Source organism: Primulina eburnea, chromosome 9 (assembly GCF_022965805.1).
Source record: "Primulina eburnea isolate SZY01 chromosome 9, ASM2296580v1, whole genome shotgun sequence".
Lineage (NCBI taxonomy): Eukaryota > Viridiplantae > Streptophyta > Magnoliopsida > Lamiales > Gesneriaceae > Primulina > Primulina eburnea.
The window spans coordinates 303,539-375,627 of NC_133109.1; the positions used below are offsets into that span (position 1 = coordinate 303,539).

The following is a 72,089-nucleotide window of genomic DNA, read 5'->3' on the forward strand; positions in this document are numbered from 1 at the left end:
AAGGAAAAAAAGTCCGAGCATAAAAGAGAGAACAAATCATGTATATATACAATGGCATATAAACTTATATACTCAATCTTTTCTATGTCATCACTATTTCATGACATGCCAAAATCCAAATCTTGAGCAGTTCCAAACAAAATCTATTCTACATTCAAAAGAAGAAAAATGGTACCTTTAGCATAGAAAAGAGCAGCAGCATGCATGTTCTCACGGAGAGGTCGTCTTTTGACTATAAATAATGTGAAACAAGAATTGTACACAACCTAAACAACAAATGATACATAACCTGACTAAGATTTAATGACACGACCCCCATATGACTGCTAATTTAACTAAATGAATGAAATATGATGCAAATAGATGATTTGGACCAATGCAAAATAAAGACCAACTAATAAATGGAAAAAATGATGTATGAGATTAAAATATATAAAATATGTAAGAAAAAGCCGACGGGTGACTGGTTTTGATCCCACATAATCAAAATGTAGCACTAGTACACTTATCGCTTGATCACCCAAAGAGCAAGAAGCACCAGAATTACAAGATCGCATATCTCCAACTAACACCACCATTTTAGTCTAAAAATTAGCTTCGAACAAGTATGTGTCCAATATTTCCATCCAGCACGTTCAAAATCATCTCCCTCTCCGACGCAATCACCACAATAGAGAACCCCAGTCTCGGTCCTTCAAGAAAGTTTTCAGATGTCCCTTTACCCAACCCCATCCCATGGAAAAGAACCCATATCCACTGATGCTGATGCACTAGTTAGCAACACCAAGAAGAAAAACACTTCTGCTATCAGCGAATGACAATGATCGACATGACACAACTATCGTCCAACTTGAATCCCGACTTTACATAACCACATATATGAAGGCAATCTAATATTTGCCAAGTGGACACAATATCAGACAGATATGGCACGATTAATGGCCATCCTGGCCCACTCAGCAGATTCTTTAATCAAATGGTCCTCTGAAGACAAGCATTCATTTAAAAAATCTTTGCTTGATAGAGACTGCTGAATCAAAGAACCAACATTACTTCCCAAAGTATCAGCTAGATCTCCAAGGACTCCAATTGCAGTTTTCATGACAACATCATCCCTAATATGGATGGATAAAACAATAAGACAATAATATTTTTAAAAAAAATAGCAAAATCTGAACACAAAAACAAATTTTAAGATTAGAGTTACTCACATATCTTTCTCCATGTATATGCTATCCAGGAACTGCAGGATATGAGGCGCATATGGAATCAATAGTTGGGTCTTAGGAGAATTCTTGAAGCCCTGAAATATCCCAGAATATGCCTCTAAAATTCCATTCCTTAGAAGATTAGTATATTCCAGCATTTCATCGTCAACATCTGCTGTGTGCGCCAACAACTCGGCTGCACTCTGCAGCATGGGCATGGAATACATCAAATACTTCTCAAAATTTTCTCCAATTGCTAAAGCTATGTCACCAAAGCATGAAAAGATTGGAGGCTTCACAGAACGATGCAGCTGGTTGCTAGACAAGTCTTTCAGAAGCTGAGTCATGATTCCATCACAAAAGGGTAGAACCGTATCCTCCAGTGCCCTGCAGATATCGCCCACAACACCAACTGTAACAGCACAAACTTGGTATTCCTCGAAATTCTGGAGACCCATCTCCAAATACTTGTAAAAATCTGGTATGTACTTGGCAAAGTTGGGACCTGTAGCATAGGCAAGCGCACCAATAGCAAGCATTGCTTCCTCATGGACTGTAGCACTTCTACAAGCAAATACTTGGAGAAAAAGATTCATGATCTGATCTGAAAACTGCATGAAGGCATACTTGGTGGATTCTGATGCTCCTAATTTCTGGATGATAACCTGTAAACACCAACAGAGAAGGCCTTGCAATTCATTTTGCTTCTCTCTCTCATCAGATGAAAGTTTCTGCATCTCTAGAGTCTTGTGAAGCTCTGTCATGAGCACTTGGACAAGTTCCAACACTAAGTGAGCTGTTTCATTAGTGGAACACCTCACTACTTCATTTAGGGTCTCATATGCTGCTGTCCTAAGTCGAGACTCACCAGCATCTTCTCTATGAGTAACATTAAGAAGCGACTGAACAATTTCTTGGAAATAAGGTGTCAGGGGAGATGTAGATCCCACATCTTCGTAACCTTGGGCAAGAAAATAGAGAGCGCCGCAGGCTTTCTCAGCAACATTAGGAGCATCTTTCATGCTCTGGAGGAGAACTGTGATAATTTGTTGGCTGTTTGTCAGTGTAATAATGGGGGTCACCATGGTTGAACCATGAAGAAATTCAAATATTCTGCCTAGGGTCCATGCAGTGGTGTCCTTTACATGGCTATTGGGATCATTAGTCAAAGCTGTGAGCATGAAACTAAGAGCAACATTGACAATAGGGGTTAACTTCTCAGGTGAAGGACCTTCCAGTATAGAACCAAACGCGTAAGTGGCAGCTTCTCTTTGCCTCCAATCATCTTTTGTTACATTTTCTTCAATAAATGGCATCACAAGTGGTACAATGTCGTCCCCCACAGTACGGGTAACCAAACCAAGGCATGTACCACCAGCCATTGCAAGGTTCCAAGCACCTTCATCCTGATCCTGATCCTCTTCTTGCTTAAGAAGTGTCTCTAACAACAAAGGAACAAGTACAGAGAGTGCCTGCTTGATAAAATAATGGCATGGGACATCGGAGTCTGCAGTGAAATCACCACCATACTCTTCCAAAATATCAATCTCCTCATCACATATTGAGCTCCAAAATTCAATTGCTTGAAGAGCAACAGGTTCTTGATCTTCTCGGACTGCCTTGGATGTGATGTTGAAAATGTCTTGAATATATGGAGCTAATTTATCATAATATGTTGACCCTATTGAGACCAAACACTCAAATGCAGCCTGCCGAATTTTCACATCTGGCGAGAGTGTGGCCTCGCAAGCAACTCTCATTATGTAATCGCGCTCCATATCATTAGAAAAGTTGGCCTGGGCAAATCCAAGAGCATTATATAGAGCTCGGGTGGCAGCAAGCCGAACCTCTGTATTTCCTTCATTAGAATTCATGCCTTGGACTACAGCTGTGAGTATTTTGTTTACTTGATCCTGATCAACAACCTCCGAGCTAACTTCTTCACACATGTATCCCAGAGTTTCGAGTGAGGCTTGCTTAACATGAAAAAGGACCTGGTGACTATTTGATAAAAGGGATCCTATAAGCTCAGGCCACTGCTTATGTGGTAGTTCAATGCCAGCAACTTTTGCAATGACTTGTGAGGCTGTTGACCTAGCATCAGACACTGGAGACGAGAGGGTCTGTAACAAGCATGCCTTGATTTGGCTCTTCACAGATGCATCTAATGATAACCATCTCTGCACGAGCTCAGACTTCCTGTGCTGCTCCTTGGCATCCAAAGCATTCTTCAAAATCAAACCTGCTAGTTTACGACTTTCAACTGGCTTCTCCTCACTAGCGAGCTCTCCAGAAAGGGAAAACAAGAAACCAGGAAGGTTTTGCTCCTGAAACTGTTTTAAGGTTTCTTCAGCATGCTTCCTTAAAGTTGAATCGACTGACTGTGCACTAAGAAGAACTTGAGTGACTTCCATAGCCATATTTCCCCTGTCAAGTTCAGATGCGCGGATCAGATTACCATGACCACACAGCTAAAATAGAAACCAGGATTAGGTCTTTCTAAATGTCAAAGACTTAAAAAATGGACAAATATTCATTTAGGAAGTCAATAGCTATGAATATTAAAATGATTTATGTTTTAGTTAAGAATAATCAAGTGCATCTAAAGAGAATCAGTGAGCATATAGACCATCGTAAAATCAACTAAAATGAAGTCCTTTGCTTTTTACATAGCCTAACCTCCATAATATATGTGCTACATCCATCATTTTCATACAGTATGACAAACAGAACAAAACTGAGATTTTCGTTCAATGACGGAGGAATCGTGCAAGGTTAGTTACATTACCAGCTTACCACGTCATTGACTGACACTGCATAAAATGTCCCGTGCCGCACATGACAAAATTCAGTAAACAAAACTAACCCAAAATAGATCCGAAGTTGATCCTTCAAACCCAATAAAATCTACATATACAATAACGGGGATCGACTGCAATTTAACAATAATCAATTAATTCCTCGAACCATATACAAAGAAAAAAAGGAACCAGACCAGATGAAAACAGTTAAAAAGCGGAAGGAATAATCCAAAAGCTAACAAAATCAGCCGAAGCTCTCCGCTACATAAACAACTTCAGAAAGCAATTTGATCTATCAACATATATCAACCCCAACTCCCAATTAAGATTTTCACATTCACAAGTAACCACCGCGGATCATCAATCCCTAAGCAAGTTGATCAGTACAATACAATACGCGGATATAGTAATCAATCAACAACAAAAGCTGAACTCCACTAGATTGCGACGAAACATAATTATACATCAAATAACATAAAAACAAAAACTGCGCAACCAAAAATTACCTGAGGAAAGTTGTTTGCCAAGAGAAGAGATTCCACTCAAGGATCGAGGAAATCCAAAAACGACGCCTACCGCGAACCCTAAATGAAGTGGTTCCTAGAGAGAGAGAGGCGCGATTGTACAGCAGAGCTGAAACCTTAAAAGCTTAAATGAAATACATCTGGCAGTAATCATTCCATGTATTTCCCTCCCAAGTGGATTTATCGACTATGGATTGGACCAGCAAGTTTCCATTTTTAGACAACATTTAACATATTTTTTTTATTTTAAAAAAATTTATTACAAGTATTTTTTATTTGAATTTTTTTTCTATAAAAGTCTTTTTTTATCTTATTTTTTCATTTTCGTTTTTACTGATTAGTTTTCGAAAGCAATTTTACACATGATATTCTAACGTAATATATATTTAATTTAATTCAATTCTTCGTGTATTTTCAATAATATTAAAAAAACTATTTTCTATGATGACATATTTACAATAAAAAAATGCCTCCTTTATAATAATCATTCTAATTTATCAAGCAAAATGTCATCACAGTAATTGATGGGTCGGCAAATTTTAATTTATAAATCTCTATTATATTTTTTAATACAGACAGATAAACACGAATTATTTTACATTCATTTCTAAAAAAAAAATCATTTCCGAGCTGTAATACTAATTGTAAGATTGAAACTCCTATAACTCACTCATATTAGTTCCGAATAAAAAAGATGTTATGTCACATCTTTTATATAATTTTTATAGTCATAGTAGCAAAACAACAAAACAATAATACTTGCGATGGTTAGAATTGTCAAAAAAAAAGGTTGGAGGCGATTTGAGATATTGTCAATCCAACCAATGCTATTTGATGGGATGAGGCGGACAAATCTATCAATTTTTTGTTATATTTGACGGATTGATCGCAACTCGCCATAACTCATAATTTGACGGTCAGACGTTTATTTTGACAACTTTAGCAACTGTGACACATGTCGTAATCTTTCAGCCATGTACGCTCCTCACGCTATCCCCTCTTCACTCACTTCATTTCCAAGTGAAGAACATCGAGCCCTGAACACAAAGGCTAGGTCAAGTTTTAGTATTCCTCTGGCAGTCCAACCTTAGAGTTGGACCATCAATCGATCTTGTAGCAAATATAATTATCTCAACATTTCTTTGATCTTTTATTCAAAATGATAGAATGCAAATTTTTAGGAGACTAGTTCTGTTGATCAAAGGTTAGGTTGTGCGGACTATTATTACTGTAAGGCCCGAGATAATAAAGATGATATTATTTTAATCCGAGAGTATATAATTGGAAACTTTTGGAGTGTTGAATTATATTACAAGATGTTTGCAATTATTTAGGATTGAAATTGAATTAAAAAGAGTTTTGAGGACCAATTTGCAAATAGTGAAAAGTTGAGGGACTAAAGTGCAATTAATGGGATTTGAGTGGACACTTGTCTTGCCATGCTTGAGTGATATATATAAGTTTCAATTTCTTTCAATTGTCCAGAGAAGAATCGAGAAAGCTTAAAGGAATTTGTCAAGTTTTCTTTCAAGCTTTAAATTGGGATTTTGAATGATCCGTTTATCAGAATTTAAATCCAGACACAGTACCGTACTCCTCTCGACGAGAGCTACAACTGGACGTAAGTTTTATTGAGTTCGGTTATCATTTGAAAAGATGATGTTGTAGGAATTTGATATAATTCATATATGATGTTCTTGACATGTTAGACATCGTAGAACCGAAGTCAGATCAGGAAACAGATTAATTCTGGAATTGTTATGATTTTTCAGATTATATTAATTGAAATTGAATAGATTTGGATTATAGATTGATTACAAATCGTATCGAAATGGGTTATGATTTGTAATTAATATCTGGTGATATGGTATTGACGGGAATACTGAGATTGTGCCGTTATGCCGCTGATTTGAGTTAATTCAGATTAATCAGATTCAGAGTTGAATTGAGAATGGAATATTGATATTATGATTCTCGATATATCGTTTCAGATTTAAAGAGACAGTCTTGAGTTCAGAACTGATATTGATATTGTGCCTGTTTTATATTGTCATTTCCAGATTGAGAATGGACCGAGATAGAGTCGGGACTTCTTCTTCTTCTGAGCGAGAAGATAAAGGTATAAATTAATGTTGAGTTGGGATTGCACAACTCGAGGGAGGTTTGACTCGAGTTTCCCTAAATCACATACTTTACCTTATTGCATTGATATTTGCATTAAGTTGATTGATGTACTTGTTCTCTTGATATTAGATGACAGGTATTAGACGAGTTATCTTGTGACAGAAGTGCCGGATAGTGGTGGTATCGCCACGGCACATTGCACGATGTCTCAAGATAGGATATTGGCGATAGAGCTACAGTCCTTGACGGTTAGGTCAGGACACTGGATGTTTGGTTATATCGAGTAATGGAATCTATTACGGAATTCGATATAGGAACACCATATTTGGTTATATCGAGTAAAGGGTATTGGAATTCTTCTATTACGGAATTCGATATAGGAATACCAGGGTACTGGTTATATCGAGTAATAGAGATTATGGTTCCATCCTTTACGGAATTCGATATAGGAATACCACATCTGGAAACCGGGATCCCTAGACTAGGATTGAGTCTAGTCTAAAACGTAGAGTCACGAGCTTGAGTGACAGTTATATTGATTGATATTGATTGATGTTGATTATGTTCCTGAATATGGTTCATGTCCTTTTATGTTCCTGATATTGGTACATATTTAGAATAGAAATTATTCTCTATACTGATCATGTTCCAGATGTTGGTCCATGTTTAGAATAGAAGTTATTCTTGAGATTGATTATGTTCCTGATATTGGTACATGTTTAGAATAGGAATTATTCTTGATATTGATTTATGTTCCTGATATTGGTACATGCCGAGAATAGGATTTATTCTAGATATTGAATTATGTTCCTGATTAGGGTACATGTTTAGAATATGATTTATTCTTGTTATTGATTTATATCATGATGTTGATATAGGATATGATTTTTGTTATATGCTCTTATATGATTTATATGATTGCATGTATACATGATTTATACTGGGATATTTATATCTCACCGGAGTTATCCGGCTGTTGTCTTGTTTGTATGTGTGCATGGCAACAGGTGGGCTAGAATCAGGGTCGTGAAGAGAATGAGGGTGGACTAGATAGCGTGGAGATCCGGGCTTCAGAAGCAACTTAGGATTCAGTACTGATATGTAGTTGAACCTAGTTGAATTATGGTAGATCCTACAATAATTGTATATTATGTATGTTATGTAATTTGAATTTAATTACATTATGTTTCCGCTGTGTATTTTAGAAAAAAAAAAATTTAGACCCTGTTTATTATGAATGATTAAATATTCCTAAAGATGATTAAGGAATGGATTAGCGTCCGGGTCCCCACAACAGGTGGTATCAGAGCTGTAGGTCCTTGAACTGTAGGTTCCTTAGCACTGAGATAGAAAAGAGTGAGCGGGGTAGAATGTGTTTTCTTTCCTGCTTCTGATTGCTAGCATGTGATATAGTATTATGTTGATTTACATTGAGTATGCTAGCATGCCAGCATGTTTTATTGCGTTTAAATGTGCGTTACCTGAATATCTGAATTTATTTGGTAATATATCTGATTTGAAAATGAATCAGAACCAATTCTTGATCAGAAGGTAAGCTGATCAGAAAGGGATTGGGATTGATTATCTCTTGTGATTAATGATTCCTGTGATCATCAGATATACCTCGTAGAAGATTTTCAGAAAGGGGTAGTACTTCGTCTGATCAGATAGATGTATCAGAGACTCCGATGGAATTAAAATTGAAAGAGTTTCAATTATTTCAGCCGCCGATTCTGAGTGGTATCAGGACGTCTGAAGAGTATGAGAACTGGTTTGATGACATAGAAATACTGTTCGATTTACTTAATTGTACCGATGAAAAGAGAATTACACTGGTATTCCCTCAGTTACGAGAAGCTGTCAGAATTTGGTGGATTACAACCAAAAGAGTACTAGAACTGAGAGGTTCCCGAGGATTTCAGGGAGCTAGATCATCTGGATATGGTGATCAAGGAACAGACCCAGGACACACTTGATGATATAGTGGCAGGTATTGTTCCTCTATGATTATGATGCATATGTATTGATGTATACTAATGCAATCATTATGATTATCCTTGATTGGGTGGCACTGATATATGCTTTACCTGTTGGTTTTGTATCTACTGTAGTATTGCTTCTTTACCTTTTGGAGAAAGAATTTGATATCAGTGATATTCTGTGGGATATGATATACTGCAGTAAGTTGAAAATGAGATTGAATTAGACTAGATTGTACTTGTATTGTCTGATGATGACTGCATAATGGATATTGATATATTGAACAAGTACATAGCTATGATAGATTCTTGCCAGGAGATGGTAAGATTCGGACCTGAAATGACCAAGGAATAAATGATATACGGTAAGGATTCTTGATTTTGAATTCCTTGATATCTGTATTGTTTATGATTCGATGATTATCGAAAGGAATGGAGTAATTCCTTATGTATTCAGTTGATGACTGAAGCTGAGCCTATCATGAATTGATTTACTAATAGCAAGAGGTTTGCTATAGTCTTTCAGATGAGATTTCATGGTTGTCCTGGATTAGGAAGAATGATTTCAGCCTTGATTTGATACCAGGTATTGGTTTCATTTTATAATTTGTATAGACTGATACTGATTGAACTGAAAGAATTGAGATATCAGTTGAAAGAATTATTGTCTAAGAGTTAGAGTTACATTTGAATATATGTTTCTCTGGAAAGTATTTCAGTTCCGATTATGGATTGATGGATCCTGTGTTCAACAATATTCTGAAGACCTTATGCTCGTTTTATCTATGACATTTTGATATATTCGCAGCGTATGATCGAATTGAATATTCTGGGAACTGAGATTGTGGTATACAGAATTGTTCGGATATGAATCTCGATTGTGACAGATTGTATTCAGAGTCTATGATATCTGAAGATAGTATACTGACTGACTTATAGTACTGTTGAGACAGGGATCAGTGACTGAGAATGGCCTGGAATATGACAGAATTTCAGAGATGTCAGAAATGTCAGAGATTGCGTCTTATGCAGTCATTAGATCAGCATTGCGTATTGATATCCTGAATCTGATCCGATATTATTATCGTTCTGAGCCTGTGTTTGATATCGATTGTTATGAACCGTTGAGATGATAAACAGTTCAGAAGTTTGATCAGACTGTTCAGAACTTGATTTGATAGTTAGAACAGTGTGTCAGAGCCGATTACCAGGTAGGTAATATTTTATTTTATATGATTAGCTGATTTGTTTATGTTAGATATTCGAATTGGAAATTGACAGGTATTGTCAGATGCACACAATAGTAGATTTGATACTATTCTGGTAACAGGAAATGTGTGATAATTCGAATAGACAGTTTTGATATAAACAGATGAAATCAGTTATGACAGAATTTGTATGGAAATGTCTAAATCGCTGCCAGATGAAGACAAAAAGATAGAATTTGTAGATTGTTTATCTTGATTATTGATTTCTAAATAGAAATGGGAGTACATTTCTATAGACTGTGTGATGACACTACTGAAATCTTTTTTAGATGGGGTTGTGATGTGATTATGATTGAACGATTGTTCAAATCTGTACATGTTATATTGTACAGGATGACGTACAAATATGACCCGACGACTAAGAAGTATGTCAGAAAAGGGGTTAGATTGTATTAAATGCCAGGATTGATTTTATCAGACTGTGATTTTCGTTTGATTTTGTACTTTTGGCTGAGTATATATCATGATTTTTCATCTATGATTTATAGATTGAAAGATAGTCGGAGCGAACTATCTAAACACTGGAGGATATCCAGGAACTGTAGTGCTGGAATTTAGCACTAATTGACATGATTCATTGTCACTTGTGAATTATTGTACAATAATAGCTATCAAATGAGTATCGAAATAGCTTTAGTCGAGGTATTGTACCATGAGAACTGCGGATTTCCTTCGTATGGGAATGATATTGCGGTGATGCCTGAGATTGGATTTGATAAGATCAGAAATTTGATAAGAAAAGTGAAACTGATTCAGAAGAAATGAGGATAGCTCAGAATTCATAGACTAATAAGCCAACGTCGGACGATGACTGTTGATATTTGAAACCGAAGATTGAATATATCTTTGACTGGGATTAACAGATTTGGTAACAGATGATGATATTAAATTATTATGGAACTGTTGCACTGGTGATTGGTATATACGGATGTTGTATAGCCATTGTTCTGAGGTTGATTCTATTACGAGTGATTTCGTGGATATGAGTTTATTGCAGTTTTGTATATCTCCTTCTTATATCTGATTTGAGATATGACATGATTATCTGTATTCCACGAATTGATTGATTGTGATTTCGAGGACGAAATCGTATCTTAGAGGGGGAGAAATGTAAGGCCCGAGATAATAAAGATGATATTATTTTAATCCGAGAGTATATAATTGGAAACTTTTGGAGTGTTGAATTATATTACAAGATGTTTGCAATTATTTAGGATTGAAATTGAATTAAAAAGAGTTTTGAGGACCAATTTGCAAATAGTGAAAAGTTGAGGGACTAAAGTGCAATTAATGGGATTTGAGTGGACACTTGTCTTGCCATGCTTGAGTGATATATATAAGTTTCAATTTCTTTCAATTGTCCAGAGAAGAATCGAGAAAGCTTAAAGGAATTTGTCAAGTTTTCTTTCAAGCTTTAAATTGGGATTTTGAATGATCCGTTTATCAGAATTTAAATCCAGACACAGTACCGTACTCCTCTCGACGAGAGCTACAACTGGACGTAAGTTTTATTGAGTTCGGTTATCATTTGAAAAGATGATGTTGTAGGAATTTGATATAATTCATATATGATGTTCTTGACATGTTAGACATCGTAGAACCGAAGTCAGATCAGGAAACAGATTAATTCTGGAATTGTTATGATTTTTCAGATTATATTAATTGAAATTGAATAGATTTGGATTATAGATTGATTACAAATCGTATCGAAATGGGTTATGATTTGTAATTAATATCTGGTGATATGGTATTGACGGGAATACTGAGATTGTGCCGTTATGCCGCTGATTTGAGTTAATTCAGATTAATCAGATTCAGAGTTGAATTGAGAATGGAATATTGATATTATGATTCTCGATATATCGTTTCAGATTTAAAGAGACAGTCTTGAGTTCAGAACTGATATTGATATTGTGCCTGTTTTATATTGTCATTTCCAGATTGAGAATGGACCGAGATAGAGTCGGGACTTCTTCTTCTTCTGAGCGAGAAGATAAAGGTATAAATTAATGTTGAGTTGGGATTGCACAACTCGAGGGAGGTTTGACTCGAGTTTCCCTAAATCACATACTTTACCTTATTGCATTGATATTTGCATTAAGTTGATTGATGTACTTGTTCTCTTGATATTAGATGACAGGTATTAGACGAGTTATCTTGTGACAGAAGTGCCGGATAGTGGTGGTATCGCCACGGCACATTGCACGATGTCTCAAGATAGGATATTGGCGATAGAGCTACAGTCCTTGACGGTTAGGTCAGGACACTGGATGTTTGGTTATATCGAGTAATGGAATCTATTACGGAATTCGATATAGGAACACCATATTTGGTTATATCGAGTAAAGGGTATTGGAATTCTTCTATTACGGAATTCGATATAGGAATACCAGGGTACTGGTTATATCGAGTAATAGAGATTATGGTTCCATCCTTTACGGAATTCGATATAGGAATACCACATCTGGAAACCGGGATCCCTAGACTAGGATTGAGTCTAGTCTAAAACGTAGAGTCACGAGCTTGAGTGACAGTTATATTGATTGATATTGATTGATGTTGATTATGTTCCTGAATATGGTTCATGTCCTTTTATGTTCCTGATATTGGTACATATTTAGAATAGAAATTATTCTCTATACTGATCATGTTCCAGATGTTGGTCCATGTTTAGAATAGAAGTTATTCTTGAGATTGATTATGTTCCTGATATTGGTACATGTTTAGAATAGGAATTATTCTTGATATTGATTTATGTTCCTGATATTGGTACATGCCGAGAATAGGATTTATTCTAGATATTGAATTATGTTCCTGATTAGGGTACATGTTTAGAATATGATTTATTCTTGTTATTGATTTATATCATGATGTTGATATAGGATATGATTTTTGTTATATGCTCTTATATGATTTATATGATTGCATGTATACATGATTTATACTGGGATATTTATATCTCACCGGAGTTATCCGGCTGTTGTCTTGTTTGTATGTGTGCATGGCAACAGGTGGGCTAGAATCAGGGTCGTGAAGAGAATGAGGGTGGACTAGATAGCGTGGAGATCCGGGCTTCAGAAGCAACTTAGGATTCAGTACTGATATGTAGTTGAACCTAGTTGAATTATGGTAGATCCTACAATAATTGTATATTATGTATGTTATGTAATTTGAATTTAATTACATTATGTTTCCGCTGTGTATTTTAGAAAAAAAAAAATTTAGACCCTGTTTATTATGAATGATTAAATATTCCTAAAGATGATTAAGGAATGGATTAGCGTCCGGGTCCCCACAATTACCCTTAATTATTTATATAAAAAATATTAAAATTAAACATTTTAAGATTAAAAAAAACACAATTAAAATTATGCAAGTTTCACAATATTCAATTTTTACTAAGTTTATTTTTTTAAAAAAGATTCATATACTTTTTTTTGGAAACAATTCAGAAAATTTTAAATACACTGAATGTGTAAAAAAAAACAAAATTGTGAATTTGAAATTTTAAAAAGATTGCAGATTAAAATTTTTGATCTAAGAAATTAAAATTAAAAATATATACACATATAAAATAGGAAAAATTCTTTTTCTCTCTCTTTTTTACTTTTTTTCCCTAATAAATTGTTTAATTTGGATACAAGTCAAACTAATCAATTTTAAGTCGGTTTGATTTTTTTGGTTTCAATTTTCGAATCAAATCGGTTCTATTAATCATCTTGATTTAATCAAAATTTTGTTCATCCCTAACTTTGATAAATTATTATCTGATTTTGTAAATTTCTAAAATTTTAACTTCATTATTATTTTATTAATAATTTATAAATATGATTATTATTGTTTATTATCAACATTATTAGGTCTCTTAAAAAAATTTAAATTTTATAATAAAACTAAGTTTCAAAAATAAAAAATAGGGCACGGGGTTTCAAATCCCCGCCACTGGTAAATAATTACAATGTCATATTACTTATTTTAATTAATTAAGTAAAAAAACTGGTTATGATTATATTGCCATTAATGATTTCCTCAATTGATTAAAGATATAATTAATATTATATATAAATCGATCAACAGACTAGTTCTTCAAACCAACGGTCACGATGATCCCAACTCTCAGACGAAGCCCATTGGTCAGCAACTCCACATTCCCATTCTGATTGGTCCACGTCAGTGCGAATGACTCGATTATCCTCTACAGGTGGCCTAGCGAGCACCCGTTTCCCGATTCAAAGGTCACACGAATACAAGCGTCATACACGAGAGATCATTGGTCCACGTCATCACCTGTGGCGAGCTATGTCTGCATACTGTTTTGCTATATAACATCCCTCCACCTTCAGTCTTCCTATTCCAGATTCATTCAGAAACCCACACACAAAGCACACAGAAGAAAAACATAGTACTCTCCATTGTTGAGCTTCACGGATATGGCTGCCGCGTGGGAGAGACGAGCATCTTCGGTCGTCTTCGGGATCATCTTGCTCGGTTCGGATATTCTCTCCTATTTCCATGGAAATCATCATATTTAGCTTGAATGCTTGCGTACTGATTTGATTTTGGTTCATATATTCCTTTTTAGCTTCTTGTGTTGCATTTCTGAGAATGATGCTTTTTGTTGTTGAGGAAATGTTATTATATGGCTTCTAGATATGTCGATCCAAGTTTATGTCGTTGTAAGGGCTGCCATTTTGTAGATCTGAAGCTGCAAATGATCTTATTTTGATTTGGTGGTGATGCTATGATAATTTACTGGTGAAATAATCGTTGATCTGGCGTATTGCTTCTTGTTTTCTAGTCATGGTTGTTTTTTCTTATGTGCTAATTATGACAGATTTGGTGTGGGTGGTGCTGCCATTTTTTTTCTAAAAAAGCATCCCTTTTTTGAAGGATTCGAAGTGCATTTATCGTTTATGGATTATCTTGTGTGTTTATTCGGTGTTTTAAGGTGTTGAAATTATTAAATATCTATATATGAATTAGGAGTAGAATTTATGAGATCACTTTTTGACGACGAGATGGAATGTAGTTTTTTGCTATTTAAGCAACCCATTTGGTTAATTGATGTGATTGCTCTGACTTGTACAACACAAAGTGGCGTATCTTATGTCATGATAAAATTCATTGTAATTAACGTGTTGATGTATCTCTTGAAACAGGAAGTTTATTTGCATTTTCCATAGCTAAAGAGGAGGCTGAAAAAATTGGAACAGTTATTGGCATAGACCTTGGGACAACTTATTCATGTGTTGGTGTCTACAAAAATGGACATGTTGAAATCATAGCGAACGATCAAGGAAACCGTATCACCCCATCGTGGGTTGGCTTCACCGACAATGAGAGGTTGATTGGAGAGGCTGCGAAAAATCAGGCAGCTGTTAACCCCGAAAGGACTGTCTTTGATGTCAAGCGACTTATAGGAAGAAAGTAATAAACCTTTTTTTGGTGGCATTCAATTCTACTTATTTTGTCATCAAATGTTAAATAAGAGTAAAATCACGATTGTTCTAACTCTTGCTATTATGCAGGTTTGAGGATAAAGAAGTTCAAAGGGACATGAAGCTTGCCCCCTATAAGATTGTGAACAAGGATGGAAAGCCTTATATTGAAGTCAAAATCAAAGACGGTGAGACTAAGGTCTTCAGTCCTGAAGAGGTCAGTGCCATGATTTTGACAAAAATGAAGGAGACAGCAGAGGCTTACCTTGGAAAGAAGATAAAGGATGCTGTTGTCACTGTCCCTGGTAAAGAGTTGGTCCCTATGTCTTTTACTTGGAGAGGAAATATTATGTCATTTATTGATGATTTGTTTCTTCTTTTCTGCAGCTTACTTCAATGATGCGCAGAGGCAAGCCACAAAAGATGCTGGTGTAATTGCTGGGTTGAATGTTGTAAGAATAATTAATGAACCCACCGCAGCAGCAATTGCTTATGGTTTGGACAAGAAGGGCGGTGAAAAGAACATTCTTGTCTTTGACCTTGGTGGTGGAACATTTGATGTCAGTATTTTGACCATCGATAATGGTGTTTTTGAGGTTCTTGCTACAAATGGAGACACTCATTTGGGAGGTAAGCTGTTTTTTGAGTTTCTTTGCTTTGTTTTTAAATATTGATTCCATGATATATTAAAGCCAAAAAAGGAGAGAAATCATTAAACTTTATATTCATCTGAAGTCAAATGGAACCTTAGGAGGCTATATACTTATGCACATGTATTTCACGAAAAGACCCTCTCTATAATAGGAATTGAAAATGAAACTACCAATATGATTGTTAAATGAGTCGAGCTGATGCCCCAACCTGTAATTTATCATATTATTGTCTCTTCTTGATGAATTTTCTTGTCTACTATTTCCCTACTGTAGCAACATCTTGAACTTAGGAGTTTGCATATGGGATAAATGCTGTCTGGTTGAGCGTTTTGTTTTTGTCCTGGGGTCTAGTGGTAGTTTGAGTACCATATTAGGAATCTCATATCAATATTTACACGTTTGAATTTTGATTGCTCCCCCAGGTGAAGATTTTGATCAGAGGATCATGGAATACTTCATCAAGTTGATAAAGAAGAAGCATGGAAAGGACATCAGCCATGACAAAAGAGCACTTGGCAAATTGAGGAGAGAATGTGAGCGAGCTAAGAGAGCATTGAGCAGTCAGCACCAAGTCCGAGTGGAGATTGAATCTCTCTTTGATGGTGTTGATTTCTCAGAACCTCTCACAAGAGCTCGGTTTGAAGAATTAAACAATGATTTGTTCAGAAAGACCATGGGACCTGTAAAGAAAGCCATGGAAGATGCTGGATTGGAGAAGCGCCAAATTGATGAAATTGTTCTTGTTGGTGGAAGCACCAGAATTCCTAAGATCCAACAGCTACTTAAGGATTATTTTGACGGGAAGGAGCCGAACAAGGGTGTTAACCCAGATGAGGCAGTTGCTTTCGGCGCTGCTGTTCAAGGAGGAATCTTGAGCGGAGAGGGAGGTGATGAAACAAAAGGTAATACCTAACATTTTCTTTTATTTTCTAGCTGATTTTATCTGTGAGTTGAATTTGTGAAAAGTTTAGATAAGAGGGGTCTAGTCTCTAACTAGTAAATCGTGCCTATGTCAGATATTCTTCTATTGGATGTGGCTCCACTGACCCTCGGTATTGAAACTGTTGGTGGGGTGATGACCAAATTGATTCCAAGAAACACTGTGATACCAACCAAGAAGTCCCAAGTTTTTACGACTTATCAGGACCAACAGACTACGGTCTCAATTCAGGTAACTGGCATTTCATTCTTGAAAATTCGAATGAACTGTAGTGCTCTGCTTATTTTGCAGTTGATGACTTGAATTCAAATCCATGACAGGTCTTTGAGGGTGAACGAAGTATGACAAAGGACTGCAGATTGCTTGGGAAATTTGACTTGACGGGAATAGCCCCTGCCCCAAGGTTCGTATGATTGTATTTTTTTGGTCTAAGGATGCAGAGCTGAATTTAACCTGACTTGCAATTTTTGGTTTCGTGGAGTCACGAGACAAGCTTTAGTTTAAAAGCAGTTCATTTTCGCCCTTACACGCGGTCTTTAGGCAGTTTTTTATCGTTTGAAGACTTGATCTTACTAGTTATGCATCTTTTCTTTCTGAACAGAGGAACCCCTCAGATTGAAGTCACATTCGAGGTTGATGCCAATGGTATTCTAAATGTCAAGGCAGAAGACAAGGCCTCTGGTAAATCGGAGAAGATCACTATCACCAACGACAAAGGTCGTTTAAGTCAGGAAGAAATCGAGCGGATGGTAAGAGAGGCAGAGGAATTTGCTGAGGAAGACAAGAAGGTCAAAGAAAGAATAGACGCGCGTAACAGCCTAGAGACCTACGTCTACAACATGAAGAACCAAATCAACGACAAGGACAAACTCGCCGACAAACTGGAGTCAGATGAGAAGGAGAAGATTGAGACAGCAACAAAAGAAGCCCTCGAGTGGATGGATGACAACCAGAACGCCGAGAAGGAGGATTTCGAGGAAAAGCTGAAGGAGGTCGAAGCAGTATGTAATCCTATCATCACCGCTGTTTATCAGAGATCCGGTGGCGCCCCGGGTGGAAAATCAGAGGAAGATGACGAAGATGCCCATGATGAATTGTAGAAGATTGGGTATATGGTATATCTTTTAGGTTTGGTTCCTTGATACTGATGACTGAGGGATTTGAGGAACTTGAATTTTTGTTTACAGGAGGACAGTGTATTGTATTTTAAGTGGATTTTTCATTACATTTCACGCCGAATGGATTTGGATTGAGATTATTCGAGGTCAAAGCGGGGAATCGCTTTGTGTTTGCTATGATTGGGAATTGAATGAATTTGGTCCTTCAACTCAATTGCCTCTCTTTCTTCAATGTTGTAATATTATAGATCATCCATCTGCACGCTTGCTATACACATTACGCACCAGCACTTCTTCAAACAGCCATCATCATGACCTGTGCTTGCTAAATTCAATTAAAATTCGACCATTTTAAAAACTAGAAAGTAGGGCAATTGGTGTCATCAGAAATATTGCATCATATTTGACGTGTCTCTGACAAATGACTAACCAGTTTCAGCAACTTTTAAATTCTATTATTCGAAAAAAAAAAATAGCATTATTACCGTATGTATATCGGTAACGCTGATAAATGGGGTTTTTTTTTATAAATAATTTTTATAAAATAAAAATTTCAAAATTAATGTGCGGTGAATTCTGCAAAACTCCACCACAGCATTCCAAAAAAACAAAAATGTCGCAACGTCCTCTTTTCCTGGTAGCAGACGCGCTACTTTGCAGCATCTGTTATCAACTCAATTTTTTTAATTTTTTTTAGAACTTGACAAATCTCTTATTTAAAAACATGATATTTGAAAGTTGAGATCATATATAAAAATAAAAATGAAACTGAAATTCAATAATTAAAAATATAGATCACATTATACCCTAACCCAATAAGGGTAATTTGTAGAAAAATACCTCTGTCCAAGTTTTTTTTAAGATTCAGTACCCAACAGATTTTTTTTGTATTTTAGTACCTGACAAAACACCAACTTAGATTTTACTACATATTTCATGTATTTTTACATTTTTACCCTTTTAATTAATAAAAAAATATATAAATACTTATTTTTGTTGGACATCTACTATATCCACTCATCAATCCCAATGCATTTGGATGACATGTATATTTAATTTAAATATTTTTTATTAAAAAAAACAAATTCACAACTAATTGAATTTTTTGAAATACTTAGTTTTATGGGTAATTTGTAGAAAAATACATCTGTCCAAGATTTCTTTAAGATTCAGTACCCAACAGATTTTTTTTGTATTTTAGTACCTGACAAAACACCAACTTAGGTTTTACTACATATTTAATGTATTTTTACATTTTTACCCTTTTAATTAATAAAAAAGTATATAAATACTTATTTTTGTTGGACATCTACTATATCCACTCATCAATCCCAATGTATTTGGATGACATGTATATTTAATTTAAATATTTTTTTATTAAAAAAAACAAATTCACAACTAATTGAATTTTTTGAAATACTTAGTTTTACTTATGAAATACTTAATTTCAATTTTAAAATACTTGATTCATTAAATGAAATACTTAGAATATTTATTAAAAACTGGATATTCGAATAAGCATTTAAAAAAAAAATTCGCAACTAATTGAATTTTTTGAAATACTTAGTTTTACTTGTAAAATACTTAATTTAAATTTTAAAATACTTGATTTAGTAAATGAAATAGTCAGAATGTGTATTAAAAAACTGGATATTAGAGTATGCATTTAAAAAAAAAAAATTCGCAACTAATTGAATTTTTTGAAATACGTAATTTTTTTTTTTGAAATACTTAATTTAAATTTTAAAATACTTGATTTAGTAAATGAAATACTCAGAATGTGTATTAAAAAGCTGGATATTCAAATATGTATTTAAAAAAAAAAACAAATTCGTAACTAACTGAATTTTTTGAAATATTTAGTTTTACTTGTGAAATACTTAATTTTAATTTTAAAACTACTTGATTTAGTAAATAAAATACTCAGAATGTGTATTAAAAACTGGATATTCGAATATGCATTAAAAAAAATAAATTCGCAACTAATTGAATTTTTTGAAATACTTAGTTTTACTTGTCAAATACTTAATTTTAAATTTAAATACTTAATTTAGTAAATGAAATACTCAGAATGTGTATTTAAAAGCTGGATATTCGAATAAGCATTTAAAAAAAACAAATTCGCAACTAATTGAATTTTTTGAAATACTTAGTTTTACATGTGAAATATTTAATTTTAATTTTAAAATACTTGATTGAGTAAATGAAATACTAAGAATGTGAATTAAAAAACTGGATATTCGAATATGCATTTAAAAAAAAATTCTTAACTAATTGAATTTTTTGAAATACTTAGTTTTACTTATGAAATACTTAATTTTAAATTTTAAAATACTTGATTTAGTAAATAAAATACTCATAATGTGTATTAAAAAGCTGGATATTCGAATATACATTTAAAAAAAAACAAATTCGTAACTAACTCAATTTTTTGAAATATTTAGTTTTACTTGTGAAATACTTAATTTTAATTTTAAAACTACTTGATTTAGTAAATGAAATACTCAGAATGTGTATTAAAAACTGGATATTCGAATATGCATTAAAAAAAAACAAATTTGCAACTAATTGAATTTTTGAAATACTTAGTTTTATTTGTGAAATACTTAATTTTAATTTTAAAATACTTAATTTAGTAAATGAAATACTCAGAATGTGTATTAAAAAGCTGGATATTCGAATATGCATTTAAATAAAACAAATTCGCAACTAATTGAATTTTTTGAAATACTTAGTTTTACTTGTGAAATACTTAATTTTAATTTTAAAATACTTGATTTAGTAAATGAAATACTCATAATGTGTATTAAAAAGTAGATATTCGAATATGTATTTAAAAAAAAATTCACAACTGATTGAATTTTTTGAAATACTTAGTTTTACTTGTGAAATACTTAATTTTAATTTTAAAATACTTGATTTAGTAAATGAAATACTCAGAATGTGTATTAAAAACTGGATATTCGAATATGCATTAAAAAAAACAAATTCGCAACTAATTGAATTTTTTGAAATACTTAGTTTTACTTGTGAAATAATTAATTTCAATTTTAAAATACTTGATTTTGTAAATGAAATACTCAGAATGTGTATTAAAAAACTGGATATTCGAATATGCATTAAAAAAAATAAATTCGCAACTAATTGAATTTTATCCAAGATGCATTTGGATGACATGTTCATTTTATTTAGATATTTTCTTTATTTTTTTAAAAAAAATTCGCAATTAAGCATTGAACTTTTTTAAGTATTTAGTTTTACTTGCGAAATAATTAATTTCAGTTTAAGGTAAATGAGATACTTGTAATGAGTATTAAAATACTGGATATTCGAATATGTAACATAAGTTCACCAAGTGTTCACGTTTCATCCAAGATGCATTTGGATGACATGTTCAAGAACTTTTCAGCAGCCACAAAGCTTTGAAAAAGAAAACAGGCTTAGCGCGAAGATTTGAAGATTTCTGGACAATGTTCTTCGAGATAATATCTCGTGATAGGAACAAGTAATTTAATCCGTGGATTTAAAATTTACAGATAAATATGAAGTCGGATATACTTCGATAGTCATAGTTCAGAAGGTCGAAAGCTAGTGGATTTAATAAAACGACATGCAATTCACCCTTGATAAATAATTAAAGAGATTTAATTACTTCACTGAGTTGAATTAGTTTGGCATAGTTTGAGAGGGCGTGTTCAATTGGATATGAAATCTCGTGGAAATCATAGATCATTGTCGAACGAATTAAGTAGATTAGCGAGGGGTAAATGAAATACTTAGAATGTTGTATTAAAATACTATATATTCTAATATGTAACGTAAGTTCACTAAATGCTCACATTTACTTCCAAGATGCATTTAGATGACATGTTCATTTCATTTTAAAATACTTGATTTAGTAAATGAAATACTCAGAATGTGTATTAAAAAACTGGATATTCGAATATGCATTTAAATAAAAAAAACAAATTCACAACTAATTGAATTTTTTGAAATACTTAGTTTTACTTGTGAAATACTTAATTTAAATTTTAAAATACTTGATTTAGTAAATGAAATACTCATAATGTGTATTAAAAACTGGATATTCGAATATGCATTTAAAAAAAAACAAATTCGCAACTAATTGAATTTTTTGAAATACTTAGTTTTACTTGTGAAATACTTAATTTTAATTTTAAAATACTTGATTTAGTAAATGAAATACTCATAATGTGTATTAAAAACTGGATATTCGAATATGCATTTAAAAAAAAAACAAATTCGCAACTAATTGAATTTTTTGAAATACTTAGTTTTACTTGTGAAATACTTAAATTTAATTTTAAAATACTTGATTTAGTAAATGCAATACTCAGAATGTGTATTAAAAACTTGATATTCGAATATGCATTTAAAAAAAAAACAAATTTGCAACTAATTGAATTTTTTAAAATATTTAGTTTTACTTGTGAAATAATTAATTTCAATTTTAAAATACTTGATTTTGTAAATGAAATACTCAGAATGTGTATTAAAAAACTGGATATTCGAATATGCATTTAAAAAAATTACAACTAATTGAATTTTTTAAAATACTTAGGTTTACTTATGAAATACTTAATTTTAATTTTAAAATATTTGATTTAGTAAATGAAATACTTAGAATGTTGTATTAAAATACTGGATATTCGAATATGTAACGTAATTTCATCAAATGCTCGCATTTTCTTCCAAGATGCATTTAAATGACATGTTCATTTCATTTTAAAATACTTGATTTGGTAAATGAGATACTCAGAATGTGTATTAAAATACTGGATAAGTACCTAATTTTAGTTTCAAAATACTTGATTTCATAAATGAGATACTTAAAATAGATAATAAAATACTGGATATTCGAATATGATTATGATGCAATTTCAATGCAAATGAAATTTTAACAAATATATTGCTCATCATTTCTCATGAAATAAAAATAACAATTTATTTCGGTATACAAATAAAGAACTTACTTTTACTCCGGGACAAGTATACTACTATATTTTTGTTAAAAGTAAGTGATATCTTCAAGGACACGTGATCGCCAACCTCAAAATTCAACGGCCTGTATCTCACTCAGCATAACTCTTCTGTCTCGACTGTGCTGTCTTCATCATCTCTCGAATATCAGCAACAACATCAGCTGTCTGTTGGACCAACTCTGGACCCAACATCTTTCTCTCACCAATCTCGTCCCAATATAAGGGTGATCTACATTTCCTACCATAAAGTGCTTCATATGGCGCCATGCCAATCGTCGCTTGATAGCTGTTATTGTACGTGAACTCAACAAGAGGAAATTTGGAATCCCAGCTACCAGGATAATCGATAGTACAAGCTCTGAGCATATCCTCTAAAATCTGAATAACTCTCTCTGATTGACCGTCGCTCTGGGGATGATATGCTGTACTGAATGCTAACGGTGTACCCAAGGCTCTGTGCAAACTCTTCCAAAACTCTGAAGTAAATGAAATACTCAGAATGCGAGCATTTGGTGAACTTACGTTGCATATTCGAATTTCCAGTATTTTAATACTCATTCTGAGTATCTCATCTAAGAAATCAAGTATTTTAAAATTGAAATTAGGTATTTCGCAAGTAAAACTAAGTACTTGAAAAAGTTCAATGCTTAGTTGCGAATTTGTTTTTTTAACAATAAAAAAAAATAATTAAATGAAATGAACATGTCATCCAAATGGATCTTGGATGGAAATACGAGCATTTGATGAATTTGCGTTGTATATTCGAATATCCAGTTTTTTTATACACATTCTGAGTATTTCATTTACTAAAAAAGTATTTTAAAATTTAAATTAAGTATTTCATAAGTAAAACTAAGTATTTCAAAAAATTCAATTAGTTGCGATTTTTTTAAATGATTATTCGAATATCCAGTTTTTAATACACATTATGAGTATTTCATTTACTAAATCAAGTATTTCAAAATTAAAATTAAGTATTTCACAAGTAAAACTAAGTATTTCAAAAAATTCAATTAGTTGCGAATTTGTTTTTTTAATGCATATTCGAATATCCAGTTTTTTAATACACATTCTGAGTATTTCATTTACAAAATCAAGTATTTTAAAATTGAAATTAATTATTTCACAAGTAAAACTAAGTATTTCAAAAAATTCAATTAGTTGCGAATTTTTTTTTTAATGCATATTCGAATATCCAGTTTTTAATACACATTATGAGTATTTCATTTACTAAATCAAGTATTTTAAAATTAAAGTTAAGTATTTCACGAGTAAAACTATGTATTTCAAAAAATTCAATTAGTTGCGAATTTTTTTTTTTTAAATGCATATTCGAATATCCAGTTTTTAATACACATTATGAGTATTTCATTTACTAAATCAAGTATTTTAAAATTAAAATTAAGTATTTCACAAGTAAAACTAAGTATTTCAAAAAATTCAATTAGTTGCGAATTTGTTTTTTTTTAAATGCATATTCGAATATCCAGTTTTTAATACACATTATGAGTATTTCATTTACTAAATCAAGTATTTTAAAATTTAAATTAAGTATTTCACAAGTAAAACTAAGTATTTCAAAAAATTCAATTAGTTGTGAATTTGTTTTTTTATTTAAATGCATATTCGAATATCCAGTTTTTTAATACACATTCTGAGTATTTCATTTACTAAATCAAGTATTTTAAAATGAAATGAACATGTCATCTAAATGCATCTTGGAAGTAAATGCGAGCATTTAGTGAACTTACGTTACATATTAGAATATATAGTATTTTAATACACATTCTAAGTATTTCATTTACCCCTCGCTAATCTACTTAATTCGTTCGACAATGATCTATGATTTCCACGAGATTTCATATCCAATTGAACACGCCCTCTCAAACTATGCCAAACTAATTCAACTCAGTGAAGTAATTAAATCTCTTTAATTATTTATCAAGGGTGAATTGCATGTCGTTTTATTAAATCCACTAGCTTTCGACCTACTGAACTATGACTATCGAAGTATATCCGACTTCATATTTATCTGTAAATTTTAAATCCACGGATTAAATTACTTGTTCCTATCACGAGATATTATCTCGAAGAACATTGTCCAGAAATCTTCAAATCTTCGCGCTAAGCCTTTTTTCTTTTTCAAAGCTTTGTGGCTGCTGAAAAGTTCTTGAACATGTCATCCAAATGCATCTTGGATGGAAACGTGAACACTTGGTGAACTTATGTTACATATTCGAATATCCAGTATTTTAATACTCATTACAAGTATCTCATTTACCTTAAACTGAAATTAATTATTTCGCAAGTAAAACTAAATACTTAAAAAAGTTCAATGCTTAATTGCGAATTTTTTTTAAAAAAATAAAGAAAATATCTAAATAAAATGAACATGTCATCCAAATGCATCTTGGATAAAATTCAATTAGTTGCGAATTTGTTTTTTTTAATGCATATTCGAATATCCAGTTTTTTAATACACATTCTGAGTATTTCATTTACAAAATCAAGTATTTTAAAATTGAAATTAATTATTTCACAAGTAAAACTAAGTATTTCAAAAAATTCAATTAGTTGCGAATTTGTTTTTTTTAATGCATATTCGAATATCCAGTTTTTAATACACATTCTGAGTATTTCATTTACTAAATCAAGTATTTTAAAATTAAAATTAAGTATTTCACAAGTAAAACTAAGTATTTCAAAAAATTCAATCAGTTGTGAATTTTTTTTTAAATACATATTCGAATATCTAGTTTTTAATACACATTATGAGTATTTCATTTACTAAATCAAGTATTTTAAAATTAAAATTAAGTATTTCACAAGTAAAACTAAGTATTTCAAAAAATTCAATTAGTTGCGAATTTGTGTTTTTTTAAATGCATATTCGAATATCCAGCTTTTTAATACACATTCTGAGTATTTCATTTACTAAATTAAGTATTTTAAAATTAAAATTAAGTATTTCACAAATAAAACTAAGTATTTCAAAAATTCAATTAGTTGCAAATTTGTTTTTTTTTAATGCATATTCGAATATCCAGTTTTTAATACACATTCTGAGTATTTCATTTACTCAATCAAGTAGTTTTAAAATTAAAATTAAGTATTTCACAAGTAAAACTAAATATTTCAAAAAATTGAGTTAGTTACGAATTTGTTTTTTTTTAAATGTATATTCGAATATCCAGCTTTTTAATACACATTATGAGTATTTTATTTACTAAATCAAGTATTTTAAAATTTAAATTAAGTATTTCATAAGTAAAACTAAGTATTTCAAAAAATTCAATTAGTTTAGAATTTTTTTTTAAATGCATATTCGAATATCCAGTTTTTTAATTCACATTCTTAGTATTTCATTTACTCAATCAAGTATTTTAAAATTAAAATTAAATATTTCACATGTAAAACTAAGTATTTCAAAAAATTCAATTAGTTGCGAATTTGTTTTTTTTAAATGCTTATTCGAATATCCAGCTTTTAAATACACATTCTGAGTATTTCATTTACTAAATTAAGTATTTAAATTTAAAATTAAGTATTTGACAAGTAAAACTAAGTATTTCAAAAAATTCAATTAGTTGCGAATTTATTTTTTTTAATGCATATTCGAATATCCAGTTTTTAATACACATTCTGAGTATTTTATTTACTAAATCAAGTAGTTTTAAAATTAAAATTAAGTATTTCACAAGTAAAACTAAATATTTCAAAAAATTCAGTTAGTTACGAATTTGTTTTTTTTTTTTTAAATACATATTTGAATATCCAGCTTTTTAATACACATTCTGAGTATTTCATTTACTAAATCAAGTATTTTAAAATTTAAATTAAGTATTTCAAAAAAAAAATTACGTATTTCAAAAAATTCAATTAGTTGCGAATTTTTTTTTTTTAAATGCATACTCTAATATCCAGTTTTTTAATACACATTCTGACTATTTCATTTACTAAATCAAGTATTTTAAAATTTAAATTAAGTATTTTACAAGTAAAACTAAGTATTTCAAAAAATTCAATTAGTTGCGAATTTTTTTTTTAAATGCTTATTCGAATATCCAGTTTTTAATAAATATTTTAAGTATTTCATTTAATGAATCAAGTATTTTAAAATTGAAATTAAGTATTTCATAAGTAAAACTAAGTATTTCAAAAAATTCAATTAGTTGTGAATTTGTTTTTTTTAATAAAAAATATTTAAATTAAATATACATGTCATCCAAATACATTGGGATTGATGAGTGGATATAGTAGATGTCCAACAAAAATAAGTATTTATATACTTTTTTATTAATTAAAAGAGTAAAAATGTAAAAATACATTAAATATGTAGTAAAACCTAAGTTGGTGTTTTGTCAGGTACTAAAATACAAAAAAAATCTGTTGGGTACTGAATCTTAAAGAAATCTTGGACAGATGTATTTTTCTACAAATTACCCTTATAAGGGTAATAATGAATTGGTCGACCAATTTTTTTCAAAAATTTCTTTATTTGAAACATATTTGGTGATTTATTTTTAAAAATAATTGGTATTTTTTATTTTTTAAGAAATGTATTTATTTATTTAAATAATAATAATAATATTCGGAAATTTTTGTGTTTAAAATTATTGAATATTTTTTTAAACAAATTATTTTTTCATTTAAGTATACGTGGGTTTAGTTTTTGAGTGAATCTCATGTAAGATCGTCTCACGGATCCTAATCTGTGAGACGGGTCAATCCTATCGATATTCACAACAAAAAGTAATATTCTTAGCATAAAAAGTAATAATTTTTCATGGATGACCAAATAAGAGATCTGTCTCATAAATACGACCTGTGAGACCGTCTCACACAAGTTTTTGTCTTAGTTTTTTTTTTTCACAAATAAAAATGTGTATGATGCTAATATTTTACAAATAAATAAATTATTGAAAAAAATTGGTTGATCGTTTATCATTTTAAAATGATTTATCTTTCAAATGACATGGACTCTCAAGTCTCATTTTTTTAAAATTAAAAATTTTGTCGGACGTTGCAGTTGATTTGCAGCGTCCACATTAATGGAGCACCACACACATTAATTTTGAAAATTTGGCTAATAAATGAATAATCTTTATTCAACTTTAATCGTGTATTTTAAATGTTGAGTTGAATCTGAGGGTTGGATTGACTTGTAATGTTGATTAGCATCCAAATGTCGAAACTGATCAAACATAACAAGACTAGATGAAACTATAATATCGACAGTGGAAGAAGCAGGAATTCGATTCTTCAATCGATTAAACTCGTCTTATTCTTCATCTATACAATCAAAAACTTGTCACCAATCTTTGGGCATGACCAAATTCTGGATGGTTGAAAAATAACACAGCCCAGAACGTATACCGATGTAACCATATACATGAGTGGAATAGTAACTCTAAGAGCATTCATTATATGTTAATTATAATTAGCTGGAGTCATTGACTATGGGTTGCATCCAAGGCCACTTCACCTCACAAAGATCGGATGGAGTGTTTCCCTCATTGTCTTTTATCTCTATATCACCACCATGCTTCACTAGTAACTCGGCAATGGCAGCTCTCTCACAGATAGCAGCATAGTGCAATGCAGTTTGACCTTCATTATCCTTCCAAAAACGGACATATGTTAGAAAATTTGGCCAACAGCTCTCATTTTCTTCGCGCTTAGGGTAATTTGAAGAGTTCAAGAAATCAGATAAGAGTGTAAAACAGTTGAAAGATGGCAAATTAATACTCATGAGCAAATCTTATAATTAGGCTCAAAAAAATTCAAATCCTCCGACTTATTTATGTCAGGGCGAAAAATCAATGGGGAGAGGTTTCCCATTTCAGAAGTTGAGATGCAAAAAGAAGTATCACAAGATAAACTATCATCTACCTTTGCATTCACATCAGCATTCTTGTTCAGAAGCAATGCTGTAATATTCATACGGCCTCGATCTACAGCCCAATGCAAGGGTGTGCGACCCTCTCCATCTACAATAATTTAAGAAATCTGTTTAAACTAGAGGCTCTTATTAGATCCAAATACATATATTTGACAGCAAAAAAAACTTTCATGACCATCCCAAAATTCAAGGCTGGCATATAATTATGACGAACCACTAATGCTGAACAGAAGTGCTAATTGATTCTGCTAATTTCTTTTCGACTTTCCAGAACATGTAGGACATACAAAGGACGTCGACATCTTATTATCGGTTTTAATATCTCATCTTTTTTTCTCTCCTGTTTAGAGATATCTGACAGCTGACTTATAGATAGTCACAACTGATCGGAACTTGACAGTGTTGCATTGTTATCGTAACCATAATTATGCCAAGAAAAAATAGTCGAGGATTTAGAGATTTAAAGTCTACCTACCTTTCAGATTCAATGGGACACCGTTATCCATGCACTTGATCAGATTCTCTTCATCTCCTTCTTGTGCAAACAAATGTATAGAATCCAATGCTCTTCAAGAAAAACCAGAGAGATTGAATTTAAATTCTTCTCTCCGGATCATTGCAAATGAAAGGCACCACTAATAAGATTGGTTTCATTGAATTATATTTCATGTTTTAGGTGCATTATATTCCTATTAAAAATAAACATGTCTGTCCATTTATAATTGATGAAAGGAATGCGAATTCACCTGTTAAGTTTATACGCAAGGTCAGCAGGAAGGATATGGATATAGGGTGCCCAAGAAAACAAGGAAATCAGAATCGTAATTTCAGATATACCACTTTTGAACTAAATATTGACCTCATTCAATTTGAAAGTCCATGGTAGTATCTTGTCCTGATGAGAGAACGTGGTTAAGGTCTCCATGAATTATTCTACGACTAAATATGCAGCATCTTATCTTATGCTTGCATATGGTGGGTTAAATATTCTAAGGAAAGAGACTGACATATGCAAATAGCAGACTCTTGTTGATGCTCACATGCAACCACATAGACGATAATGAGACTAAGCTTAACATGATGTGACATATTGTTAATGATCGTAAGCATATAAGATAAGTTCGGAATCTTTACATCTCGCTTCCAGGTTCTTCTTGATATACAAAGGTGCTAAACACAGGACCCATCGGTCCTTTGGACCCTGAAATAGAGACATCACTGCTCTCATTTTCTCTCTTCTTCTGCAACAAGTGACGGCCATAGTAACCGAAAAACAACAATGTTTGAGACGAGCGTATCAACAGATAAACTCGTTAAAAATAAAAAATGACTCTATTCTCACAGTTGAACCAGCAGCCCAAGAGGGATACAACCCCGTAACAATGTCGATGTACTTCTGCATTGCTTCTTCAGGAGGCATGGCACCCAACTTTTGCCAAGCTTGCCTAGCAGATGAAAAAATTTAGCCAAGAACAATCAAAAGGCATCCAGTTGCAAAAGCAGTACATTACGCGTGGAAATTCCATGACAGAGAAAAATGCAAATCGGCATTGATGGCGAAAAGTGAGAGTAAAACTCCTATAAACACCACAAAAAGATTCAATTTTTCTTTACCGCTAGTATCAAACAGCAATCAAAGTCCACAGGAAGTCATTAACTAGCACGAATAGAGAATAAACGTTGCATTATTTAAATGTCAATACCATTTGGCACGAGCGGTCATTTTCAGAGCGGAGGGCTGTGGAGCAGAACACGGTCCTTCGGTTGCAATCTTATACAACCCATAAAGCTGCAATTGCACCTGATTTGATGTCTTCACCGCCGCACGATCAGCTGCCTTCGCGGCCACAAATGCTGTAGCAGCACTGAAAGTTTCATCCAGCTCGGTGCTCTCTACTCCCTCCCAATCATCATCGGTATCACTGTGATCGTTGATCTCCGCTGCGATTCTATTAAACGATCGCACATCTTCATCAATCAACGGCTCATTTTCTCCCAGAACACCAGGTTCAGGTTCGGGTTCGGGTGTATGAGATCGAGTGATGCCGAGGTTCTCTTCACGAAACGCAAAGATCACAGAGAAGAGTTTCGCGAGGAGAAATGAGAAAACCACCCCGAAGAACACAGATTGAAGGTATTGTTGCCAGTCAGCCATTAAAAAACCAAAAAATAAGAATCCGAAGCAAAAAAATAAAAATTGAACCCTAAAATGAAGCAATGAGAGAGAAAGAGAAATGATGTATATGCTTCGTATGCGTTTATTCAGAGAACATTAATTAAAGCAAAAATCAGAAAGCCGGCAGTTGTGCTGACGGCGGAGGACCCGACAGCGCCGCCTTCGCCACCTGGATGAGTCACTGCTTTCGCGGCAATACCCCTGCTGTTGTCTTCGGTGCGGTTCTCTGCAGTCCAAATTCCAAATTAATCTCAAATTCCTTCGTAATCGTAAAAAAGTGGTGATGATAACACGATTTTTAGGGAGAGACGATTTTTAAAATCCCTAATAATTTGTTCAACCCCTAGTGGATCATAACGTTATCATTCCGAAAACCAACTCATTTATCATGTTTAACAAAATCTCATTTCAAACTTTTTTTTCTTTTAAATATATCAAACTAGTCCTTTATGTTTTAAGAAAGTTGCTCAAATCGATCCTTAAAGAATAAGTATTTTCAAAAAATATTCAAGATACACTTGATTCTATTTTATTAAAGATTATCATATCATGCTATAAAAATGATATCAGAGTCGTAATAAAATTATTCAAACATACACAATTATTATTACTATGTGATTAAATATTTGAGGAAGAGATTTTCAAAAAAAATTATATAACTGAACCTAAGTTCGAGATTAAATATTTACAAAACTTATTCCAATATTTTGTAATATTTACAAGAATATCTAACCAAGATTAGATATTAGGAGTAAAGATGAACAAATCAGAATCCTAAGGTAAATGAGTCGGTCTTACATGAGACCGTCTCACGGATCATAATCTGTGAGACGGGTCAAACCTACCCATATTCACAATAGAAAGTAATACTCTTAGCATAAAAAGTAATATTTTTTAATGGGTAACCCAAATAAGAGATCTGTCTCACAAATATGACCTGTGAGACTGTCTCACACAAGATTTTGTCAAGATAAATTTATAATTCAGAGTAATAAATTTCTAGAAAGTCTTGGATTCCTCTAAACTCTCCGAAGATCTTAGAGAGATCCAAAGACAGTACAAGAAAAACTTCTTGGAACAATAAATGATATTTAATAAAGAATCCAAAATATATAACAACAACTCAGTTCTAGTAAAACGATCTCGAAAAGAAGATTATCATCACTCTTGGGACTGAACCTTTATTACATCAAAGAGGGAAGGCCAAAGCGATACAAAAATATTTAACTGACGATGAGAAATTGATCTATCTCATCAAAGCTGTAAGGCCCGAGATGTTATCAATTTTATGAGACCCCGAAAAGAAAATATTATTGATGGCATTTTTGTAATTAAGTGGAAAAATACTTAATTTAAATTTGATGACAATTTTGTAATTAAGTGAAAAAATAATTGATTTAAATTTGATGGCAATTTCGTAATTATTGAGAGCCGAATTGCAAATAGTGAAAAATTGAGGGACTAAAGTGCAATTGTGACTTGAGTGGGACACTTGTCATGCATTTAATATATAAAAATCTCATTTCTCATTCAAAGGCAACAGCAAGAACGAAAGAAAGTTCAGAGAATTCTCAAATTTCTTCATTTGCTTAGAATTTGATTTTACCAGCTACAGTTATCAGAATTGTGATCTGAGTTCAGTTCTGTACTCCTATCGTTGACAGCTATAACTGGACGTAAGTTTTATTGAGTTTTGTTATCATTTGAAATTATGATATTGAAAGAATTGGATATGATCCATATATGTTGTTCTTGAGATATTAGACATCGTATAATCGAAACTGTATTGAAGAACAGATACCGTATGAAATTGTTATGATTTTTCAGATATTGGATTGAGATTATTCAGATTTATGAGATTATGGATTGTGCTGGCTATTGATTATGGTTTGTAATTGATATCTGTTGTTGTCTGAGTTGACGGGGTTACTGAGATTGTGCCGTTATGCCGTAATTTGAATTAAATCAAGATTAATCAAATTCAGTATTGAATCGAGAATGGAATATTGATATTATTATTCTCGATATGTCATTTCAGATTTACAGAGACAATCTTGAGTTCAGAACTGATATTGCTTCAGAACGAGACTACGAACGAAATGTATAAGTCAATGTGGTATTGGGAGATCGACTCGAGTAGGATATACTCGAGTTTCCCTAAATCACATACTTATTGTTATTATATGCATTGATTTGATTTGATATACTTGTTCTGTTGATTTATAGGAAGCATGTATTAGACGAGTATTAGACGAGTGATCTTGTGACAGAAGTGCCTGATAGTGGTGGGATCGCCCCGGGCACATTGTACGATGTCATAAGATACTGTATTGGCGATAGTGCCACATTCTGTGACGGATAGGTCAAGACACTGGATGTTTCGTTATATCGACGTGGATAGAATCGGAATTTCTTCTATTACTGTTGGTCGATATAGGAATACCAACATTTGGAAACCGGGATCCCTAGACTAGGATTGAGTCTAGTCTAAGCCGTGGAGTCACGGGTTTGATTACCAGTTTATATTGATGATGTTTCATATTTGATACGTATTTCTGATATTTATTTCATGCCTTCTGTATTGATTATATTATCGCATGTTTCGTTGATTTATACTGGGATTATGTTCTCACCGGAATTATCCGGATGTTGTCTTGTTTGTATGTGTACATGACAATAGGTGGGACAGGTTCAGGGTCGAGGAGATGGAGATAGATCGAGATTAGAGTGGAGACTACGGACCTGGATTAGAGATATGGTTTGGACACTTGACATTTAGCTGTTAAACCTTAGTTGAATAAATGTATGCGGTACATGACTTGTACTTTATTTTATACTGATATGTATAATAAATGATTTCCATTACGTTCCACATTTAAAAAAAAATTAGACCCTATTTATTATAATTGGTTAAATTGTCCCAATGGTGATTAAGAACCTGATTAGCGTCCGGGTCCCCACAAAAGCTGTCTCAGAAAAGTCAATAATCTGATAACAACTATAGAGAAGATTGGTTTCGATGATCTACAAGACTTTACAGAGTCTTTTGTAAATATTAAAGTTGTAGATCTGAAATAACACAAACGGAGGTGGTGAACAACCCTTAGTTAGTAGAATACAAGAATCAACAAGGTAAAATGTGGGATCCTATGACACAAACAATGAAGGACCCAGAAATGATTTCCAGGTTGGTGGAGAAGCAAACCCAACGGTAACCAGGTCAAAAAGAAGTAAAATTCATTTGCACCAAATACCCTATGAGAAATCTGTTTTGGAACCAATATATTCTTAAGGGGTTATGATATATTGGACTTCAAAAATAGAAAAGATCTTATAGATAATACATCGACTATGGGAATCGTAAAAATGAACACTTGAAACTTTTAGAAATGAGTCTTATGAGATCAATTAAAATTGCTTGAGACATGATTTCGGTAGAACAACAGAGTTAGTCCTAGCCGGAGAATCTCTTAGCGAGATATCAAGAATAATGGTTATTCTATTTAAAACACAATTTGTAAAGGTATATTATTTTAATAGTCAAGATACATAGAACTTAAAAAAAAAATGCTCTAAGCTCTGTATAGTCTTGATTTACAATTTGTAAGAGTATATTATTTTAATAGTCAAGATACATAGAATTAAAAAAAATGTTCAAGCTCTGTATAGTCTAGATTTACATGACAAATATTTACTAGATGAATACTTTATGTTAGAGAGAAATGCTACTGTGAGCATACGTCCTTGGAAATCCAGATACAATGGCTAGACGAGCCTATTTTCTTAAAGAAAAATTGGCAGAATGATGTCATATGACAACAATACAAAAGAATTACAAAATATTAAAGAGTATTAATAAACATACTCCTTTATGTTGTAAAAAAAATCATCTTCCAACGATAATTGGAAGTAAGTCACAAAGGCAAAAAAATGAAGAGCTTTAGATCTCATTCTTACACAATAAGTGAAATAAATAGAGATAGTTCTTGGAAACCAAAAATATTATGGCCTAGACAAAAATTCAGATATTATAAATCTAGGCAAATAAGTAGACCACCAAGAAGCAGGATGTCATCCCAAGCATATAACTAATCTTAAAGGGGCTGATCATCTACTATACTGTCGTTTGTTGACCCAGAATACACCTCTGGTGATGATTCAGAGGACGTCGTTTATGAGTTTCTTCCTAAGGAAAATACTGCTCATGTCCTCGCAAGCAGCTCAACCGACGAAGATGAAGAAATTTCCTCATCCACCGAAGAAAAAGAGGTTCCCAAGGAACCAAATTTCTTTGACGAGGAGGTTTTTTCCCTCCCTCGGTTTTTGGTCAATTTGAAAAAGGAAAGGGCTCCGCATCTTTGCCTACTACTGAAGAATCCGATGACGAACTGGATCCAGAGATGAAAATGGAATTTGCCGAAAACAGGCCTGACCAGACTAATATAGTTCCTCTTCCACCTCTGATGATGAGGAATTTGTTGTTGATGATTGATTATATTGCTGCTGAGAACAAGGATGTTGAGGGAAATGTTGTCGACACAGAAGACAACATCAATGAAGAAGATTATGACTTTTCCCTCGCATTCTCTCAGAATTTCTACTTAGAGAAGTCTGTAGCTCTTTGGCCTCTCTATACTAATATAAGACTTATTGACGAGAAGAATATTGATCCGGACGAGTACGAGACATATAATTTGGATGAATTCTTCAAAACTAGAGGATTTTTATCCATTGTTTCTGCGGTTGCTCTTTACTGTCACAAGCCCATCTTAGAGTTCTTCGCCAATCTCACGTCCAACATGAGTGATAAGAGATCTGCCAAGTTTGATAGAGATTTTGTTTGAGATCATGTCTTTCAGTTCAACCCCGACACCATCAATGCTCAATACAGCACTCCCGCCAAGGATGAAGAAGGGGCTTAGCCCCGACATTAATGAAGTTCTTGTTGTACTCACTAGAGGGTTGATAACACAATTACCTGGTCATCCAAGCCGTTTCTCCTCCACCAACCAAACTTCATTATACTAAGTGCTTCACAAAACAGCCGTGAGCAACTGGACATCATCAACCAATTCCACTGTGGCCACCTAGTCACAGGATTTTTGTGCTGTTTTCCATTGACACTAGCAGAATTTTAACTTTGGAAAGATGATTTTTAAGGCTGTGTTACAGTTTTTTGATGGAGGATTAAAGTCAACCAAGCTGTCTTTTCCTTTGCTTATCTATGGGATCCTGGAATCACAAAATTTCATTCGAGACATCGATGAACATTTGTCCATGGTGACGGAAGATTTGAAGATTTCCCCTGCCCTCTTTAAAGGAAATCGGAAGCTAGATCTTCCTTGGTCAGAATACAGTATTGCCCCATATGTTGGGAACACATATTCAACCTCTACCTATATCTAGCTTGCCCTTAATGTTTTACAAGTCAAGATTGACTTAGCACTTAAGCAAATCGTTTGAGCCAAAGGATTGATCATTCACTATGAAGCTCAAGTGGATCATTAAATGCTTTTATTTGATGTGGGTGTCCATCATAGAAAAAAAAAGGGAGATAGCAGTGCACAAACTTCAAAGGCTGAACTTTTTGGTACTCATGAATATACTGAAGAAAAATGAAATTGACCGTTGATATTTCATCATTTCTTATATTCTTAATCGTGATTAGTTTTGTTTATTATTATTTGAATAAGGTGTTAGTTTTCTCTTCTTCTTGTTTTTAATACTCTGATTAAATCTAATTGATAAATGTTTTTGTTAGAGTAGGTGCCCGTCGAGCCAAGTGTTGGCCGAGTGTTCACAATGAAACTCTATGTATAAGCAGTCTTTATTTTAATAATATTTGAAATTATTACTTTGGCAAATCTTTATCTGTATACCCATGCTAGCTGCATAGATAAAGCCCTTGAATATACAAATAGTAGAAAGAATATGAGATGCTCATATGATGAGTATCATGAAACTCATATTTGTAATACTGTATATTCTAAACGGTTCCTAGTCGATTCAGCCGCCACTAAGAAGGATATAGGCCGCTCGAGTTAGAGACTAGTATCTGCGATGTGAGTACCATGTTTCATTGGTAGGGGACATTGTGATGTCCGAACATGCAGATAGGTGCTCCTGGTAGAGTGCACTGAACAACCCTCCATAAAAGGACTTTCCAAGTGGTTCTCACTTATCGAGTGGAAAAGTCCTGGTTTATGGTTGTACAGAATTAGTCCTTATGACCCGGGACAACATTGAGACTCTATGTGCTAGAATTGCACTTTGACTTGTTTACCGACTCTCATGGGGTCATCAGGTGGCAAAGTTGGGTGTTCTGTCGAAACACATAGGAGTCGATGCATTGTAGTCGGGGATTCACCGCTTACCTTCGGGTATGGATATCCTATGTGTTATCATGTGTATGTCGATCGAAATCTCTGGCCAGAGTATGGTTGTAATTATGAAAGGTGTTTCATAGATTGCACCATCGATGCAACTACGACATGACACATAGTATCGATTCATTGACAACTCTCGATGAACCAATGGTTGTCGAATCGATCGGGATATATGAGTTGAAGGGACCGTACTGTACGCTAACCATAATTGAATGGTTCTTGCAGGCACTATCATGTGATACCTAGGGAATCACGTAAGCGATGCTGCTAGGCGTTTAACGTGATTGGTTGGGTACTATCAGACTTGAGTTCTGACGTTCTTACTATCAAGGAGTTGATAAGTAAGAATGGAGCAATTGGGGTATGCTCGAATAAGGACATGTTTAGTCCGAATCACATGGAGATGTGAACCCACGGCTAGTTGTATCAATGAACCATTGAGGGCCACACAAGTACTAGCTTTGTAAATCCCGATGAGAAGTAAAATAGTTCAATGTGTTGAACGGCTTATAAAGGAGTTTATAAGCGTAAGGAAAATTAGAAGTATGACTTCTATAAAGGAGAAAAATAGTTCAAAGTGTTGAACGGCTTATAAATGTGTTTATAAGTGTAAAGAAAAATAGAAGTATGACTTCTATGAGAGAAATATAAATTTTAATTTATGGAAGTGTTCCTAGATTAAAATTTGGCCAAGTGACTAATGTTTTTGAAAATTGTGATTTTCATAAACATTATTATGGACTAAATTAAATTAATTCAAGTGTTGAATTAATTAAACACTAGTGGGCCTAGTAGAGCCCAAATAATTAAATTAATTCAAGTGTTGGATTAATTAAATAATGTTGAGTCTTGTAGAGCTCAATTAAAATAATTATTTAAACTAGTGGGACTTGAGTAAATTCAAGTAATGTTTAATTAGTCTCAAATATGTTTGAGATAATTAAATTTAGTCCAAAGTTTTTAATTTGATTAAAAACTATATTATATGCATGCATGGGAGGTGAAGGGTTGGAGATTACTTTTTATTAAAATATTGGCATGGCATGCCACTTTATGGATCAACTTTTTGCAACCCCAAGAGAACTCATCCTCCCTCATTACACACATGCTATGGCCGAAACTTCCATCTAAATTCTCTCAAGTTTTTCCTCCATTTTTGTGTTCTTGAATTGTTTAAGAACACACACTTCTCTTTGAAAAATCCTCACATTTTTCTAGTGCAAATTGTGAGGGGATCTACCTAGTTGGTGGTGGGCCTAATTTGAAGGAAAGATTCAAGAAGAAAGGAGGAGAGCTTGTAGATTCATCTTCCATTCAAGAGCTTTGTTGTTCAACAACAAAGTTGAAGCCACAATCAACTTTTTAAAGTTGATAGGTACATTTCTTTAACATCCTATGTATGGTTTTGATTTTGTAAATATTACACAAGATTTATATATAATGGTGGCCGAAATTTTATGTCAAAAATTCGATTTTTGTGCTTCCGTTGCGCTTCCGGCCACCGTAACCGGTCCGCTTTCAAGTGGTATCCGAGCTAAAGTTACGGATTTTGTGTAATATTTACGTAATATTATGTTGAGATCGATTTCTAACCGCTTGAGATTTTTTGGTGCATAAAATACAAGGGCCGAATTTTAAAAACAAAAAAAAAAAAATTGTTTTTTCGGGCAGCCGAGGGGCTGCCCGAAGGGGGGCTGCCCGAAAGTTTCGGGCAGCCGAGGGGCAGCCCGAGGGGCTGCCCGAAAGTTGCTGTTTTTTAAATAAAAAAAAAATATTTTTTTTTGGTTGCCGGAATCCGGCGACGGAGCTCCGGCGACGGCGATGACGGCTAGGGTTTCCAAAAGTGTTTTGGTTAATCCAAGTGTCATGGGCCTTGAGATGTTGGGCCATTGGATGGCCAACATAATTTGTGAAATTTAAATGGGCCAAAGTATTTTTGGTGAAAAATGGTTTTTGGGCCCTTAAGTTTAAATTTACAATTGTTGCACATGTTTTCTCATAAAATAAATAATTGAAGTTGGACTTTAATTATTTATAGTAAATTGTGATTTACAAGAAATTCGATTATAAATAAATTAATTTGAAAGTAGACAAAGGTGTTTGTATACTTTGTTAATTTAATTTATAATTGTGGCGGTTAGTGATTGGATCAAGATATATAATATTGGATCAATTAATTATAGTGATAATTAATTGATGGTGTATGATATGTGATATTATGCATGAAGGATGATCAAAAGCCCAAGCCCAATTTGCTAGGTGTATGCTAGGATATTTGTGTTGTATGATTGTAATAATTATCAATTTAAAGTGGGCTTGGTTTATGGCCCGTTCCCACCCCCCATGAGATGTATCCCTATGTGCCATGGATATTTAATTGTAAATATTAGAATAGGTGAATATCAAGATTGGAAGATGGTGGCCTTGGTGATTATGAAGATCGAAGACATGTAATATTGGATGCTAATGTAATAATATAGTTGCATTGCATCCCGTGCATTTACCCTAGGATTGGACCTAGGCCCGTGTTTGGCTCACACGGGCCATTAGTGTTGGGGCAATTGATCATCCTTGTACTGTTTTCTATTTATAATATATGCATGATATGTTATAAATAATGAGTATGTGCGTTATTATTATGATAATAACAAAGTTGCATGAATCCGGCAAACATACGATCAAACATGGCGAGCTTTTAAAATAAAATTAATGATGAGACCTTTCAAAATTAAAAACCCTCATTTTGAATAAGATTCAAAATTAATATCAAGCCCGAAAAGGGGAATTATAAATTTGTTTATAATTTCCTTGTCTTCCATCGACAATGGGTGCATGATGAACGCTACCCGTACTCGGGGCTCGGCTCATATTATTGGGGGAGCCTCGAGTGCCGGAAAGCTGTGACATCCATTGACATGGTGATGTGAACTACGTGGAACTCCCATGATTTCGGCTCATATTATTGAGGGAACTCATGGCGACCGTCCATTAAGGTTCAACATCGATGGGTAAGGCTTGACACGTGAAGATGAACGACGTCATATTATTGGGTCCTAATCAAACGTGAGACAAAAGTTTACGTAGAGGGTTGCATTGTGATGCAATTGGAAACTACCTTTTAGGAATTGTGATTGGCTGATATTATTCGGGATCACAATTCGCTAATTGGACCTTACGTACCTACTGAGGAAAGGAGTTTCCCGTTTTCACTAGAGGGTAGTGAAAGATGTCAAAACAGTGGGAGCAAATATTTATGAAGTAAAAGTCCAAACTTCATATCTTACTAAATATTTAAAATAGTCATCAACATTTATCTGTTTTTACTTTTCAGTACAAATCAACAATGTCTTCGATGCGCAATTCGATATCTGTAATACTCGACAAACACATATTAACTGGACCTAATTACCTCACTTGGCTAAGAAATTTAAAAATAGTCTTGAATTCGGAAAGGGTAACATATACACTGACTCAGTCGCCCCCTGTTGAGGCTCCGACTGACTGCACTCCTGAGGAATTGCAGGCTTACAAGGAATGGTGTGACCATGACTTGATAGCCAGGTGTTATATGCTGACTTCTATGAACGATGAGCTACAGAGGCGTTTTGAGGGTGCAAAGAGTGCTGCTGACATTCATTTGCATCTCAAAGAGCTCTTTGGTGAGCAAACACGACCTCTAAGGCATGCTACCGTCAAGGAGCTGATCACTTTGCGCATGCGAGATAGGGCCTCGGTCCATGAGCATGGCCTAAAGGTGATCGGGCTCGTGGACAAGCTCGTTGGCATGGATTTGATCTTGCCTTCGGAGTTGACCACGGACGTGTTGCTGTTATCGCTGCCTAGCTCATTTGATCCTTTTGTGGTGAACTTTAACATGAACAAGATGGAACCGACCCTTGAGGAGTTGGTAAACATGCTTGTTACCTTTGAGTCCACTATCAAGAAAGAGAAGTCGGTTCTTTATATGGGTTCTTCATCTGGTACGAAGATTGATCCACATGGGAATGGAAAGAAGCGTTCTTTCCAACGTCCCGAGAAGAACGTGCCCTTGTTGAGGCAATCTCCGAATCCCGTTGTGGCAGTCAGACCAGTTAAGGCTGACAAGACTGGTGATGTTTGTCATCACTGCAAGAAGCCTGGACATTGGAGGCGAAATTGCAAAGAATATCTTGCCCAGAAGTGTTCTGGAAACGGTATGTTCTAAATTTAAGTAAACATTTTAATTAACTCTACTTCTTGGGTATTAGATACCGGTTGTGACTCACATCTCTGTAATGGGTTACAGGTGATGGGAAGAAGTAGGAAGCTTAAGGAAGGTGTGACCTTCTTGAGGATGGGCAATGGAGCAAGAGTTGCTGCCAAGACCTTAAGAGATGTTTACTTATTGTTGAACAATAGTTTTAAGTTAATTAAGAGATGTTTGTTTGTACCTTTTTGATGAAAAACATTATTTCCATTTCTATTGTGATAAAGATGGATATTCTTGTTTATTTAGCAAAGGTGTTTGCAACATTTACAAGAATGAATGTTTAATTGGTACTTGAGAACTTGAAAACGATCTCTATAACTTAAAATTAAAAGATATTCCATTAAATGTCCATTCAAAGGCAGACACCATATGAGATATGGATGGGTAAGCCTCCCAAATATTCTTATCTTAGAATATGGGGAGCCCTGCTTATGTGAAGCAGGTAGTGGGAGATAAATTGGATTGTTGATCCATTTTATGTTACTTTGTGGGATATCCAAGGAATTAAGTTGGATATCATTTCTATCATCCCCAAGAAACAAAAGTGTTTGTTTCTAGGAATGCAACCTTTTTGGGAAAAGGATTTTCTATTGGATAGAAAAAGGGAGATGATAGAACTCGAAGAGGTTCGAGAGAAACCCACAATTATGGAACCCACACCCGATGAGCCAAGAGAGGAGATACAAGCTCCTAAAAGATCCGAGAGACTCTCGAGACCACCTATGAGGTATGGTCAGCTTCTTGAAGAGGGCCATGATGAGCCTAACCATGGATGTGATCCAAGGACCTTCAAGGAAGCGTTATCGGATGCCGATTCATCCAAGTGGCTTGAAGCAATGGAATCTGAGATGAATTCCATGCATTCGAACCAAGTGTAGGATCTTGTGGATCCACCTGAGGGAACTGTTCCCATAGGGACTTGGGGCGGATGGGAAGGTATTGACTTTCAAGGCGCGATTGGTGGCAAAAGGATGTACTCAAAGACAAGGAGTTGACTTTGAGGAAACCTTTTCCCAGTCGTAATGTTCAAGTCCATAAGGATTTTGCTAGCCATAGCTGCATGGTATGACTATGAGATATGGCAGATGGATGTTAAGACAGTCTTTCTGTAGTGACCCGTTCCAGAATCACCTACTAGTTGAGAACTAAGCATGCAATTAACCTAATTAACCATAATCAGAGATAACAGCGGAAAGGTCAACAAAATAATGGTTATACAACCCAATCGAAGTCTAGAATAACTCAAAATAGAATATCCAATACAACCATATCAAAACAAAACAATACCGATAAACTAAACCAACCAGCTACTCAACGTCCTCCTCCTGCTCCTCCTGAGCTGTCCAACCTGAGGCCTGCCCCGTGGGAATGGGGTGTCCAAGAATAAACAAAACCGAGGACGTGAGCGATAAGAACGCCCAGCACAAAAGTATGAGTATACAGACCTATATGAAATGCACATGCTATGATCATGATACCGGGGTAGTCAAGAAACAGGAGTCACAAAGGAAAGGATCTCAACAATGCTCAGTCTAGAGGCGCCAAGTGGATAGTGCCGCGCGGTACACCTCTGGGTCACTGCATCCACTACAAGACGGACGTGGACCTAAAATGTCCCGGACCACCGAAGCCCTCCCGACCCGTCGGCCACTGTGTACTCTCGGTGTCCATGCGTCCACAATACAGGGCTGAGCGGCCCCAAGATATAGCTTATCTCGAAAGAGATACAGCTTAACAGTAAAGGCTATCTCAAAGGAGAATACGGCTCAACGTGAAATGCAACGTGCAGTAATAAACGTGACATAATAGCATGCATCAAATGACATATATCAATGCACCACATAATCATGCAACACATATATGAATGTATACTCAACCAGGATATCTCGGATAGTACTTTCGTACCTCTATCACAGCAATCCTAATCCACTGGAACAACCAGACAACAGGTCTAATCCAAGCCTATTCATCAAGTGAAAACCATCACTAAACTTATCTACCAGACTTAACTAGATCATCCTGAGATAAATACTGATAAAATTCCAAACCTTCGTCCGTCGCTAGCCCGCTGATGCCGCTAGCTCCCAACTAGAGCACAGCTCTGCTACAAGACCAGCAGCTCCCCGCTAGTGCCCAAATCTCGGAACAAGACTAGAACCTGTCAGAAACGACTGAAATGCTATGGAACTCTCTGAATTGGCGAGTCAAAATGAGGAAATCCGACCACTATTTATAGGCCATGTTCGGATCCTCCGAACATCACTTCGGAACGTCCGAACGCTACGTGTCCATTGGCTCTTGACAGCTCATGTTCGGATCCACCGAACATACACTTCGGACCGTCCGAACCTGCACGTGTCCAGCTGCTCTTGACACCTCATGGTCGGATCCACCGAACTCCATTCGGACCTTCCGAACTCTTCGATGCTTCCGAACCATCTTCAGACCTTCCGATCATGACCACGGTCAAAATTACACATTAAACCTTCTTAATCACCAATAATCCGTTAATTACCCAATTTGGAATTCGGGCTACTACATTCTCCCCCTCTTAAAAAGATTTCGTCCTCGAAATCAAACTTAGAGGATGAACAAAACGAAATAACAACAACATTGTTATTACATCTCAATTGTTTGTTAAACACAACTGATATTTGGATTACAATGGAGACACATACATACATCCATAGTACAACTACAGTACTACTCAAAAGAGCTCTGGATGCTCTGAACGCATACGATTATCTAACCGGAGGAAAACCAGGAATCTCATCTGCAGCCTGATCCTGGTTCAGCGCAAAAACCTGACCTTGGGCACGAGGTCGAAGATTCGAACTACCCACTGCCTGACCTTGCCTCCTCTGCTGAACAGTCGTCTGGGATCCGGAACCAGATCCTGCTCCACCTCGCAGCTGAGGACAATTCTTCTTGAGATGACCCATCTCTCCGCACTGAAAACAAGCTCCCGCTGCTAATCGGCATTGCTCCGATGGATGGTTCTTCCCACAATGCACACAAGCATCCTTCTTCTCACCAAAGCGAACAACACCGCTAGATCGAGATCCAGATCCAGAAGAAGAAGAACCGGACTTCTTGAAAGACTGAGGTCGAGGACTCAAAGTACTCGGAGATCTAGAAGAAAACATAGCCCTACCACGCTGGAGACTGATCTCTGCCTGGCGACACCGGTTCACTAACCCATCATAGGAAGTAGGATTGTCACAGACTGTGACACGATCAAAAATCTCCTGGTTAAGCCCCTGGAGGAAATGGTCATACTTAGCCTCAGAACTGCCACTGATATGAGGAGCGAAGGGCAACAACTCGAAGAACTTCTGCTGATACTCATCAACAGACATACTACCCTGCTTCAGATTCAGGAGCTCAATCGTCTTCGCCTGGCGAAGGGCTGGAGGAAAATACAGCTGCATGAAAGCCGCACGGAAATCGGCCCAAGTCACCCTACCCTGGGACTGGACTATCGGCGCAGAAGTCGATCGCCACCACTTGCGAGCACGGCCCTCGAGAAGAAAACTAAGGGTCTCCATCTTCTGCTCATCGGTGCACTGGAATGCGCGGAAACAACTCTCCATGCGCTCTAACCAATCCTCCGCATCATCGGGAGTCTCACCGCCAACTAAAGGCTTAGGCCCCATCTGCATGAAACGATGCATATCAAAACGCCTAGGACCATCCCGACGATGACGATGCTCACGATGACGATGACGCCTACTATCGCCCTGATCGCCCCATCGACCTACACTCCCCTGACTACTCCCGTCACCAAAATGGTCAGCCATCGCTACAACATAGAATGAGGAACTAGTAAAATGGTCAACGGAATTCCCAAAACAGAAATCTATATCCCAAAATCGTATGCATGCTCTGATACCATAAATGTAGTGACCCGTTCCAGAATCACCTACTAGTTGAGAACTAAGCATGCAATTAACCTAATTAACCATAATCAGAGATAACAGCGGAAAGGTCAACAAAATAATGGTTATACAACCCAATCGAAGTCTAGAATAACTCAAAATAGAATATCCAATACAACCATATCAAAACAAAACAATACCGATAAACTAAACCAACCAGCTACTCAACGTCCTCCTCCTGCTCCTCCTGAGCTGTCCAACCTGAGGCCTGCCCCGTGGGAATGGGGTGTCCAAGAATAAACAAAACCGAGGACGTGAGCGATAAGAACGCCCAGCACAAAAGTATGAGTATACAGACCTATATGAAATGCACATGCTATGATCATGATACCGGGGTAGTCAAGAAACAGGAGTCACAAAGGAAAGGATCTCAACAATGCTCAGTCTAGAGGCGCCAAGTGGATAGTGCCGCGCGGTACACCTCTGGGTCACTGCATCCACTACAAGACGGACGTGGACCTAAAATGTCCCGGACCACCGAAGCCCTCCCGACCCGTCGGCCACTGTGTACTCTCGGTGTCCATGCGTCCACAATACAGGGCTGAGCGGCCCCAAGATATAGCTTATCTCGAAAGAGATACAGCTTAACAGTAAAGGCTATCTCAAAGGAGAATACGGCTCAACGTGAAATGCAACGTGCAGTAATAAACGTGACATAATAGCATGCATCAAATGACATATATCAATGCACCACATAATCATGCAACACATATATGAATGTATACTCAACCAGGATATCTCGGATAGTACTTTCGTACCTCTATCACAGCAATCCTAATCCACTGGAACAACCAGACAACAGGTCTAATCCAAGCCTATTCATCAAGTGAAAACCATCACTAAACTTATCTACCAGACTTAACTAGATCATCCTGAGATAAATACTGATAAAATTCCAAACCTTCGTCCGTCGCTAGCCCGCTGATGCCGCTAGCTCCCAACTAGAGCACAGCTCTGCTACAAGACCAGCAGCTCCCCGCTAGTGCCCAAATCTCGGAACAAGACTAGAACCTGTCAGAAACGACTGAAATGCTATGGAACTCTCTGAATTGGCGAGTCAAAATGAGGAAATCCGACCACTATTTATAGGCCATGTTCGGATCCTCCGAACATCACTTCGGAACGTCCGAACGCTACGTGTCCATTGGCTCTTGACAGCTCATGTTCGGATCCACCGAACATACACTTCGGACCGTCCGAACCTGCACGTGTCCAGCTGCTCTTGACACCTCATGGTCGGATCCACCGAACTCCATTCGGACCTTCCGAACTCTTCGATGCTTCCGAACCATCTTCAGACCTTCCGATCATGACCACGGTCAAAATTACACATTAAACCTTCTTAATCACCAATAATCCGTTAATTACCCAATTTGGAATTCGGGCTACTACACTTTCTTAATGGGGATTTTAAGAAAGTGATTTACATGTCTCAACCTGAAGGGTTTACATCTATCGGAAGTGAGCATATGGTATGTAAACTTCAGAGATCTATTTATGATCTAAAGCAGGCATCAAGGAGTTGGAACCTTAGATTCGATAGTACAATCAAAGAGTTTGATTTACTAAGAATCATGAGGGACCCTGTGTGTATAAGAAGGTCAGTGGGAGTGTTGTGACATTCCTGGTGTTATATGTTGATGACATTCTACTCATTGAGAATGATGTAGGAATGTTGCAATCAACTGAGATATGGTTAGCGAGTAAGTTCTCGATGCAGGACTTGGGTGAAGCATCTTTTGTATTGGGATACATATCTATAGAGATAGATCGAAAAGATGGCTTGGTCTCACCCAGTCCACATACATGATACCATCGTGAAGCGGTTCTCGATGGATGCGTCCTTGAGAGGACATCTACCAATGTGTCATGGCGTGTCCCTATCCAAGTCTGTCTCCTGAGACTGATGCAGAGATAGTGACGATGACACGCATTCCGTATGCTTCGGCAATTGGTAACATCATGTATGGGATGATATCTACACGTCCTGACGTGGCGTTTTCACTATGTGTAGTGAAAAGATATCAATCGAACCCCGGTCTTCCACAACTAGAAAGCTGTGAAAGACATCCTCAAGTTGTTGAGAAGGACCAATAAGTTGTTCTTGGTCTATGGGGGTAGAGAACTGAAATTGGAAGGCTATACCGACTCTAGCTTCCAAAGCGATATCGATAACTCGAAGTCAACCTCTAGTTTTGTATTCATGCTCAACGGTGCTGCTGTCTCTTGGAAGAGTTCCAAGCAAGACAATAATACGGATTCCAGCACAGAGGCCGAATACATTGCTGCATCAGATGCAGCAAGAGAGGCTGTTTGGATAAGGAATTTAGTCCAAGAGTTGGACGTCATTCCTAATGGAATTGCTCCTATCCCGGTGTTGTGTGACAACACGGGAGCTATAGCTCAAGCAAAAGAGCCAAGGTCTCATCATAAATCCAAACTAGTATTGAGAAAGTACCACATCCTCGGAGAGATTGTGGAATGAAGAGTAGTGTCTATTGACAAAGTCGGCTCCGCAGATTATGTTGTTGATCCACTAGCTAAGCCTTTACCTGGACCATTATTCGACAAGCATCGCGAATCAATGAGTTTTAAGCATATGGGTAGTTGGCTCTAGTGCAAGTGGGAGATTGTTAGAGTAGGTGCCCGTCGAGCCAAGTGTTGGCCGAGTGTTCACAATGAAACTCTATGTATAAGCAGTCTTTATTTTAATAATATTTGAAATTATTACTTTGGCAAATCTTTATCTGTATACCCATGCTAGCTGCATAGATAAAGCCCTTGAATATACAAATAGTAGAAAGAATATGAGATGCTCATATGATGAGTATCATGAAACGCATATTTGTAATACTGTATATTCTAAACGGTTCCTAGTCGATTCAGCCGCCACTAAGAAGGATATAGGCCGCTCGAGTTAGAGACTAGTATCTGCGATGTGAGTACCATGTTTCATTGGTAGGGGACATTGTGATGTCCGAACATGCAGATAGGTGCTCCTGGTAGAGTGCACTGAACAACCCTCCATAAAAGGACTTTCCAAGTGGTTCTCACTTATCGAGTGGAAAAGTCCTGGTTTATGGTTGTACAGAATTAGTCCTTATGACCCGGGACAACATTGAGACTCTATGTGCTAGAATTGCACTTTGACTTGTTTACCGACTCTCATGGGGTCATCAGGTGGCAAAGTTGGGTGTTCTGTCGAAACACATAGGAGTCGATGCATTGTAGTCGGGGATTCACCGCTTACCTTCGGGTATGGATATCCTATGTGTTATCATGTGTATGTAGATCGAAATCTCTGGCCAGAGTATGGTTGTAATTATGAAAGGTGTTTCATAGATTGCACCATCGATGCAACTACGACATGACACATAGTATCGATTCATTGACAACTCTCGATGAACCAATGGTTGTCGAATCGATCGGGATATATGAGTTGAAGGGACCGTACTGTACGCTAACCATAATTGAATGGTTCTTGCAGGCACTATCATGTGATACCTAGGGAATCACGTAAGCGATGCTGCTAGGCGTTTAACGTGATTGGTTGGGTACTATCAGACTTGAGTTCTGACGTTCTTACTATCAAGGAGTTGATAAGTAAGAATGGAGCAATTGGGGTATGCTCGAATAAGGACATGTTTAGTCCGAATCACATGGAGATGTGAACCCACGGCTAGTTGTATCAATGAACCATTGAGGGCCACACAAGTACTAGCTTTGTAAATCCCGATGAGAAGTAAAATAGTTCAATGTGTTGAACGGCTTATAAAGGAGTTTATAAGCGTAAGGAAAATTAGAAGTATGACTTCTATAAAGGAGAAAAATAGTTCAAAGTGTTGAACGGCTTATAAATGTGTTTATAAGTGTAAAGAAAAATAGAAGTATGACTTCTATGAGAGAAATATAAATTTTAATTTATGGAAGTGTTCCTAGATTAAAATTTGGCCAAGTGACTAATGTTTTTGAAAATTGTGATTTTCATAAACATTATTATGGACTAAATTAAATTAATTCAAGTGTTGAATTAATTAAACACTAGTGGGCCTAGTAGAGCCCAAATAATTAAATTAATTCAAGTGTTGGATTAATTAAATAATGTTGAGTCTTGTAGAGCTCAATTAAAATAATTATTTAAACTAGTGGGACTTGAGTAAATTCAAGTAATGTTTAATTAGTCTCAAATATGTTTGAGATAATTAAATTTAGTCCAAAGTTTTTAATTTGATTAAAAACTATATTATATGCATGCATGAGAGGTGAAGGGTTGGAGATTACTTTTTATTAAAATATTGGCATGGCATGCCACTTTATGGATCAACTTTTTGCAACCCCAAGAGAACTCATCCTCCCTCATTACACACATGCTATGGCCGAAACTTCCATCTAAATTCTCTCAAGTTTTTCCTCCATTTTTGTGTTCTTGAATTGTTTAAGAACACACACTTCTCTTTGAAAAATCCTCACATTTTTCTAGTGCAAATTGTGAGGGGATCTACCTAGTTGGTGGTGGGCCTAATTTGAAGGAAAGATTCAAGAAGAAAGGAGGAGAGCTTGTAGATTCATCTTCCATTCAAGAGCTTTGTTGTTCAACAACAAAGTTGGAGCCACAATCAACTTTTTAAAGTTGATAGGTACATTTCTTTAACATCCTATGTATGGTTTTGATTTTGTAAATATTACACAAGATTTATATATAATGGTGGCCGAAATTTTATGTCAAAAATTCGATTTTTGTGCTTCCGTTGCGCTTCCGGCCACCGTAACCGGTCCGCTTTCAGTTTTTATCTTCGTGCTGTCAACATTGCTAACACCTAAGCTATTGTTTTAAAATTCCAGGGGATATATGTTTTCAAATTCACGGGGAGCTAAATGGAGTTGCATAAACTTGAATATAATTTTTTGTGCTTATTTTATCCTGAAAGACAAAAGAGAGACATTGAAATGAAATGTTTAAAAGCAATACACAAATTTATCTCCTAAATTCTTTTCTTTTTTTGATAAGATTTTGCATATGAATTTTGTCTTTCTAGAATATCGAGTTTCTTAACTCTAGATTTTATTATTAGAAGAATTTTTTTCCTAATGAAAGACTGCTTCCTTATTTTGTAGGAATATATTCAAGCTTATCAAGATCAATACAAGTCTATATATTGATAAATAAATACTGCACAATTGTTGAAAGTGCTACAGAGGAGAGATAAGCGAGATACGAGAGATTTTTTTGAATAACTCGTAAAGATGAATGATCGTTGTTTTACTGTGTTGCAATGACGTGTTGGAGACATTTTAAGATAATACTCGTACAAAGTGTTGATTGAAGAATTATTTTATTGCTCCAAATTTTGGCTGCACAGATTTTCATTAGCGTGTTTTGTTATTTTTGTTATTGAAATTTTAGGTGCAATTTACTTCCTTCACTTGTTAAGGAAGATAATTTTTCATTCTTTCACTAATATTGATTTTGTGAACTCGATTTCTTTTCTAATGATTATTTTGCATTGAGACATCGCACAATTGTATTCACTTGTGCATAATTTTTTGTGTGTTATTTTAATTAATTGTATGTTATATTATTCCGCAGAAGGAAATCCAAGGCCTGAGATACTATGAACACATGATCTTAATCGAACTGCATCGTAAAGTGCATTATCTTAAACTACAATACTCAACTTGAAGAAAGAAAGGTGCCGAACATGTTCTACTTAGTCAGGATTTGCAGGAGGCATATGTGTACACGAAGAAATGAAATTGTGGAAGCACCAATTTGAAGTGTATCTTGTGATCTCAAGAAATGTTTTGTCTTGATTTATCATCAAAAGACATAACAAATGGAAATAATATATATGTCATACATTCATAGTCACTTTCCATTCTAAGTAAATCTTTCTATAAAAATCATAAAATATTTGTTAGTTTTAGCGAAGTTAAGACGAGACATTAGTTGTTTACACATATTTGTTTCATTCAACGTTTGACTCAAGTTTCACAACATATTAGATTTATAAATAAGTATTTTTAATTATATATACATCTTTCTAAATTAGAACTAGCTTGATTTCAGATTTGAACTCGAGCTTGTGGGCTCGCTTTCAAAGTCAGCTGGAAGCTTCATTTTGGCTCGAGAGCTCTTCATTTACATATCCAGATTTCCTCGCCTGATCCACCTTCAGCTCTGGTTCAATATTCATATAGTGACATGCTTTAGAAATGTATCACCATACAGCTTAACTAAATCAAACTTTCGCTAAAATATTTATTTTATAAAAAAAACATAACTAAAGTAATTATATATTTGGAAAATAAAAATACATTAATTGGTATATGTTATACTATATCATACAGATGCTCTTCGCATCGTTAATAATGAGAATTTTTTAAGTAATAGACAATCTTTTTGATCAGATACAACAACGTAACTCTATGTTTTATCACATTCAAATAAAATATTAATCGCCATGTAATTATCACATTGTTCACAATATTTTTAACCAATTATCATTCATGTAATAACTATACATAGGATCATATTAATTATGAAACAAATAGTAAAAAAAAAATAGTCGATCAAGCGTCACCCCATCGTTTTGTCGGCAGCTAATTGCATTAATTTTATCGATTGAAATCCACGGGGCATTATTTATTTGATTGATATGATAGGTTTTTGTTTAAAACACTATGATTGAAATTAGCTGTTAAATATCAGATATTATAATTAATAATTTTAATTTTAAATATTATAAATGTCAGGTATCTTGTCTTGTTACATGATCCGATTTTCGGCAATATAGGTGTCGAATTAATTAAAAATATACTTTATAATTAAATTTAATCAAGTTGATAAAAGGGTGTTTTGGGAACAAAAATCATATATTTTGACATTTGGGACTAGGGGTTCTCAACAATCGTCATTATTTTTTATACACAAAAACTCATGTGAGACGATCTCACCAGTCAATTTTGTGAAACTGATATTCTATATGTGTCATCCACGAAAAAATATTACTTTTTATGTCAAATTTATTAATTTTTATTGTAACTATGGACATGATTGACCTGTCTCACGAATAAAGATCCGTGAGACCGTCTTATGAAAAACCTACTCTTTTTTATATTTCATAATCTTATAATCTCTTAATTATAGTTTATTTTTTTTAAAAAAAAATTCTTTTGGATACAAATAATATATAAAGAAAAAACTATAGAACTAAGAAAAATAACATTTTTAGTCAAACAATTCGTATATATATATTTTTAATAATATTATTGATCAATTCATAATTTTAAGTTACTATTTTTTTTACTTCTCCTTAGCCAGAGTGCTTAACAAACTACTAGGGTCTTTTATCAAATTACCGTACTTTTGAATCTCGTTTATCAATCTAACGTAATTTTGTAAGATTTATAAAAATATTGTAAAAAATAAAAAAAAAGAAAAAAAAGAAAACGTGTACTCCCCCGCCCTTCCAAATGGGGGGGAGTAATTGTTTTTTAATTAATTCTATTCTCCCCCGCCTGTGGGGGTGGCGGGGGAGAGTTTTAATTAATTATATTCTCCCCCGCCTGTGGGGCTGGCGGGGATGAGTTTTAATTAATTTTATTTTTAAAATATTGCCCGCCTACGTAAGAGGCGGGGTAGAATTTAAATTATTTTATTATGTTTGCCCCGCCTATTACAGTCGCGGGCGAATTTAAATAATAAAATAAATTTGTTTTTTGTGTAATTATTGGTTGCTAATAGAAACCGACGAAACTGTATCGATTTGATCTATTGTCGTTATATATGAATTGATATGTGGTCTTATTGTAATGCCCGAGAATTTAATTACCGTAATCTGAAATGAATTGAGTATGATTACCGTAATTGATAATTAATCTGGAATGATTATTGAAGTAATGGAGATAATTATAGACGGAACAGATCGGACCAGAACACATAAGAAATGTGTAAATTATGTGTGCAAATTTATGTGTTGGCGCACATGCGCGATCAAGAGTGGCGCACATGCGCGAGAATCACAGTAAGGTTGGCGCATATGCGCGAAGACATGCGCGCATATGCGCGACACCTCCAGAAGCCTTGGCGCATATGCGCGAGATTAGTGGCGCATATGCGCGGAAGGTCCAGAAGGATTGGCGCATATGCGCGACTTAAATGGTGCATATACGCGGGTTAGGCAGAATGGTTGGCGCATATGCGCGACATAAATGGCGCATATACGCGAGTTGGCAAAATGCTGGTGTGAGCTACCGGCGCATATGCGCGACATTGTTGGCGCATATGCGCGAAACGTGCTGAACATGCACGATGCCACTTGCTCTCTTGCATGTCGTGGATGTATATATATATATATATATATATATATATATATACACATGCAAACATTCAGATTTTGGCAGAAGAAAATCGAAAAGGTTAGGGAAAGCTTTGTTCGGCCATTTCGAAATCGATTTATGAGCGAGCCGTCTATCTGATTTTGAATCCGACTTTAGTGCTGTGTTCCTATCAACGCAGGCTACAATTGGACGTAAGTTTTGTTACGTTTAAACAAGATTTGAGTTTATGATATTGTCAGATTTGAATATGATTCAGATATGGTGTTTCTGCTACCGTAGACATTATAGAATTGAAGTCAGATTAAAGAACAGACTGTTTCTGTAATTGTTATGATTTTTGAAAGATATTGACTGAGATTTTATATCAGAATTGTGTTACTATTCAGAGTATGAATTATGTTGACACAGATTATGAATTCCAGTATTATAATTGTGATGTTCAGATTGACGGGGTTATTCAGATTGTATTGTTATGCCGTCGAAACATCAGTTGATTTAGATTAATCAGATTTCGATATGATTCAGATTGTATTGTGATAGCGATGATATGAATCAGATTATATCTTGTTCAGATATTGATCAGATTGTATACTGAGTTGGGTATTGATCAGAACAGATTGTATATTGAGTTATTCACTAATACAGCGTATTCGATATTGTCATTTCAGATTCGAGATGGACAGATTTGAATACAGGACTTCGTCTTCATCAGACGGGGACGACAAAGGTATAATTCATGTGATATTCGAGAAGCATAACTCAAATTAGATTAATTTGAGTTTCCCAATAAAATCACATACTAGATTATTGTGTATATTGTTACCTGATTTTGCTTTGATTATAGAATTGTATTCAAGCAGGTAAGATAATTGTGATATTCAGTTATGAATATGATTATGCTTGTTTACAGATTGTTATTCATTGCATTTAAGATAGGAGAGTCTTTGACAGGCATTGTCAAATAGCTAGACGTTTCGGTGTATCTCAGCATAGGAGTAGGTATTACTCTTATTGCCGCCGTTGATACAGCTCAGACCGAAGTCTAGGAATGAGACGTACATTACCCCGATTGGAGGGTAGGTAGTGACGTCTTATTCACACCGGGATCCCTAGAGTTATAGATCGAGTCAAGTCTAGACATGATTTGATTAGGACTTCATGCTTATATGGATGTGGCTCCTAGATCATGGGACCCATCGTTATTGCTTCCAGTTGTGCTAGCATGTTTTAAGATGTAGATCGTTTATATGCATGTTTATCTGATTTGAGTTACATGCTTATTTGATTAATTTCATAGATTATTAAATATATTGTGTTTATACATGATCGCATGGTTTATGAATTAGTTTGTTTACATACATGCTTACCATGTTTTATACTGGGATTTATTCTCACCGGAGTTATCCGGCTGTTGTCTTGTTTTGTATGTGTGCATGACAACAGGTGGGGCTGGATCAGGGTTGAGATGACGATGAGAGAAGACGAGTTAGCGTGGTGATTCCGGACTTGTAGCAGACTTGGTTTATTACTTGAATTTAGTAATTGAACCTTAGACTTAGGTTGTACAGTATTGTACTTTTCTACTGAACTGTAGTTTTTATACAGAAATGTATATTGTTTAGATTCCATTACCTTCCGCAGTTACATTTTAAAAAGAAAAAATTTTAGACCCTGTTTTATCTGAATTGATAATTAAATCCCAAATATGATTAAGAAGATGATTAGCGTCCGGGTCCCCACAACAGGTGGTATCAGAGCGATAGATCCTTTAGCGATAATTCCTTTAGATTGAGATAGTCAGAACTGATAGATCCTTTAGACTGAGTTAGATTGAGATAGAAGAGAATGAGCGGGGTAGATTGAATTTTCTTCCTTGCATGTGATTGCTAGCATGAGATTTACGTCAATGTTGATTTGCATGATGTGTGCTAGCATGATTTACTGTTTTCCCTATTACATGTTGTTTGTATCTGAGTTGATTGCAGCATGTACTTACTAAGCCTGGATCAGAACCGAGTCTGAATCAGAGGTATATGATCAGAGGAGGGCTGAGACAGATTATACAGATTGTATATTGATTTGTTTGATATTCAGATCTACCGCCTCGGAGATTTCCAGAAAGGGGTAGTACTTCGTCTGAACAGCTAGATGCATCAGAAGCTCAACTAGAAGAAAAGATGAAAGAATTTGAGTTATTACAGCCGCCGATTCTGAGTGGTACCGAGACATCTGAAGACTGTCAAAACTGGTTTGATGATATAGAAATCTTGTTTGATTTACTTGATTGTACAGATGAACAGAGAGTTAAAATGGTGCCTTACCAGTTACGAGAAGCCGCCAGGAGTTGGTGGATTACCAGTACAAGAATGTGGGCACAGAGAGGTACAGTGATTTCGTGGGAGATATTCAGAACTGAATTTTATCGACGATTTTTCTCAGTCTCGTACCGAGAGGACAAGAAATTAGAGTTTGAGAATTTGAGCCAAGGGCAGTTAAATATTGACGAATATATTGCTAAATTCTCGACTTTACTGCATTTTGCTCCTCATTTAGCTGGAAATGATGAAGCTATAGTAAATCAATTCATCAGAGGGTTGAATTCAGAGGTAGTTGCATTTATGAATTTGCAACGACCTTACCATTTTGCTGACATCCTGAGTAGAGCGAAGAGAGCGGAGGCGAGTCTGATTAGACAATTGACAAGGTTGTGTGTGAAGCCACCCCAGACCCAGCAATCCCCTCTTCGATATGAGCGTGGCAGTACGAGTGGGAAACAAGAGTTGTTGAAAACTCGTAAGAAGCCATTCAAGAAGTTGGGAAGTGGCTCCTCTAGCTCAAGTGGTTCGAGTCCAAGCCATACTGATGTCTATTGTAGGACTTGCGGAGGGAGACATTCCTCAGAGCAATGCCAAGGAGTGCTTGGTAGATGCAATATCTGTAAACAGCTGGGGCATTTTGCTAAAGTTTGTCCCCAGAGATGGTCCCGAAGATCGTAGGGAACAGCGTTTAATTGAGAAACAGAACGAGAATCCACAACAGGTACTATTCTTTATGATTAATTGCATATGTATTGATATATACGAATGCATTTCTTAAAGAATATCTTTGACTGAGTTGTATGGAGATATGCTGTATCTGTTGGGTCTAGTGGTACTGTAGTATTGATTTCCTAGCTTGTGGAGGAAATGTTGATATCAGAGATTTCTGTGACATATTATATATTACAGTAAGATAAGAATAAGATCGAGTTATATTATGATGTACTTGTGTTTTCTGATTTGAACGCATTATTGATATGTATATGCAGCACAAGTACAGAAATATTGTAGAATTTTTCTAAAAATGGTAAGAGTAAGACCAGAAAGGAATGATCAGTGGTAATACCACGATAAGGATTCTAGATTTAGAATTCCTTTGATATCTGTATTGTATATGACTCGATTAGTACATAAAGGAGCAGATTGCATCCTTATGTATTCAGTAGATCCACTGAAATCGAGTTTAGTATTGACAGATTGGTCAATATTATACAAGTTGGCTGATGTTTGCCTAGATCAGATTTCAGAATTGTGTTATATCAGAAAGATAGAGTTCAGAATTGAATTGAGATCAGGCATTGTTTGTATAGTAGATTTAGTACAGAATGGTATTGACTATACAGAATGAAAAAAAAAATAAAAATTGAAAGAATATTTGAAAGATCATATTAAATATTCTGAGAATTATGATTCTTGTATACATAAATTGTTCAGGTATGAATCATAATTGAAACAGATTGTATTCAGAATATGTGATATCTGCAGTGTGTATACCGATTTATTTGCACGGTTGAGACAGAAATCAGCGACTATAAACGACACAGGTAACAGATAGATCAGAATTAGCAAAAATGTCAGAAAGCCAGAATTGCTAAGTTTTACAGATTTTCTTATTCTCTGATCTCCTTATTATGTTATATCTGCTTGCGTATTGTGCTTGCTCTAAATCAGTAATTGAGACATCTGATATTGTTTGAGAGCATATTCTATTTGCAGATGAGATATGGCAGATGATTTAGGCACTGTGAAGATTGATCAGTAGTCAGAATCATCAGTGTTGCCGCAATCTTTGTTTTATGAGTACTAGATCTGTATCGGTTCTTTCTATTCTGAATCTGATGTAATATTCCTGTTATTGTGAATCAGTGTTTGATACAGATTAGTGTAAACAGTCAGACATGTGATCAAAATGTTCAGAATTTGTTTGTAATAATCAGAACAGAGTATCAGTCAGAATAACAGATATTTGATTTTGTGTTATATGGGACTGATTATGTTATGATATCAGAATGTTTCAGAATTGGTTACAGATTTTGATATTGATAGTCAGAGCCGAATACCAGGTAGGTATTTCTTCTTTATTTTATGTTATTAACTGAATTGTTTATACAGGATGGTTCGAATCTGAATTCACAGATAACGTCAGAACCGAACAGTTATGGATTCAGTTTTCATTCAGATAGTTGTGAATGTGCGTTATTCGAACAGATAGTGGTGATATAGACAAATCAGATCAGTTGTCACAGAATTTGTACAGAAATGTTGGCAGAAATTGTACTGACAAGTCTGAATTGCTAACAGAAGAAGACAAAAAGATAGAAATCAGAAGATTATTACAGATTTTGTATAGTTCTGAATAGAAATGGGAGTACATTTCTATGGATTTCGTAATGAAATTACCACCATTTTCTTTAGATTATGATATGATATGATTATGATTGACAGATTACTCAATCTATATCTATCAGTTTGTACCAGATTACGTACAAACAAAACCAGATGGCATAGATCAATGTCAAAGAAAGAGTCAGATTGACGAGAATGTAAGAATTAGATGATATCAGATTGTGATTTTGATGGAGTTGTACTTATGATAGAGTATATCATAAGCTCTCTTGTGCAGATTATTCACAGATTGACAGATAGTCAAGGTGTAGTTACCAGATATTGACAGATATTTGTAGAGCTTTAGTACCGGATGTTAGTACTAGTTTATATAGATTATTGTCATTGTGTGACTTACTGTATGACAATAGTTATTGAGATAGTTCAGAATGGACAGATTTAAGAAACCAATGTCGGATGATGACGATTGGTATTGGAAGATGAAGATTGATTATGTCCTAGATTGGGATAGACTGATGGGATAACAACTACGGGTGGTGTTGTTTGGTTATAGACTGCAGATTGGCATATACGGATGTTGTATAGCCAGTAATGCGGGATTGATTCGGTTAGAACGAGTTGAAAAAGGATTAGGATATTATAATTCTTGAATTTTGAGTTCAGATTAGAATCAGAGATTGACCAAAGAAAGACACCACAGAATGATATTGGTGAGATGAGGTTGGATGTTAAACTCTGTTATACATTTTTTCTGATAAATTTGGATTGATTGCTTGTGAGTTCGAGGACGAACTCAGATCTAAGAGGGGGAGAAATGTAATGCCCGAGAATTTAATTACCGTAATCTGAAATGAATTGAGTATGATTACCGTAATTGATAATTAATCTGGAATGATTATTGAAGTAATGGAGATAATTATAGACGGAACGGATCGGACCAGAACACATAAGAAAGGTGTAAATTATGTGTGCAAATTTATGTGTTGGCGCACATGCGCGATCAAGAGTGGCGCACATGCGCGAGAATCACAGTAAGGTTGGCGCATATGCGCGAAGACATGCGCGCATATGCGCGACACCTCCAGAAGCCTTGGCGCATATGCGCGAGATTAGTGGCGCATATGCGCGGAAGGTCCAGAAGGATTGGCGCATATGCGCGACTTAAATGGTGCATATGCGCGGGTTAGGCAGAATGGTTGGCGCATATGCGCGACATAAATGGCGCATATACGCGAGTTGGCAAAATGCTGGTGTGAGCTACCGGCGCATATGCGCGACATTGTTGGCGCATATGCGCGAAACGTGCTGAACATGCACGATGCCACTTGCTCTCTTGCATGTCGTGGATGTATATATATATATATATACACACATGCAAACATTCAGATTTTGGCAGAAGAAAATCAAAAAGGTTAGGGAAAGCTTTGTTCGGCCATTTCGAAATCGATTTATGAGCGAGCCGTCTATCTGATTTTGAATCCGACTTTAGTGCTGTGTTCCTATCAACGCAGGCTACAATTAGACGTAAGTTTTGTTACGTTTAAACAAGATTTGAGTTTATGATATTGTCAGATTTGAATATGATTCAGATATGGTGTTTCTGCTACCGTAGACATTATAGAATTGAAGTCAGATTAAAGAACAGACTGTTTCTGTAATTGTTATGATTTTTGAAAGATATTGACTGAGATTTTATATCAGAATTGTGTTACTATTCAGAGTATGAATTATGTTGACACAGATTATGAATTCCAGTATTATAATTGTGATGTTCAGATTGACGGGGTTATTCAGATTGTATTGCTATGCCGTCGAAACATCAGTTGATTTAGATTAATCAGATTTCGATATGATTCAGATTGTATTGTGATAGCGATGATATGAATCAGATTATATCTTGTTCAGATATTGATCAGATTGTATACTGAGTTGGGTATTGATCAGAACAGATTGTATATTGAGTTATTCACTAATACAGCGTATTCGATATTGTCATTTCAGATTCGAGATGGACAGATTTGAATACAGGACTTCGTCTTCATCAGACGGGGGCGACAAAGGTATAATTCATGTGATATTCGGGAAGCATAACTCAAATTAGATTAATTTGAGTTTCCCAATAAAATCACATACTAGATTATTGTTTATATTGTTACCTGATTTTGCTTTGATTATAGAATTGTATTCAAGCAGGTAAGATAATTGTGATATTCAGTTATGAATATGATTATGCTTGTTTACAGATTGTTATTCATTGCATTTAAGATAGGAGAGTCTTTGACAGGCATTGTCAAATAGCTAGACGTTTCGGTGTATCTCAGCATAGGAGTAGGTATTACTCTTATTGCCGCCGTTGATACAGCTCAGACCGAAGTCTAGGAATGAGACGTACATTACCCCGATTGGAGGGTAGGTAGTGACGTCTTATTCACACCGGGATCCCTAGAGTTATAGATCGAGTCAAGTCTAGACATGATTTGATTAGGACTTCATGCTTATATGGATGTGGCTCCTAGATCATGGGACCCATCGTTATTGCTTCCAGTTGTGCTAGCATGTTTTAAGATGTAGATCGTTTATATGCATGTTTATCTGATTTGAGTTACGTGCTTATTTGATTAATTTCATAGATTATGAAATATATTGTGTTTATACATGATCGCATGGTTTATGAATTAGTTTGTTTACATACATGCTTACCATGTTTTATACTGAGATTTATTCTCACCGGAGTTATCCGGCTGTTGTCTTGTTTTGTATGTGTGCATGACAACAGGTGGGGCTGGATCAGGGTTGAGATGACGATGAGAGAAGACGAGTTAGCGTGGTGATTCCGGACTTGTAGCAGACTTGGTTTATTACTTGAATTTAGTAATTGAACCTTAGACTTAGGTTGTACAGTATTGTACTTTTCTACTGAACTGTAGTTTTTATACAGAAATGTATATTGTTTAGATTCCATTACCTTCCGCAGTTACATTTTAAAAAGAAAAAATTTTAGACCCTGTTTTATCTGAATTGATAATTAAATCCCAAATATGATTAAGAAGATGATTAGCGTCCGGGTCCCCACACTTATCTTATCATGTCTTTCAATGTCGACATAAATATCGACATGAATATCGTCAATTATTAATGTTTTTGTATTTATTTGAATCACGAGTTTTCTTTAATTTTTTTTTAAATATAGGCAATAAAGAATTCATATATTGTTTCTCTATATATATCTGAAGTTATTTTTCTTGTTTTGCATCTTTCTTGTTTTGCATCTGATAATAAATATTCTTTCCCGAGTTGTGGTTCCGTCGGTGAATTTAAGGAGTGAAGAAATATTTGGCATCCAGACTGATTGAGGTATATCGCTAATTTTTCAAATATGATATATCAATTTTTGTTTTGAAAATTACATCGATCAAAAAAATAATTTTCATACAAATAATTTATATTCATAATTATTTTTTGTTGTAGATTGAACGACGAACGAAAGATTTGTTCACGATAAATGACATCTTTTTCTAGGTATATATCATAATTTCATAAATTAAATCTTATTACATAAATACTTCTATTATTTTTTATTGAACGAACCTAATTATATATTTCAAAAATATTTATGATCATTGATAAACATAATTTTTTTTTATATCTTGTTTATAAAATATATGTGTGCGTAATATTTATGTATATTAAATCATGATGTATAAACAATTTATTATATATATTATATATATACACACACACATATATATATGTGTCGCCTACCTTGTCGGGTGCATTCGTGAAATTCATCCCCATCAAACGCTGGCCCTGGAATGTGCTGCAACTGACCAAATTGTCGGAGAACTCGGTCTGGGCGGTACATCTCCACAATGTTGAAACATATAAGCGGGCACACCGAACGCCAATATTCTTTGTCAAATTCATTAGAATATAGCACCCATTTGAACTACAATGAATGCAAAAGGAAAATCAACTACGATGAAAACTTTTACACATATGTAACTAGTAATTAATATATTTAATTATTTGATAACTACCTGGTTTGGCTCCATCTTATCCAACAAATCACGAATCACTCGCACTGAGTGATTCGTAGTATGTGTCCACGTGAAACTACAGTTCCACCTGAATGAAATTAAATTGGGAATAAATTTGCAATCAACATCACATCACAAAAATACATTTACCCAAAGATTTATAAATATACCTTTCACCAAATGGAGGAAATGGAAGAATTTGGTCATTGTGATCATCGTCATCTGGAATGTCACCAAATGGATCTGGACAAAGAAATGTAATTCTAGAAAGTGCCCAAACCTACAACAATAATACATAAACGAAATATAATATTAATAAATGTGCAATGGAAAAATATGTTATGAAATAATCAAAAATTGCTAAAATTATGTATACCTGTAAAATGAAAATTGGTCCTGCTATTTCACCTTTGCCGATAGTTGATGCAGTACACAGTTCACGGTAGAGGAATGCTAGTACAACACTTCCCCAACTGTATTTTGAAACCTGATTCGTGTCTCGGAGAAGACGTAAGTACATCAAATTTACGGAACAACCATCTGAATCAGGTAACATACATCCTCCGATAATCATCAATGCCACGCACCGAGTATACCGCTCAACTTCTACATGTGTGCTATTATCGTTGATCAAAATTGATCTACAATATTGATCCAGCACTGACATTACCAATTTATTACATCTGAATTGATTTACGTGTGGCATAAAACCCAACCATTCAGCACATTGACTTTGCCACACGTGTGGCTTAAAAGATTCGTCAACACCAGTAACAGCAAAACCGTTAATATTTAGATTCCATACCAGCTCAACATCTTGCAACGTTATTGTTGCCTCACCAACACGAAGATGAAATGTATGAGTCTCTCTACGCCATCTTTCAACGAGAGCCGTAATCAAATGATTATCATATTTGAAGAATCCGCAACGAATAATGCCATAAAGACCCATATCATTTAAACGTGTAAGAACGCGATGATGCAGTATTTTATCTTCACACAATTTGGATATAATATTGTCGGATCGCCGCACCCTTAAAGTTCTATCCAAATTGTTTTTTGAAATGACACTTGATATATGAGTTTCTTGTCTATATAAAACATTACCATCTATTGGTCCAGCGTTAAATTCCATCTGTATTTCATATATAAAAAATTACCAGTTAGAAATAAATACATATTTATATATAATTTCATTGTAATTTAATTGATATAAATTTAATTATTATAGTCCATCTTAAGACACTATTTTTTAAAATATTCTTGTTTGTTAAAAATTTTATTATATAGCATTGCATTATTTTATAATCTTCAACTATCTTTTTCACTATTACAACTTTTATTTTTGATCAAAAAACATTTGACTCATTTTATTCCCTAAAATTTCTCGAATAATAATTGAAATAAATATATTATATTACGTGATCTTTAATTTAACACTAAAAAAATAATAAACATATAAAAGTTTATCTTGATGATTAAATTCATGTCTAATAAATTTTTTAGATTTTATTTTATTATTTATGTCTAATATTTTAATTAAATGATACTACTAAATCATAATATTTTCTGCTACATTTTACAAATTATTAATATTACAAAATATTAGATCTAATCTTAAAAAAAACGCTACTACATACAAAGTAATAACTTTAGTACGAAATATTACAAAATATTAGATCTAAATTTTAAATTCTCAAAGAATAGTTTGAATATAATTGTGAAAATGATTATTTATATTAACAACGTCCGTATTCATAAAAACAATGTAAAAAACTAATTAACATATTTAACAATTAACATAATTAATATGTTAGTTTGATTAGTTATTTAATCTAATACTAAATTTAATTATGATGATAATAGGAAATAATCCCTTTTATTTGACTTAATTTAACGAATTAAGATTAAAAATTTCTAAACATAAATTAAAATTAATATAATACAACTATCAAATAAATTAATTGAATACAAATAATTTTAACAACAATTAGAAATATTATTTACCTGAGCACAATAATTTCAATATCTACACTTCCTGAAATAAATCAAGATACAGGAGATATAAAATTATTAGAATTCAAAATTTTATCATACCTTTCAAAAATGAAGTGAATTTGCGTGAAATGAAGTGAATTTGCGTGAACAACTTCGGATAGAAAACACAAACTAACTTATCGTGGAATTTGCGTGAAATGAAGTGAATTTGCGTGAACAACTTCGGAGAGAAAATAACTTATCGTGTAATCGTGTATATATAGGACTTTAAAAATATTTAAATTTGCCCGCCTATTGTAGTGGCGGGCAAGCAAAAGAAACTCTCTCCCGCTTGTCGTACAGGCGGGAGAGAATTTAAAATCATTTCCCTCCCCCGCCTCCCCTACAGGCGGGCGAGGTGAATTGAATTTACTCCCCCCCCCATTTGGAAGGGCGGGGGAGTACAACTTTTCTTTTTTTTTTTTTATTTTTTTATTTTTTACAATATTTTTATAAATCTTACAAAAGTACGTTAGATTGATAAACGAGATTCAAAATTACGGTAATTTGATAAAAGACCCCAAACTACTACATCAAGCGTCGATGATTTAATTATTTAAAATTAGCGAATCATAAATTTATAGTGTCTTATACCCTCTTAAGCGTAGGCAGGGACACACTTATGCTTGGCCTGTCCTAGGTTATAGCTCAGCTCAATTTTTTTTTTTTTACAAGGAGTTATAGATATTCGAGCCAATTCTCTTTTTTTTTTTGTAAATATATATAGAGATTTAAGCATAATCTAATTTTTTAAAAAGATATCATGGTGCAAATAACTCATAAAAATTAATATCTAGAATACTTATTTATCTTTCAAAGTGATGATATTTCAAAGGAGATTTGATGCAAATAACTCATAAAAGTGATATAATTATTTTATCAATTCTTTTATTTAATAGAATTTAATTTTGAAAATACATTTAAAATATATTAAAAATAATTTTAAAATGTAAATTTTGAATCCAAGTGAAACTTGTTTTATATTATACGGGTTATATATTAATTTAAATAATATATAAATTTTGAAAAATGATATTGATTAAACTTCTTTTTTGAAAATTAACTCTCATTTTTCCAATACGCTAGGAACAATAGTTTTTTTTTAAAAAAAATATACCAAGGTCATTTTGCTAACTATTTTCATATTAATATCTCATATTTAATATATATATATATAAATTAACTTATTATATTAAGTCCAAGTCCACCTCAATTTTAATTTCTGAATCCGTCACTGAGCGTAGGTCACATGTTGAGTAATATCCATATGGAATTAAATATTCAATGCATGGATGAAAAAGGTTATGCCGATGAAAACAACAAGGGACTTGGAGAAAATTAATTTTAGTTGTGTATATTATATAATAACATTTAGTTTTAATAGACTATCGTTGTTTATTTTGATCTTTTCTTCGATGTTATAATGATGTGACATCAATTTGAATATGATCATACGTGATTAACGATTCACGTGTTCAGTGTCAAACATTTTCGATAAAAAATGTCTAAAATTGTCAATCAATACTTAATTTCGATAATAGAAATTATAAGTCGTAGTGATTGAAATTTGACTTTTTAGGTAATAAATCAAAGAATTCTGTAACGTAGCATATAAAGAAACCATAACATTATAATCAACAAATAAGGCAATTTGTCTTAACCCAATATTTTCAAATGTTGTGACTAATTTGTCTGTACAAAACACTTACGTTGCAATGATTTGGTCGGGAAATATATGGTAAAAGGGAAACATTAAATGGAAATAATTATTAAAAACAACGAAAGCTGTTTGATTAAATTGAAACCAGGCTACTTATCACCTTTTTGACTTTGTTAATCCTCTTTCAAAAGTGGTGTTACATGTTAATACTCAACCAACATTAAAAAAATAAATAAATCATTTTGTCTAACTTGTTACGTACTTTTCCAAGACCAACGGCTAGGAAAAAAACAAAAATTTATGATACAAAAAATGCATACTAACTCTGAAACAAAAATAGTCGAACGAAGATTGACAATGTGATTTAAGGTCGATTCAAGCTTTTATTATAATTAGCTTGTCCACACACACATTCATGTCAAATACGATAAAATATGGAGCGAGAGAAAGTTATTTTATTCAATACAAAAACTTGTATGAGACAATCTCACGAATTTTTATCTGTGAGACGGGTTAACCCCACCGATATTCACAATAAAAAGTAATATTCTTAGCATAAAAAATAATATTTTTTTCATGGATGACCCAAATAAGATATATGTCTCACAAAATACGACCTATGATACCGTCTCACACAAGTTTTTGTCTGTTAATTTTTATGCTAAGAGTATTACTTTTTATTGTGAATATCGATATGATTGACCCGTCTCACAATAGACATACTCTTTATTCATACATACACATCAAATATATACTTGAGAGTAAAAAACAAAATTATTTTTATATCCTAATCAACTAAGCAAGAGATAAATGAAAAAGTTAACCTTAAATAAACTGTGGTTAACCAAATACCCACAACATGATAATCGCTTCTTTTTTCGGAACATTATGTAGTTATAATTGTAATATTCATTAGTTATAACTACATTATATGATTATTGTTATTTGCACTTCATTTTTCATTGTCAATACTCCGTCGTCGTTTTAACTCTTATAATGTGTAAATTAATTTGATAAATTTTATCTTTTTGCTAAAGATTGTTTTACTAAGTTAACAACATTATTATAAAGTGCTTAACTAAACCATATATGATTTTTAATTCACATTATATGTTAAAACATTGAACTTATATTAAGTTCAAAGAGACAAAAGTAATAATTTCAACTGAGAGATTATTTGAAAATGTAGAGTGTAAATTGTGGTTTATATTTACCGACTTGATTTTGAAACATTATGAGCAGTATATAGCGTAAAATCTCCTACCATAATGTTTTTATCAACAAACGACATCTCCACTACTACCATTATTCATATGATCAATCTAGATAGATGAAATATTTTTATCATGAATTTTCAATTTAATTCAAAGTTTAATTATACCAGACCATTTTGTGAAAAATCTAAAACTCATAAAACCCCCCTTAAAAATATTAATCGACCGATATCTACTCTAATTTTTTTTAAACAAAAATCAGGCATATTTTGCCTATTTATAATGATTTTTTATGCACGATTTTTTTTTTAAAAATACAAATTTAATTTATAAGGGTTTTTCGATTTTAATTTTTTTTACATGTGATTGTACTAACCTTTTTTTAATAAAAAAATATAAATTTCGATTTCTTCCAAGAGTATGTACGGTTTCACGGATTTTTATATCTGAGATGTGTAAACTCTACCCATATTCACAATAAAAAGTAATACTTGTAGCATAAAATGTAATACTTTTTCATGAATTACTCAAATAGATATCCGTCTCACAAAATACGACCCGTGAGACCGTCTTACACACGTATTTGTCTTCTTCCAAATACTATAAAAATATAATCCTAGTTTTCATTTAAAGTCGGCATTTCTCCAACAAAAATTCGACGTTAAACGAAATTGTACCCCGGAAGAAGTGGAGATGATTAAAACTAGAAATTCCAAATAGTATTTTTGACCGATTATTAATTTACAGTTGAGCCCTTATCTTCTGACTAATTACTATTTCTCACCATGCCCCATATTTTTAATGGTGACACGCCACAACTCTTCGTTGTCTCTTTTCTGGAGAGTGCCAACCACTCGATCTCTCTGCTTCAATTCAATCTCTTCAGTCTGAATCAACCCTTTGTGTATGTCTTTTGCATCTGTAGATTTTGCTTTCAGGTATGCGGATATGAACTTTTCTGTGTATATATATGTGTGTGTATATATTCCCATTGCTTGAAACTTAATCAAGTTTGTGACATATAGTGCAAAAATTCGTTAAGTTGGTTGTCTAGTTTCTCTTGGTATGATGAATGCTGAATTATCTGGGTTTTGATGTGGGAAACTTGGTTTATATTTTCTTGGTGCAAGGGGAAAAGAATGTGTTTTTTGAATGGCGGGAAGTTTAGTTAGTGGGATTCTAGGTTCAGTGCGTGTGGATTAGGATCCATTCTAGATTTGTTGTTCTATATTATAGTTGTGAACTGTAATCAATGATTATTTTATGGTCTTCCTGAACGGGTCAGTTTATTTGTTTATCATTGTTGATTATGTTACTGAAACATTGTCTATAGTGTTCATGTTTGCTGATCGATTATTATTCCTGTACCTTGATTGTTTGTTTTTCTGATTAAAGGTTACAGTGAAAAGGCATCAGCGCATTGTTTGGAGCTTAAGGTTTTGACTTTTTGAGGTGGGATTTCAGTTTTTCATGGGTTGAACTCGAGAATCATGGATAGTTTCAGAGACGACACCGAAGAATCTCGTTTTTTTGATGCTCTGGAGCATATTTCACCAGAATCTGATTTTGAATCTGATTTTAAAAGTTGGGACTATGATGTGTGGATTGGTACTCCTCAAAGTGTTAGAGATCGGCGTACCAAATTTATTAAATGGATGGAATTGTGGGCAGATGAATTTGGAGGAGAAAATTCTGTACATACATATGGTAACAGTGAAAGTGGTGTTTTTAGGGAAGATGGTAGGAGGAATAAGGATGATGGTGGGTATGTGCTAAGAACTTCCAGTATTGTAGAAGAAATTTCTTCTGACGGTCCTTCGTCATCAAGTCAGAACATGGATGGTTCGGAATCAAAACGTGGAATGGATTTAAGTGAATGTAGGAATGGGGAGATTGAGAATGTTTCCGTATTTTCTTCTTCGGTTCAGAAAATAGTTCAAAATGAAGCCGAAGCTAATGAATATGCACCAAGAACGATGAGTAAATTGAGGGATAGGTGGTGGTGTAAACTACGTTCGATAAACTGTATGATGAGTGGGAATGTTGAAGATGATAATATCGAATCAAGTAGCTTTAGCCAAGTTCATGGCACAAGGGTCCGGAGGGTCAATGTTCGCCATAGTCAAAAAAGGTTGAAGGAACTCTCAGCCCTTTTCTCAGGACAAGAGATTCAGGCGCACAAGGGGTCAATATTGATAATGAAATTTAGTCTTGACGGACAATATTTAGCCAGTGGCGGTGAAGATAAGCTTGTTAAGGTCTGGCAAGTAGTGGAAGATGAAAGATTGGGTGTGATGGACATTCCAGATCTGGATCCGTCATGCATGTATTTCTCGATGAATCAACTTTCTGAACAGAGACCTCTTGTGGTGGGGAAAGATGAAATGAAATCGAAACCTTGGCAGAAGACGACGGATTCAGCATGTATCGTCTTGCCGCCTAAAATTTTCCGAATAATAGAGACACCGTTGCATGTGTTTCAAGGACACAGTGGGGAGATCTTGGATCTTTCATGGTCGCTGAATAATGTATGAACAGATTTTGTAACTTATTCTGATATTTTCTAAAACTTGTTACAGTGAAATTAAGCAATAGTTTCTCCTTTTGTGCTTGCAGTGTCTTCTTTCATCATCCGTTGATAAAACTGTTCGTTTGTGGCGGCTTGGAGTCGATCAGTGCCTCAAGGTCTTCCAGCATAGTGATTATGGTACAACTGAATCCTTAATATCTCGATGCTGTTATGACTAGTAATCATTACTAATTTATGGGATGAAAAAAAAGTGGAATAGATTTCTTCCATAAAGTTCCTTATTATTATTCTTTTTCCTGAAAACAATGTAACACATGCAGTGACCTGCATTCAGTTTAATCCTGTGAACGATGATTACTTCATCAGTGGTTCGATAGATGGAATTGTTCGAATTTGGGCAATCGATGATTGTCAAGTTGTCGACTGGACTGAAACAAGGGACGTAATCACTGCTATTTCTTTTCGCCCAGACGGAAAGGTCTGTTCTTGCTTCTCATTTACATGCTATTGCAATGGCTTTAAATTTTGTGAGGCAGATTTATTTCATTACTTGTTCTATAGGCTGGTGTTGTCGGCTCGATCGCCGGCATGTGCTACTTTTTTAACATATCAGGTAATATTTGTGGAAATCTTGGACAAGATTAGATATTTGGATTTGAAATCTTGGCTATCTTTAGTGAAACACGAAATTAACGAGTTTCAATAATTAGTCAAATAATACATGTTCGAATTTTGTGCATCAGATAATCACTTGCGATTGGAATCTCAAATGTGTTTGAACACTAAGAAGAAATCATCTCCCTGTAAAAGGATAACTGGCTTTCAGGTTACTCTGTCAGTTGCTTTGATAAGAATGCCATCTTGATTCCTGTATTCGTCGTGAGTATATTAGAAGATGCAAAAAAATCTTTCTGATTTTTTTTTAATTGGAGGTGCAGTTTTTACTGCAAGATTCGAGCACCGTGTTGGTCACTTCTGCTGATTCATGTGTCAGAATTATTAATGGGATGGATTTAATCGCAAAGTATAAAGGTGCATAATTCGTATTTTTAGTATCGTAAAATCATATGCAACATGGAAGTGCTTGTTATTATTGTATGATATTCTTTTTTGAACCTTGTATCGTCCCAAAACTCTATAATCGTGATTTCATTAATCTCCAGGCCTTCGAAGTGCAGGGAATCATATTTCTGCTTCATTTACTTCAGATGGGAAACATATTATCTCAGCATGTGATGATTCAAATGTTTATATTTGGAACTACATTGGTCGGAAAGATTCAAAAGCCAATTATAGATCATTTGAGTGTTTTTCCTCTGATGCCTCTGTTGCCATACCTTGGCCTGGCTCAAGAATCGTGAACTCAGGGAAAACATTGAAGTCAAAAAAACCCTCCGACAGCTCAATTCAGTCGTTGCCATCATCGCCATTCACCCATTTCTCGTTATGTCAAGATTTTATCCTAGACTCTGGCTCAAAAGGATCCGCGACTTGGCCAGAAGAAAAACTCCCCGCATCAAATTTGAATCTCCGGGCATATACTTCTTCAATGAGTAAGTCTCAGCTCAAACTTTTCAAGGCTTCTTGCCAGAGTTTAAAGAATTCTCACGCTTGGGGTCTAGTTATAGTTACGGGAGACTGGGATGGACGAATTAGATCATTTTACAATTACGGTTTACCTGCACCCCTGTAAGGCAAGGAGATAAAAACTATTGAAGAAAGGGATATATGTTCACTTACAGAATGCAGCACTTACAAATGATCCAGCACCTCGTGATGTGACTGGACTTTATTGCAAGCTAGGCTGGCACATGTAGCTATCCTTGGCGGTATTGAAGGCGACCCAGTCCTTTATAATGCTGCATGTTGAAGGTAGTTTGACTGATTGGGACCTAGGTGC

General features: G+C 34.5%; 4 protein-coding genes across 9 annotated transcripts; 2 read left to right on the forward strand and 2 right to left on the reverse strand.

Moving 5' to 3' along the window:
• Positions 1-404: 404 nt before the first annotated feature.
• On the reverse strand, positions 405-4,694 carry LOC140840962 (importin subunit beta-1-like). Of its 3 annotated transcripts, none has more exons than XM_073208095.1 (3): positions 4,516-4,694; positions 1,212-3,635; positions 405-1,115 (listed from the first exon to the last, which is right to left on the reverse strand). In XM_073208095.1, the coding sequence occupies exons 2-3, from the start codon at positions 3,626-3,628 to the stop codon at positions 917-919; spliced, it is 2,616 nt and encodes an 871-aa protein (XP_073064196.1). In that variant the 5' UTR covers positions 3,629-3,635; positions 4,516-4,694; the 3' UTR covers positions 405-916. The 3 variants fall into 3 exon arrangements, with proteins under 3 accessions (XP_073064196.1, XP_073064197.1, XP_073064198.1); XM_073208096.1 differs by having other exon boundaries at positions 1,212-3,679; XM_073208097.1 differs by lacking the exon at positions 4,516-4,694 and adding an exon at positions 3,997-4,065.
• A 9,463-nt stretch (positions 4,695-14,157) lies between these two features.
• On the forward strand, positions 14,158-18,267 carry LOC140840964 (luminal-binding protein 5). Its single transcript, XM_073208098.1, has 8 exons — positions 14,158-14,392; positions 15,064-15,331; positions 15,433-15,647; positions 15,730-15,972; positions 16,418-16,897; positions 17,012-17,166; positions 17,256-17,338; positions 17,537-18,267. The coding sequence occupies exons 1-8, from the start codon at positions 14,335-14,337 to the stop codon at positions 18,033-18,035; spliced, it is 2,001 nt and encodes a 666-aa protein (XP_073064199.1). The 5' UTR covers positions 14,158-14,334; the 3' UTR covers positions 18,036-18,267.
• Positions 18,268-28,322: 10,055 nt separating this feature from the next.
• Positions 28,323-31,430, reverse strand: LOC140840965 (acyl-CoA-binding domain-containing protein 1-like). Its single transcript, XM_073208099.1, has 6 exons — positions 30,662-31,430; positions 30,301-30,403; positions 30,093-30,199; positions 29,434-29,525; positions 28,949-29,046; positions 28,323-28,676 (listed from the first exon to the last, which is right to left on the reverse strand). Exons 1-6 carry the CDS (start codon positions 31,111-31,113, stop codon positions 28,497-28,499), a joined length of 1,032 nt encoding a protein of 343 aa, XP_073064200.1. The 5' UTR covers positions 31,114-31,430; the 3' UTR covers positions 28,323-28,496.
• Positions 31,431-68,466: 37,036 nt separating this feature from the next.
• On the forward strand, positions 68,467-71,898 carry LOC140840967 (uncharacterized). Of its 4 annotated transcripts, none has more exons than XM_073208103.1 (8): positions 68,467-68,563; positions 69,055-70,187; positions 70,276-70,366; positions 70,510-70,667; positions 70,751-70,802; positions 70,933-71,015; positions 71,128-71,221; positions 71,353-71,898. In XM_073208103.1, the coding sequence occupies exons 2-8, from the start codon at positions 69,150-69,152 to the stop codon at positions 71,880-71,882; spliced, it is 2,046 nt and encodes a 681-aa protein (XP_073064204.1). In that variant the 5' UTR covers positions 68,467-68,563; positions 69,055-69,149; the 3' UTR covers positions 71,883-71,898. The 4 variants fall into 4 exon arrangements, with proteins under 4 accessions (XP_073064204.1, XP_073064202.1, XP_073064201.1 ...); XM_073208101.1 differs by having other exon boundaries at positions 68,471-68,597; positions 69,069-70,187; XM_073208100.1 differs by having other exon boundaries at positions 68,479-68,597.
• The last annotated feature ends 191 nt before the right edge of the window (positions 71,899-72,089 follow it).

What these genes read in the sequence shown, in the direction of transcription:
- LOC140840964 (XM_073208098.1), top strand. Translation starts at nt 14,335, where the DNA reads ATGGCTGCCGCGTGGGAGAGACGAGCATCTTCGGTCGTCTTCGGGATC. An exon ending in CTTCGGGATCATCTTGCTCG is followed by an intron (nt 14,393 to 15,063) that starts GTTCGGATATTC and finishes CTCTTGAAACAG; the next exon opens with GAAGTTTATTTGCATTTTCC. An exon ending in AAGCGACTTATAGGAAGAAA is followed by an intron (nt 15,332 to 15,432) that starts GTAATAAACCTT and finishes GCTATTATGCAG; the next exon opens with GTTTGAGGATAAAGAAGTTC.
- LOC140840967 (XM_073208103.1), top strand. Translation starts at nt 69,150, where the DNA reads ATGGATAGTTTCAGAGACGACACCGAAGAATCTCGTTTTTTTGATGCT. An exon ending in CTTCCAGCATAGTGATTATG is followed by an intron (nt 70,367 to 70,509) that starts GTACAACTGAAT and finishes TAACACATGCAG; the next exon opens with TGACCTGCATTCAGTTTAAT. An exon ending in TTTAATCGCAAAGTATAAAG is followed by an intron (nt 71,222 to 71,352) that starts GTGCATAATTCG and finishes ATTAATCTCCAG; the next exon opens with GCCTTCGAAGTGCAGGGAAT.
- LOC140840962 (XM_073208095.1), bottom strand. Translation starts at nt 3,628, where the DNA reads ATGGCTATGGAAGTCACTCAAGTTCTTCTTAGTGCACAGTCAGTCGAT. An exon ending in ATATACATGGAGAAAGATAT is followed by an intron (nt 1,116 to 1,211) that starts GTGAGTAACTCT and finishes CATCCATATTAG; the next exon opens with GGATGATGTTGTCATGAAAA.
- LOC140840965 (XM_073208099.1), bottom strand. Translation starts at nt 31,113, where the DNA reads ATGGCTGACTGGCAACAATACCTTCAATCTGTGTTCTTCGGGGTGGTT. An exon ending in CTTGGGCTGCTGGTTCAACT is followed by an intron (nt 30,200 to 30,300) that starts GTGAGAATAGAG and finishes CACTTGTTGCAG; the next exon opens with AAGAAGAGAGAAAATGAGAG. An exon ending in TGTCCCATTGAATCTGAAAG is followed by an intron (nt 29,047 to 29,433) that starts GTAGGTAGACTT and finishes AAATTATTGTAG; the next exon opens with ATGGAGAGGGTCGCACACCC.